Source organism: Homo sapiens, chromosome 6, assembly GCF_000001405.40.
Source record: "Homo sapiens chromosome 6, GRCh38.p14 Primary Assembly".
Classification (NCBI taxonomy): Eukaryota; Metazoa; Chordata; class Mammalia; order Primates; family Hominidae; genus Homo; species Homo sapiens.
This window is the reverse complement of record NC_000006.12, coordinates 23,829,174-23,901,262: the sequence shown is the minus strand read 5'-3', so window position 1 is coordinate 23,901,262 and position 72,089 is coordinate 23,829,174. Positions and strand designations below refer to the sequence as shown.

At 37.1% G+C, this 72,089-nt stretch overlaps 2 pseudogenes; one reads left to right on the top strand and one right to left on the bottom strand.

Annotated features, from left to right (window-relative positions):
• Positions 44,427-44,699, top strand: SPTLC1P2 (serine palmitoyltransferase long chain base subunit 1 pseudogene 2; annotated as a pseudogene).
• On the bottom strand, positions 45,806-46,826 carry LOC100129616 (putative UPF0607 protein ENSP00000332738-like; annotated as a pseudogene).

Here is a 72,089-nt window from a genome sequence, read left to right as displayed (position 1 = left end):
TAGAATTTTTATTGATATTAGTGTGATATAAGCATTAAAAGTAATACATAGTATATTCTTTTAACTTTTCTCTCTGAGTTCTTTGTGGAAATTCCTTTGTTACATATAGATATAATGTGAAGATGTGGAGAATCACTCCCTTTGTTTTTCAGTATATACAGTTGAACATTGAAAATTGTGGGGGTTAAGGATGCTGACCTGTCAAATGGTAAAAAAATTTGTATATAAGTTTTGACTCCCATAAAACTTAACTACTAATAGTCTATTGTTGACTGGAAGCCTTATTGATGAAATAAACAGTTAACACATATTTTATATGTTCTATGTGTTATATGCTATATTACAGTAAAGTAAGCCAGAGAAAAAAATGTTATTAAGGAAATCATAAGGGAGAGAACATACATTTTCTATCCACTAAATAGAAGTGGGTTTATCAAGTTTTTCATCCTTGTCATCTTCATATTGAGTAGGAAGAGGAAGAGAAGACATCAGTCTTACCTTCCCCCAAGGCTGGCAGAGGTGGAAGAAAATCTACGTATAAGTAAAACTGCCCAGTTAAAACATGTGGTGTTAGAGGGTCAACTGTAGAGTGTTGGTGCTGTGTCCAAGAACTATGGAAAGACAGAAATGGACACAACCTAGCAATGCATAAAACCAAGCCTTACAGGATCATGTGCAGGTAGATGTGTAATAATTTCCCTGCCAGAATGCCCTTTCAAATAAGACAGCAAAATCGAGAGTCCAGAACATAAGAAAATATGTATGCGAAGAAACAGAAAAATGTGACCCATAAGGGAAAAGTCAGTAGGAACAAACACGGATACTGGAATTATCAGAAGGGCTTTAAAACAGTGGTTTAAAACAGTGTATGCTCAAAGGCTTAAATGATTAGCATAATTGAATGAATAGATCAACCATATAAAATGGAATTCTAGGACTAAATTTAAATGTCTAAGATGAAAAATTTGAACAAAGGGAAAAATGCAATGAATAGAAAAAAGTTACAAACACAGGAAATATTAATCCAATTATATCAACAAGTTCTTTAGACCATTTACCTTTAAATACATCAAAGACATATTACAATGGGAATTAAAAACAACAATGGTAACATGACCCAATTATATGGTGTTTACAGGAAACTCATATTAAATACAAAGATTCAGATAGTTAAAAGTAGAGGAAGGGGAAAAGATACTATGCCAACACGAATCAAGAGAAAGTAGAATTACCTATATTCAGACAAAGCCTTTAGAATTTGGGATATTATGGATAAAGAGATACATAACAATATAGGGATAAATTACCCAAAAAGACATAAAAATCCTTAATGTGTATGCACGTAATGAGAGTGTCAAAATACATGAGGCAAAAACTGAATAAAAGGATAAATAGATAAATCCACTATTATAGTGAAGACTTCAACACCCCTCTGCAAGTAATTGGTTAATCAAGAAGGCGAAAATAAGAACAGAGATGATGTGAATAGTACTATCAACAAGTAAGACCAAATTCTGAGCCAGAACTGTTTGAAAATTAGACATACTTTGAAATAAGTCATGAATCAAAGAAGGAATCCCAAGAAAAATGTAAAAACATTATGAACTAAATTAAAATGAGAATGCTTATCAAAAGATTGATAGGATGTTATGAAATCAGTACATAGAGAGCATTAAAATGCCTAGAAATTTAATTGCTTAAATGAAATGAAAAGACTTCCTGAGAGTCTCAAACTATCAATACTCATACAGGAGAAATAGAGAAATAGATAACTTGAATACCTCTACATCAATTAGAGAAATCAAATCAATAACTAATAAATTTGCAAGAAGGAAATTACAAGGACTAGATGGCCTCACTGGCAAATTGTACCAACCATTTAAAGAAGAAATAATACCAATTCTCCACAGGCTCTTCCAGAAAATAGAAGGAATGAGGCCAGCACTACTCTGCTACCAGAACCAGATAAAAAAAATATTACAAGTGTTGGGGTGATCAGACCCAACACCAGGTCGTGGGAGTGAGGAAGTCCGGCAGAGTCAAAGGCATGAGAAAAAGTTTGAGAGAGAAGTGGGACCAGGGGGCCATGGCTAGTGTATGGAGGCTGCGAAGGCCCCGAGCTCTGGAAGCCAAGACTATTTATTGGTGATCAAACAGGTGGTAAGAATGTGGGGTGGAAAGGGAGTGTTGCATTAAGCACATGATTTTACAGCTGTGATGGTTTAGCATATGCTCTGCTATTTGTTCTTTTACAATCGATCCCGGGAAAGCAGGGAGCAAGGAGCCAGCAAGTCTAGATACATTCCAGAGCCACGAGCCCTGTATTCTGTCCAAGCCACGAGGGGTTTTATGACCTGGGCATAGATTATGGTGCATCAGGGTGGTCTTCCACCCTTTAGCACAGAGCTTGGTGTTACAAAGGCCACAAGGGGTTTTAGACCCTGGACCCTGGACATGTTCCAAGAATTTTATGTTACGTCAGACATGCAAGCCCTGCCTCAACTTCTCCCAACACTCAGCTTTTCCCAACAACAAAGAAGGAAGACTATGAATTAATATATCCAATGAGCATAGATATAAAAAAAAAAACTCAGCAAAATATTAGTAAATCAGGGCTAATAATATATTAATTATATGCCATTAGTAAGTGATATTTCAGGCAAGCATGCTTGGGTTGGGTCAATATTTAAAAATCAATATAATCTGCCAATGTACAGGCTAAAGAAGAAAAATCATAGGGCCATATTTTTAACATGTAGCATTGACAAAATGCAACACACATTCATGATTTAGAAATTGAGCAAACAGTATAGCAGAATACTGCCTCAAATTGATGAAGACTATAGACTTAGTACTTTTTGCCTAAAATTGGGACGAAAGCAAGATTATTCTATATTATCACTTCTATTCAACATCATACTAGAAGTCCTAGATAGAGCAGTAAGACAAAAGAAAAGAAAACTTCAGATTGGAAAGGAAGAAACAAGGTGACAAGGCAATAAGCAGTCTTTATTTGCAGATGATATTGTTGTGTTCGTAGAAAAATCCCAAACCATTTGTGTAAAAACTGGAACTAATAAGCAATTATAGTAAGGTCACAGGATACAAGATCTGTATACAAATGTCAATTGCTTTCCTATATTCCAGCACTAAAAAATTAAAAAATGTCTGCAATGACACCTAGAAAATACTTACATATAAATCTAACATATGTACAGGATTTGAAGAAAACAAAACATTAATGAAAGAAATCAAATATCTAAATAAATGTAGAGATACACTATATTCATTGATTGGAAGACTCAATATTGTCAAGATGGCAATTCTTCACAGCTTGACTTACTGCAATCCTAAACAAAATCATGGCAAGCTATTTAGATATCTGATGAACTGAGTCTAAAGTATATATGGAAAGGCAAAAACCTAGACTGATCAAGACAACATGGGTTCAAACAAAAATCTTCACATGGCTGTTTATAGCAGCTTCATTTGTAATCGTAAAAAATTGGAACAATCAAGATCTAAAAAGAAATAAGCTATTAAGCCATGTAAATAAATGGATGCATCTTAAATGTACAGTCAAAAGTAAAAGAAGACATTCTGAAAAGGCTATGATTCTATAGTATTCCATTGATTATTACTGTCTTATTCTATTATGTAATTTCATTTATATGACATTCTGAAAAGACAATGATAAAGAAAATAGTGTTTGTCAGAGGCTTAGGATTTGGGGAAGATTGAATAGATGAAGCCCAGAGAACTTCTTAAGAGTAGTGAAACTAGTCTGTATGATATTATGATGCCAGATTTCATTTGCAAGTGCATTTCTCAAAACCCATATACAACTTTACAAAGAGTGAACCTTAATATATGCAAATTAAAAAAATTAAGAAGTTGAAGTATCAACGGAATACAGAATGTGATAAAAGTATCTAACTGTATTAGAAATATAAGAAACAACTTAACTGAAAGGGTTAGGGAAAAAGGCGCTGACCTAAGTAACTTTGGAAGTGAGTGAAATCTGTAAGGCTAAAGGAAAAATAAATGGTACATAAACACTCTATTCTGGTTGATGAAGTTGTTTCTAAAACCAGTACACAGGCATACCTCAAAGACACTGCAGGTTTGGTTCCAGGGTTCCAGACCACAGTAATAAAGTGAATATCATAATAAAGTGAGTCAGAAAAAATTTCAGTTTTCCAGTTCATATAAAAGTTATGGTTACACTATAATGAAGTCGTCTAAGTGTACAATAGCATTATGTCTAAAAATGTACATACCTAAATTTAAAAATATTTTATTACTTAAAAATTCTAAAAATCATCCAAGCCTTTAGTGAGTTATAATCTTTCTGCATAGGACTTTCAAGTTTTGATAAATCCTCTCAAACCCTGCCAGTTCTCTGTCAACTAAGTGTACATAATATTCTAAATTCTTTGTCATTTCAACAGTATTCACAGCATCTTTATCACAGTAGTTTCCATTTCAAAAAGCCGCTTGCTTTGCTCATGTATAAGAAGTAACTCTTCATTCAAGTCTTATGAGATGGTAGCAATTCAGTCACATCTTCGGGTTCCCGTCTTCTAAATCTAGTTCTATCTACCACGTCTACAGTGATTTCCTCCACTAAAGTCTTGAACCCCTGAAAGTTATCAGGAGGGCTTGGAATCAAGTTCTTCCAAACTCGTATAAGTGTTGTTACTTTGATCTACTCCCATTAATCATGAATGTTTTTAATGACATCTAGATGAGTGAGGCCTTTCCAGAATATTTTCAGTTTACTTTGGCCAGATCCATTGGAGTAATCACTATCTATGCTAGCTACAGATTTACGAAATGTATTTCTTAAAAAGATTTGAACATTAAAATTACTCCTTTATAGATGGTCTGCACAATAGAAGTTGTGTTAGTAGACACACTTGAACAACACGAATCTCCTTGTACCTCTCGATCAGAGTTCTTCAGTCACCATGTGCATTGGCAATTTGCAGTAACACTTTGAATGGAATCTTTTTTTTTCTAAGCAGATGTCAATAATGAGCTTAAAATATTCAGTAAGTCATGCTGTAAACATGTGCTGTTATCCAAGCTTTGCTGTTCCATTTATAGGGCATATGCATAGTAGATTTAGCATAATTCTTAAGAGCTCTAGAATTTTCAGAATGGTAAATGAACATTGGTTTCAACTAAAGTTACCAGTTGAATTAAACCCTAACGAGTCAATTTATCTTTTGAAGCTTTGAAGCCAGGCATCGAGTTCTGCTCTCTAGCTATGAAAGTCCTAGATGGCATCTTCTTCCAATATATGGCTTTTTTATCTACCTTGAAAATCTGTTGGCCGGGTATGGTGGCTCACACCTATAATTCCAGCATTTTGGGAGGCTGAGGTGAGGGATCATTTGAGGTCGGGAGTTAGAAACCAGCCTGGCCAACATGGTGAAACCCTATCTCTAGTAAAAATACAAAAATTAGCTGGACATGGTGGCCTGTAATCCCAGCTACATGGGAGGCTGAGGCAAAGAATCTTTTGAACCTGGGAGGTGGAGGTTGCAGTGAGCCGAGATCATGCCATTGCCCTCCAGCCTGGGTGACAGAGTGAGACTCTCTGTCTCAAAAAAACAAAAACAAAAAACAAAACACTGTTTAGTGTAACCCTCTTCGTCAGTTTTCTCAACTAGAACTTCTGGTTAACTTGCTGCAGTTTCTCCATCAGCACTTGCTGCTTCACCTTGCATTTTTATGTTATGGAGATGGTTTCTTTCCTTAAGCCTCGTGAACCAACCTCTACTAGCTTTAGACTTTTAAGTTGCCTTATCTCCCTCAGCCTTCATAGAATTGAATAGAGTTAGGGCTTTGCTCAGGGTTAGGCTTTGGCTTAAGGGAATGCTGTGGATGGTTTGATCCTCTATCCAGACCACTAAAACTTTCTGCTTGTCAGTAATAAGGTTGTTTAACTTTCCTTTCCTTCATGTATTTACTGAAGTAGCACTTCTAATTTCCCTCAAGAACTTCTTGTTTGCATTCACAACTTGGCTAACTCTTTGGTGCAAGAAACTAGCTTTTGGTTTATTTTGGCTTTGAACATGCCTTCCTTGCTAAGCTTAAACATTTCTAGCCTTTAAAGTGAAAGATGCGTGATTCTTCCTTGACCACTTAGAGGCCATTGTAGGGTTATGAATTGGCCTAATTTTAATGTATTGTCTCAGAGAATATGGAGGCCCAAGGAGAAAGAGAGGGGAACAACTGGTCAGTGGAGCAGTCAGAACACACACAAAATTATTTTGTCTTTTGCGGGTACAGTTCATGACACTCCAAAATGATTGCAATGGTAATATCAAAGATCACTGATCACAGTTCACCATAACAGATGTAATATTAATGAAAAAGTTTGAAATAGTGTTACCAAAAATGTGCACAGAGACATGAAGTGAGCATGGTGTCACATTTTTGCAATAAAGCAAATTTCAATAAAACAAGGTATGCTGTATACATGTATACTGAAATTAAGCAATTAAATAAATGGATGATAATCATAGGAGCCAGATTTCTCACTGTTGCAGTAGATTACAGATACCCCAGAGGGAGAAGAATATAATGATCTGTGTGGTAATTAGTTAAATGTATCATTATGAACCCAGGTTTAGCTTAATATAGATACAAGTCGTTACATATGGATATTTTTATAGATGTGTACATACATGAGCAATATACATGCAGATACTTCCTTACTCTGTTGATTGAGAGTCTAGAAGCAATTACACCTCAGTAGCAAGAAGCCCACCTAGCACCCAGATCTTGATTTCCAAAATTATTTTTCAATAAAATGAATGAGGGTTCTTTGAAGAAATGGCTGATTTTAGGACTTTGCAGGAAACATACGAGATAAGCCTGGAGCATCTCGTAGCGCCAAAAAGGAATTTTTCAATGCCCTCTTGCAAAACAGAACAGTACAACACACACACATAAAATACCATAATGAGAGGCATATGTTAAAGGGACACAGGAGCTGACTGAAAGAGTTCCCAGTGACAAATGCTGGGACGTCACTGGGATGTAACATACTAATGTAAGATGTTAACTAATAGAGGAAACTGGGTATAGGGTATTGAGAACATTATACTTTCATTTTTTTTCTGTGAACAGAAAACTATTCTAAAGTAAAATATTTGCTAAATGTAATCATATAACCATTCTGATTTTCACTTTTAGTACAGTATTCAATAAATTGCATGAGCTATTCAGCACATTATTATAAAATAGGCTTTTGGCTTAGGATTGCTTTGGCTATTTGGGCTCTTTTTGGGTTCCATATGAATTTTAGAATTATTTTTTTGAATTCTGTGAAGAATGACATTGGTAGTTTGATAGGAATAGTGTTGAATCTGTAGATTGCTTTGAGCTGTATGGCCATTTTAATGATCTTTCCAATCCAGGAGCACAGAATGTTTTGCCATTTATTTTTGTCATCTTTGATTTCTTTCAGCGATATTTTGAAGTTTTTGTAGAGATCTTTCAGCTTCTCGGTTAGCTGTATTCCTAGGTATTTCATTTTCTTTGTGACTATTATAAATGGAATTGTGCTATTCATGATAGTAAGTTACATGAAAAGAAAATGATAACAGAAAGAAATTTAGACTCAGGAATCCAAGCTTCTTTCATCATGTAGTTCTTTCTTCCATAGCAAATGGCCCATGTATTTGGTGATGACTGGGGAAAAAAGAACATGAAAGAGCACAGAGTGCAGAAAATGAGTGGGAGAGACTATCATTTTCATCCATATTTTAGGGTAGCATTTTTTTTTTTTTTCTACCAATGCAAGTGAGAAGAGTTCCAAGGGGAGCATTTGGAGGGCTTGCTGTGTTTTTCCTGGAGTTTTGGTTTCAGGCAACAGAATAAAGAAAAAGAGAAATCTACACTTCCACTAGTGGAGTAGGAATGTGTGAGTGGGAACTGACTTGGAATCACTTTAAAAGGGATCCTTCCCAAGAGGACTATGTGGAAAGGAAAAAGCCATCCCAACATAAGAATCTAGGGTTGACCACGAAAACTCTGTGGTGAACGTAGGCAGTTTTAAGCAACCACTGAGGAGAATAATTACCAAAGTAGTCCAGAAATCTTGTTTTAGGAGTCTTCAATAAGAAGGAAGAGAGGGAAAAAAAACATACTAAAAGGAGGAAGCAACTGTGCACCTGGTATATCCAAAGGGAACTAACGCCAGATTGCGATTGTGCCCACCACTTTGCTTTAGAAGTGTAAGCTATTTTATAAGGCTAATTTCTGGATGTGTTTGGACGCTTAGCAGTTCTGCTATAAATCTTTCAAATTTGGGATTCATACGTCTTGTTCTTTGACTTGGAACAACCTAGATATATTTTGTATGGCAGATATGTAGCAAAGCATAATTGGAATTGTGGGAAAATGCAGAAAAATCTACTGTCTGGCCATATTCTCCAAGGAAAAGCTCCTCTACTGAACATCATTTTTGATTTGCCAGTGTTTTTGTCACTAGACTAGAAAAATGATTTGCTCAGATCCATGTATACTTGAAGGCTATGTATTAAGAAAAATTCATGTGACAACCTAGTAAATAAAAGAGCAGCCATGGGGAATGAGAACTAAAAGACAAGCTACGTAGGCATGATATAATGTGGAATTGGAGGAAAAAAGGATTAGTAAAAAATGTAAAGGGAGATATTAAAGCATAAAAATTGTTTAATCACATAATTTCATCTAAAATTAACATTATCTGGGATTATAGTCGAATAACATTGGTTGAACAGTGTTTTTTCTTTATCTCTTTTGTAGTTTGAAGTACTTAAGGAGGCAGATAATTTGGAGATCTCAGGTTTCTTTACTGGTATGGCTCCTACAGGTTTAAAAGAACTTGAACTGATCCTTCTGTAGGAATGAGGGCAGCCAGGACCTGCCAGGGTACTGTATACTTTTGATCTTAAGGGGAAAACAACTCTAATAACTCAATATTGTGAAGAAAACTGGAAGTTGTTTCAATCTACAATCCTTTAGAAAGCCTAAATCTCGAACCCAATAGATTTGTTCTCTTCTTCCATCCTGTCTCATATTCTACTAGTCAACAGTCTGATTTTTGGTTGCTAGAGAGGAAAGTAGCCATCTTAAAGGAATGTCAATTAAAGTGTGCTATTAGCTAAATTCATCACAATATAATATCATTAAGATAATATTTATATAATACTATAATTCATATAATTGCTGTCAGGTTGAGACTTTGGGGTGGTTGGGACAGTGTGACTGTATTTTGCTTATAAATCTTAAAGGTCAGAGGGTAGATTGTGGCAGGCAGAATAATAGCCCCCTATAGATGTCCCTGTCCTAATCCCTGGAAACTATAAATATGTTACGTTCCATGGCAAAGGGGATTAAGGTTGCAGATGGAACTAAGGCTGCTAATTAGCTGACCTTAAAGCAGGGAGATAATTTTGATTATCCAGGTGGACCAATGTAGTCACAAGCATCCTTAAATGTGAAAAAGGAAGACCTAAGGGAAGATCAGAGGAATGTGATGTGATAAATGAACCTACCATTACTGGCTGGAAAGATGGAGGAAGAGGGCCACTGGCCAAGCCACATGGACAAACTCTAGAAGACGGAAAGGCTAAGTCAATGGATTCTCCCTGAAAGAGGGACACAGCTCTGCTGATACCTTGATTTTAGCAGGGTAAGACCTATTTCATACTTCTTAACTACAGTGGTGTAAGTTTTTTTAGGCTGCCCCATTTGTGGCAATTTGTTATAACAGCCATAGAAAATGAATATAAGGAGCATTTGCTCCTTATAGTACAGTGAGTATAAATCAGCCTGACTTACAACCTGTTGATCTGGCTTTGCTCACATGTCTACGTCCATCTGTTTTCCCTGTCCAGAAGCCTGGTGGGGGGAAGATGGAAGTCTCAGGACTTCCCCAAATGAGCAGGTTCTAGAAATATGTGGTGTTTTAAGCTTTCAGTAGAACTGTAAATTGCTGTTCTAAATAGTCAATGCCCTTTGACTATCAGTTGATTTGAGATATGTATAATAATTTTTTTCAATCATCAACACTTGGAGAGAAGGTTAGATTTGAGGCAGCAATTAGAAGAGTACATTCTGACATTGGTAACTTTGTAACTGTGGAAGCAACAGCAGTGAGAAAATTAATGTAAAAAAATGTAAAGGGTTGGGAGTAGAACAACTTGATGCTCTATTGATAAAGTGCATACCAAGTGAGTAAGAGTTGGGGAGGCAGTACATTAGATAGTGGACCACAATTTTTAATTGAAAATGGCCTACCCCTCTATCTTTAGTTCTGGAAATAGAACTTTTTCCTTGGACTCAGACAAGGTCAGATACTTCTCTTCTTTAATGTTAAAGACAGAGATCATATTTTGCTTTCCTTTTAACCCCATAGTTCCATTGAGTAAAAGGTATGTTTGTTTACAGACTAAAACGAAACTTGGCTCTGGGTTTCTTGCCAATGGCCCGATGATCTCATGCTGGAGTTGGGCAATAGAATTTTGAAATAAGAGAAATTCCATTAACTTAGAAGACTGAGTTCCATTTAAAATTTCAAAGTACTTTCCTCCTCATTTCTGTCCCTGCTCATGACTATAACTTCGTGAAGCTTTTGATCTCCTCCAGCATGGTGTCCTCTGAAACAGAGTGCTTTGAGACTGAAATATTCTCTAGACCCTGCCTACTTGAAATGTGGTTGACCAACATCATCAGATCCTGTCACTCCTGATTGAAAATGTAGAATCTCAGACTAACGCATCAGATTCAAATAAGTTCATGAAACACTGCTTTAGGCAATATTTCCTGTATCAAAGAAACCTTATGAGATCATCTCCAGACTCATTGACTGATGATATGGATGCTAAGAGTGATTGTGGCAGTGGTGGCGGTGGTGGAGATTATGTGGGTGATTTTGGTGGCAGTGATAGTCTGGATAGTTGTGGTAGCAGTTATGTATGGTGAGTAGCTGCAGTGAGACAGTTTCTCCAATATGACAGGCACACCACTGGTCTTGCCTACCATTTAAAACCCAGTGCTTAGCATAATACTTGGCTTATGGAATATATTTAATCAATATTTATTGATTAAATGAAGGTTAAGAAATCATCCTTAATGTTCTAGAAGCCACGTCTCCTCTACTCCTCTAAGAAGAAAAAAATGTTTTTACAAATTCTACATAAACCCATCCAGCTTTCTGTCTACACACCTATCTACTCATTCATTCATTCACAGACTTCATTCATTCAGTAAACATCTACTGAGTATTTACTATTATGTTAGGTTCTGGGAATTGATGAAAAGGGCACAGTTCTACCTAGAGGTAGAGATTATGTTTACAGAGGTATGTTAAGATTTGGTTACAGATATGAAAGGGTATTACAATGTTATTGAGAAGGTAATGAAAAACCTGGGTGGTAGGGCCTGAGAGTGAAGGATTTAAAGAGTGAAGATACTTGCTAGACAAAATAATGGCAACAATGACATTCTAGGGAGATGGAAATCCTGAGTTATTTTTATGGGTTCGGAAAACGTATGATATTCTGAGCATTATAGTGTCTAATTGTCATGTTTGGGGTTTGAGGTATGGGTATGACACAAGGAGTTTGTCCAAGAGGAGGCAACTAAGAGGAGGCAATTTTGCTCTGTGTCCTTAGGTCTAAATAGCTTCTAAGACTTCAGGAGAGGTTTATCACTTCCCTGACTCCCTACCCCCAAAAAGCCCCCCCCCCCCCGAAAAAAAAATGTTCCATGGTATTTTTGAAAACTGAGGCGTCCTGTGTCAACAGGACTTTAATATATATTCCAAGAAATTCTTGACCAGGAAGAAAAGGGTGAAACCAATAAGTACATTTACTATGTGTTTTAGGAAACTCCTGACAACCAATTTATCTGAGCAAATACTTTGCTCATCTGGTTAAACAGTGTGTACACAGGATACTAGATTGCTCACCTGGGCAAATAGCTGACTTAACAAACAACTGTTTCCATATGAAGGCTCCTTTCAAGATCCTCATTTCATTGCGTTCATCAATCCTAACTATTACATCATAGATTTAGCTTAATCCTAATCAGAAGCCCACATTGAAAGACTTGCCTTCTACCTTGTGTGCTCAGATCCCATGAAACTGTGTCCCTGACCTGAACTTTCTGAGACATTACTCAGTAAAGATGGGGTTCTCCCTTACTGCAATAAGGCTAATAAACTTAGCTTTGCTTGGTAAACAGGTGACTTGGTGGAGTTGCGGAGTGCCAACGTTTGACATTTAAAATGTCTGCGAATAAAGAAATGGGAAGAAAGAAAATTCCAGTCGTATTTAACTGTATGTCACCTGTAGTTATGGGTTGAAATAGAGTTCAGGGTGGACAAATCATTTTTTGATTTATTATATTAAGATGACCTAAAGAAGACAATATGAATACTAATAGTCACAAGAAATAAGAGATGATTAAAATATGTATGACAGAATACTTAACATCAAATAATTGAAAGTAATTATGAAAAATATATTTGTTTCTTAAAAATTCCTGTAGATGCCACCATTTTCCAACTTGGTTTACAAAACGGACAAGTTAATTTTTCTTCTTCTTCATTATCTACCTTAAAATTTGTGGTTTATATAGTGCGATAAATGTTTATTGTGAATATTGGTGAAAAATTCTTAAATTCTCAAATCGTTAAGAATGGTAAAATTTGTCAAGATTTTCAGTTAAAAATATATGCAATTTGTGGTAGGATGTTAATATTGTTAAACTTTGCAAAAAGTCATTTCCATTTCTAGTCTGACTTAAAAAACAAAGTACAATTACATTTAACGCTGCTAAACATATTTGTTTACTTGCACTGATGGTATCAACTGCAGCACTGAATTTGTTGTACAGAGAAATTCATTACAAAGTGTGGCAATGTGGATGACTAGGGATAGCACCATACTATATTTTTTTCTTGGTTTGGTTACATAAGGCCTTATTTTCTCCAACATACTGTTCTATGGACAAAATTCTAAACTTTTCTTTTTTGAGTATACATCAATTATATACGAAATGAGGTGTTTTTAATACATTCTCATATTGACCCACATATTTGTAAATTCACTGATAGTTTTAATTAAAGTAAACCAACAGTATAATCACTAAGGATGCTATGTTTCGACACCATTGACTTAATGCCTGCCCTTATCATTCCTTACATGTGCTACTGCCATTGACTCTTTAGAGTGCTCTCTGTTCCATTTTGCTGCATGCCTCCAACCTGGTCATTTATTTTCTTCATTATCTTAAATTTTTACCCCTCAAATGCATGTGTTATTACCCCTGCTTGAAGATCTTTAATGGCTTCCTAAATATTTGGGAAAAAGTTCAAATATATTAACAGTAACAAAGTATATGGCCCCTGCCTGCCTCTCCAGCATTCTCTCTTGTAAATATCCTATGAGCACACTCTGCTCGAAGTATTTTAGACAAATTGGTATACACACTTATAATCAGCTAAGTCTTCTTTATGTTTAAGGATGCAGCTCAATCATCTCCAAATTACCTTCCATAACTTGCCCCCAGACTGAACTAGATGGTCCTGGCTGTGCCCACGGCACTCTGTATGTATGCTGAGAGTATAATCACTCTTTGGTTACCTTCTGTCTTCCCTACCAGACTGTAAGTCCTCAGATTCAGCAGCCATGTCCTCCATCTGCACAGCCTTAGACATGTGGCTCATTGTAGGTAATGTAGGTAATTACCCATACATCTGCTATGATGAGGCAGCAGTGAGTTCCATGTAAAGTCCCCAGTCATTGTGCTTTCCTTCCCCAAAGTGCACAGACTCCCCGTGCTGTGCGGCTGCTGCTGGGGCAGAAGGGGATGGATGGTGGCAGTGATTCAAGGTGCTCTCTCTGACCCCTCTCAATGCTCCTTTCAAGGAGGTGAAGTTAAAACACTTCTGTGAATTGCTTACTTGATTTTTGGTTCTTGTAATGGTGCTTTTCTGTGTGCAGATAATTGTTAAAATTGGGTGTTCCTGGTGGGGGATATTCATATGGTAGGCTTCTCTTCTGCTGTTTTGCTTCCCCACCACCCCACCTGTATCAACTGTGTTTAAGCTTCAATAAGACACATGCTCATTGAAAGTAATTTCTTATTGTTAAATGGAAATTATTGCAATAAACAATAGTGGTGAATAATTAACATAAATTAGATTTGCTAGATGTGTGAGTATATTTAAATAAAAGCAAACTGGTGAAGTAATATCTATGAAAGCAAACATTTTTGTTTCCTTCTATAAATTGTTTCTGAGAAGTTTGTAACTCTAAGATAATTATTAGGGTTTGTTAGAGCTAAAATTCAGTTGATCTCTGAACTCACTGGAGAGCTTTTATAAATTAAGTTTCTTGGGATACGCCTGATGCAGTCGTTTTGTAAATATGAGTGGGACAGGAAAACAGTCTTAAAAGGTCCTTGGTGGTTCTAATGACTAACTAGGTTCAGAAATAATAGTAAGTTTATTTGACTTTATTGAGTGTGTACTATGAGCTTAGATATTGTATATCACTTTACAAATGCTCACTTGATTAACCTCCATAAAACCAAAAATGATTTTATTAGCCCAATTTACAGACATGGAAACTGAGGTATAGAAATGCAAAGTAGCATGCTTAAGTTATACAGCTAATAAGTAATAGTTAGATTTAAGTCCAAGCAATTTAGCTCCAGGCCCCAAGCTGAGAAGTAGTATCCTATTCTACCCCTGTGAAGGAATTTTCCTTCACTTGGGTTGCACTGTGTGGTCATCCTATGACCTTGGGCAAATCACCAGCTATCTCTGGGATTTTACCTTGGCTTGTGGCAAAGCCAATAGGAATCGCAATAAAGTTTGGGATGTTTCACATAAACAATGGGCTGTTTTAGTCCTGTAAATAGGCAAATCCAGCCTAACAAGTTTGAATTGAAGATTTTTTTAACCTTTTCTCTAGTCTTCAGCCATATAAAAGTTGCTGTTGATAATTGAATATGTATGATCTGTAAATTCCCTTTGGGCCAGATTTAATACCACCCTTTTCTTTCTAGGGGAGAGATCAGATATTAGATGTGTGACAAGGTCATTTAAGAGAGAAATTTGAGCCTGCTACAATGAATGAAAAGAGACAATCATTTATGCTTTCTCACATTTTAATTCTCATGAGTAACAAATATCTTTGCAGCATGCTTTACAACTGATGATGACACTGTCATGTCTCTTCACCAGGACTGAGGGCTCTTGGCTTACCCACAGCAATCATATAGATCTGATGTGGATGATACGACTTAATTCAAATGCTGTGTCTATTGAACTGACTCAGGTAATGCTGTCAGAATAGTTGGATCAGCCCTAATCAGCCAAGACCCCCATTTACTTTGATGTAAATTGGGAATGGCAGCAACTCTACCTATCTTTCCTGAAGGAATGTGGGGAGGCTTTGAGGTAAGATATTTGGAAGCACTATGAATTGTTTGGGGAAAGTCCGAGATAAGACATTATCATAATGGGTTCATCTTACCTGGCATATTAAAAATAATTGTGACAGTAGGAGGGCAAAGCCGTCACATTACTGGATGGTTAATATAAGGCTTTAGTGGCCTATGGGTAAAGGAGCATATTAGCTCAATGCGATGCCAGTGGGGAATTGTTTAATTATCACAGGACATAGCACAAAAGATACGATTATTGCCTAGGAACAGTTTGAAATTCAGTTCATTCCTGTAGATTTCCAAAGGTACTTTTAGTTGCTCTACTCACAGAGGTACTCACTGTGGAAGGAGGGGTGAAGGTTTGAGCTTATCTGACATCATTGCTAAAAGTAGCCCAGGGGGCATGATCATTGCAATGTTCATGAAGTCCATCATTGTGGTCTTCAAGGATGCTCACTTTGCTGTTCAGCCCTTCATTGCCACTTCACAGCCAACCCTCTGTGAGCTGCTTCTTACATAAGTTACTTGTACCATACCTCCTCCCTTCCATATCAAGAATTTTGGAGATATCTCTTTTGATTTTGGATGCATTTTAGTAATGATCACTAACGGACCCTGTGTTCTCCACTGGTGTTCCTTGGGTTATTTGAGATCGTGATGATGCATCCGTTTATTGTATCTGAGGCCAAAAGAAGAAAGAGTGTATGCAGTAAAATATTCAACGTTAAACCAGATTGGAAGTGGAGGCATAGTAAAGGTTTGCTGTGTGGGTAGCTCTGCTGAATATTTCTCAGTAGCATTTCCTTTGCTATCTTCATTGATGAATTGTATCTCCCAGCTTACCAAACAATGGTATGGATTGGGTTTTGTTATGATAAACACAATATACCAAAAAGACTATCTACATTGTTTCAACACAGTGAAATTCATTTTTAAAACAAAGAGAAAGAAAAAATACTTCTCAGAACTGGTAAACAAGGTGAGGAGTCACTTGAAACCAGCTATTTAGTTTTAGTACCTTTTGGGGGAAGGTCGTTTCTTGTTTTACAAACATACATTAAAATTCCTTCACGAATTATGCAAATTTGGTGGACTTTATTTATATTAAACATACCACTGGGTTTGCTGTATCACTAAGAGATAGCACTCACCACTTCCTAGCTGATAGATTATTTTCATTATATGGTTTCTTTTAAGGCTATTGGAAAAGTAGGGGTCATTTTCAGCTAATGAGCTTCCAATGACCAGAATGGCATCTTTTGTTAAGGTGCTTTGGAATTTGATTAATTAGGAGAACGGTGCTGGTCTTTTCTGCAGGCATCATTCATAAATCATTCCCTGTGGTCTACAGAAAAATCATTCACACTCTATTGCTGGTGGAGGGGGTCTGCAACACCTTCAGAACCTGTTGGAAATGAACTCTATTCTTGACATATTAAATTATCTTTTTTAATAACTTTGCCCACCTAGAATGAGACAAAACGCAGGGCAGCCAAATACTTTTATCTGATGTGTAGTACAGATTGTTTCATTGGACAAATAATTGTTGGAGTAGAGAAGATAATAGGAAGAGATGGTAATGACTAAATGAAATGGTCAGCCAAGGCAAGCAGGAAGCATCTACTTGGTCAGTTGAAATATTCTTTGAAATCTTGCTTGATTTTTTTTCTGGAGTGTTTTGAAGTTTTGTTTTGTTTTTAAACAAAATGAGCACAACTCTGAATTTTTTTCATCATTATACATTTATATTCCCAGTGGAAAGACTACATGCTGGTGTCAGTCTTTGAAATGTATTTTCCAGTGTTACAGATACTTGATGCCATTTATTTTTTGAAGAAGTCATTATTGATCAATATCTCCACCTACCCTGCTTGCTTAAGATTTGCTGGCATCTAAACTAATCCTAATTTGTATTTGACATAGCATTTTCCTCTGAATTGATGGAATGTAGAAATTATAAAAGGATGTGTGTGCCACTCCTGAGAGATCTTTCTCATTATACCCAATTTGCATGCAGCTAGTTAAGAAGGGGAGTCAAGTTCATTTTCCAGGATAAGATAGCATGTCCATGGCCCAACCGGAGATAAAACTCAGAAAACTTAGAATTCTACCTTAAAGTCCACAAGTGGATTTAAAAAGCAAAGGAATTAACCAGTAGCAGACTTCATGGCTGGCTGAGTTCCTGGGATGTACACTCCCAAAAGGGTTCCTTACTATGCTTTGCCTAAGGAGATAGAGGTGATCATTGTATAGGGCTCTAGTATTGAGTTTCTTCATGATCCAAGAAAGCTGGGGTGTTTGGAGTCCTTTACTCCTCTAAATTAAGCTCCATACTCCCAGGAAGTCAAGGAACAAAAATTAGGTGTTTCATGTTTGTCTGGTATCCTTTCCATCAAAATCTGATTGAGTAAATGGACAAGTCATTAACCTCTTTAAACCTCAGCTCCCTGTACTGCAAAATGGGATCATACTTTCTGCCTTTTCTGTCTCATCAGATTGCTGTAAAGATGTGATGAGGCAATACCTATCACATTGCTTCACAAAACATTAAACACTCTCCATATCTGACATCACAATTTTTAGCCAAGGCCTTTTAAAGTAATACTGGGTTGAAAAAATCCACATTTTTAAAGAAAATTTGGACTGTTTTACAGCTTGTCAATACAAAGATCTGAGGAGAGTGTAACCATAAAATTGGGGGGCATTTTTCTGACAATCCTCATATGTGGCAGATCAATTGCAGTTGGAAAATCATGCTACATTTCAAACTTAACTTTTATAGCAGAGAACAAATTTCTAAGTTTTTTTTTTCCTTTAGCAGTCTTGACTTGAATGTACAGGCTTTATATCAGAATATAAGTACAAAAGGAAAGACATGAGATTGTGAATGATAATTTTAAAAATTAAAAGTTGATATGTTTTACTGAGATAGTTGATAAAACATAAGCATGAATTATGTGACGTGGGAGGAATCAATGACATTGCTGAAGATTTTCTATAGGACCTCAGGAAAAAGCATTTGTCACTGTAGTCTTCACTTTTCTTTCAAAGACCTGTAAGACAAGATCTTAATATCAAAAAGGCAAATCTAAATACAGAAATAAAGCAAAGCACCAAAAATACATTCTTGGAAAAGCCATGCTATAAGTTCCCTGAAGTATGTTTAATGTTTTGTTTCTCAAAAGTTGCCACTTTCATTTATTTATATGCATTTCAATCCATAGCAATTCCCCATTTATGCACCCTGTTCTAAATGTTTTAGTTAAAGGCATTATGGGGCCCTAAATTGTGTCAAATGCATTCTTGACACCTGCATAAAGTTTCAGGAGAGAATTATGGAATGGCAACATAATTAATTTTCTATTGAAGAAAGCCTAATGGATCATAGAAAATGGCCAAATTGGCATGTGTAATTTCAACGCATGGCTCTTAGTGTTCCCTTAAAGGTGTTAGACTAATGAAATAAGTAACATTACAAATAGCAATTTACTTTGCTTTGTTTATTTACCCAATTTTGTTGCTTCATGTACAGTGCTTCTCCGCTTACCAATGAAAACTTATTTAGGGTCATTCTCGGGATTAAAAAAGAAAAGCCTCACACAATGAGATAGTGACATTGTTTTTTCTTAATCGATTACTGTTGAGAATATTCTACAAACACACTACTTAATTGACTACCTGTCCCAGGGACTGCTTTATTGCTTCTGTTAATTTGAAAAGTTAGAAATGCTAAGCAAAAGAGTAAGTACTGATTTGAATTAGTTTTAAGTCTCCTGAAAACGAGAACATTATTTAAATATTAACTGACTTGAATCTTGGTAGAACGATTCTTAAACCATTCCTTTGTCACTGTCTTTTGGCTTATCTCTATCTCTGTAGCTTATCCCTGTCTCCATGGGTATCCAGGGACACATTCTTGATCATGTCACAATTGATAAGAATCATTTTCTTTAGCCTGCTTATAACTAATTTCTGCCTGTCAGCCTTCACCAACCCATACGTCCTTATACATCTTTATTTCCACATAGTCTCCATCTTTTGGCTCTGATTATATCATTATATCCCATATATCATTTTTGTAGACCTAGATTACTGGGTTTTCTGAAACTTGAAAAATGAATGAGCTTATGCTATCCACATTGGAAATAGGGAATTCATGAAAAGCTTTATCAGGAAGAATACAGCTTGATGACTATAGGGTATCATTTTCAAGACGTTCTTCATTTCGTCCCACCACAAAGAGGTTTTGCGCCTCTATAGAATAGGGCTAATCTGTGACATCTGGTTAACATAAGAGTGTATCTAAGGAGAAAGAAACTGTGTAGAGCAGTAGGTCAAAGTATGAAGGCCACAAACTGTAAAGTGATAAATGTTTTGAATATCTATCAGGTTAGTTTAGATATCCAACCTTGACATTAAGTCTCAGCATAGAGGTAGGAGCATGATCTCTCTGACACTGTGGCTTGAAGACTATCTCCTCTTGGCTCCTTTGCTGAATGCCTTTCTTTTTTCTTTTTTTTTCTTCTCTTTTTTCAGACTGAGTCTTGCTCTATTGCCTAGGCTAGAGTGCAGTGGCATGATCTCTGCTCACTGCAACCTCTACCTCCTGGGTTCAAGTGATTCTTGTGCCTCAGCCTCCTGAATAGTTGGGATTACAGGCACCTGCCACCATGCCCAGATACTTTTTTTTTTTTTTTTTTTTTTGTATTTTTAGTAGAGACATGGTTTCACCATGTCGGCCAGGCTGGTCTTGAACTCCTGACCTCAAGTGATCCCCCCGCCTTGGCCTCCAAAGTGTTGGGATTACAGGCATAAGGCACTGTGCCTGGCCTGAATGCCTTTCAGTTGAGTCTGCCAATGAGAAGTACTGGCAAATATTGGAAAAGGGAGGAGAGATAGAAGAGGCTAGGGGGCGAGAGAGAGAGTGAAAGAGATTTTTTCCCTATTTTCTCTTCGCTCTAGTGCCTTGACGTTATACAGCTACAACTCTTCTGTGGTTTGTTTCCATTGGCCCAATAATGTTTTTCCCTTGATTTCCTCTATTGGTAATCTTGGGAAGCCTCACCCTTCTTTCTGTCATGCATTAACACTGCCAACACCTCTGTAAGCAGTCTTTTCATTTACATCTCTTCATCTGGGCTGAATACTGTTTCCTGTCACTAGCTCTGTCTGACCCAAGAGTTGTTTGATGTCGAGGTTGCAGAGTTTGCTCTGTGCCACTCCTCTGACTCCAGAATTATCTATTACTGAAGTCTCTGCCAGATAAATAAAGCAGAGTATAGTGCTTAAGAGCAAATGAAAGGGTGTAAGAGAGGCTTGAGTTTGATTTTGTGCAAGTAATTTAACCAATGAAATTTTCACTTTCCTTTTCTGTAAAATGGGATTGTAATTGCATTAACATCACTGTGTTGTTTTGAAGATTAAATGGGATAATATATGTAGAACTCTTAGCACAGTACATAATACTGTGTGCACAGAATGCAGTAAGTGCATGGTAATCAATACATTTTATTATGATTATGTAATTCCTAGCTACAAATACAGTGATACTTCGAAGGGATGTATATAATCAGTGGCTCTATGGAATAGAGAGGATTTATTCATCATTAAACATAGCATAGATGGTGTGGCTTTTTTTTAGCTGAAAGTGTGGATGAGGGACTGGATGTGAACTGTTGGAAACGAATGCTGCTCTGATCATACTTGCGGAACATCACAGCCTCTCTTTGTGGTAGCTAGTTCTGCTCCATTTAAGATGATCTGGGGGACATGTGGCATGCTATTTGGTCTGTCTGTGTTAAGAGGCTACCATCTGTTGTATAATCATCAGGATTACTGATGTGATCAATTGTTCTTGTATTTCTGTTTTTAAACAACCTTCTCAAGGCATGCATCCCAAATATGAGGAATCAGTTTGCTCAGAAAGCCATACGCTTGCACCTGGTAAAGCTGAAAGAATTTAATTGTTTGCTTGATAACTCTCAAAAGTGTCCTTTCTGATAAAGCACAATCTACAATTTTGGTTATATTTTCTAGGTTAATAATTCTCTTAATTCAAAATGCTTTTGTGAATAGTATCTGGACTTCACGGGTTGCCTGCTGGGCTGATGGCTCTGAGGAGAAAAGTCTAGGTCCAAAGCCATTAGCTTTCTATTGATTGTCACTCTCAATGATGATACTAGGAAGTTGTCAATGATTACCGTTATAATCAAGATTTCCAACTATTCTGGAAGAAGTTAATTACATAGATGCTAGGGGTTTGTCTAGGCAGCTAGTGAATGTGCATTGTCCTTTATATTATCCCAAAAGTGAAGATTAGTAATTTATTAAGCTATGGTTTGATATTCCTGTAGAACCATTCACAAACTTTATTACCTTGGATTTGACTTTACTTTTTCTAAGTCTGTTTCCTAATGCATAAATGGAGATAATAGACCTCACAGCATTCACGTAGAGATGAAATGAAATAATGTTAAAAAAGTATTTATTACAGTATCTGGCCCCCCGGTGAGGTCTCTTGGAATGTTAGCTGTTTACCTAGTATGTGGAAGACCTGATGATGTGGTGCCAGAACCTGAAGCCATGGTGGTAAACTACCTAGACATAGTCTCTTGTACTCATGGAGCTTAAAGTCTATTCTTGGACTAATAGCTTCCATGATGTTTGCTTGCAAAGGTAGGTTTTACTCATCGTATCCATAGTAACCCATATCCCATTTTCTGGTTTTAATATTTCAAAATGGAAGCAATTTGAGTATATTTTAATTGAATCCACATCATTGCAACATAATTGTTAGGCAAGTTAAAGTTAAAATGGTTAAATTGCCATTGTCTTCTATTTTCAGAATATACTCTATTCTCTTTTGCTACACTGGAAATTGTCAGTGACTGGATAAGTACAAAGCTGTTCTTATTGGGGGTTAAAATATGAATTTTGCAGTAATACACATTAGGGCTTGAGTCCAGGCTTCCCTAATTATTAGCTGTAGCAACTCAGGTTAGCTGTCTAATCTGAATATAAGATTTTTGTTGGCCAGGCGCGGTGGCTTACGCCTGTAATCCCAGCACTTTGGGAGGCTGAGGCGGGCAGAGTACCTGAGGTCAGGAGTTTGAGACCAGCCTGGCCAATATGGTGAAACCCTCGGCTCTACTAAAAATACAAAAATTAGCTGGACATGGTGGCACACACCAGTAATCCCAGCTACTCGGGAGGCTGAGGCAGGAGAATTGCTTGAGCCTGGGAGACAGAGGTTGCAGTGAGCCGAGATCATGCCACTGCACTCCAGCCTGGCCGACAGAGTGAGACTGTCTTTAAAAAAAAAAAAAAAAAAAAAAAAAAAAAAAAAAAAGATTTTTGTTACTGTAGACATAAAATAAGAGACAGATCCACAGACACACAGGAAGAATGCCATGTGATAATAGAACTAGGAATTGGAGAATGCTGCTGTAAGCCAAAGAATACCAAAGATTGCCAAAACAGGCGCTAGGAGAGAAGTAAGAGACAGATTCTGTTTCTGAACCTCCAGGAAAGAAACAACCCTACTGAAACCTTAATTTCAGACTTATGCACTCCAGAACTGTGAGGGAGTAGATTATTTGTTGTAACTGTAAAGTCTGCTATGGCAGCCATAAGAAACAGATACAATTATAATTTTTGATTATTTATACATAATAGAACAAATCAATTATTTCACATCACATAAAGGGGTGGGGTGTTTCAGATCATAAATATCTAAGCTGTAAAATCATCTATTTTTCCAGACTGAGAAAGAGATCAATTTAATGTGCAACTATATGTAATGATTATATAATATTAAATGTGAGGTTACATATCTTCATACTCTTACAGACTTTTATAGATTAGGTGACAATATCCTCCTCATTTTGAAATACACGCAGTAGGCTTCAGTGGTGAAACAACTTGTCCAATATCATATGGCAAGGAATATGATTTCCTTATTTCTAGGCGGATTCCCTACTGAAGGTAAGACTGGGTAATCATGTCCATGATTTAATTTTCTTGATTAATTCATTACCCTTTTTGGGATTGAATTGGCAATCAGAGGTGTTTTTCTTATATTTTTTCCTGAGACACACACTCCTTTAAATCTAAAATTGCTCTCCTTTCATTGTGCTATATTTTATTCTTTTATGTAATAAAAAATAGGATTTGTTTTTAGTTTATCCATGGAGATAAAGAACAGTACCAATAATGAAATACTCTATCACTGAAATACCAAAATCCAATCAAGTGTGCTATTGGAGATGGGCTCTACTATTCCTTTCTCTGCCAGTTACTAATACTTTCAGAGAAGTGGGAATAAGTACAAAATTATGGAAGATGGGGATAGTCATTAGAAAATAAAGATTCCAGAATCTTCTGAAAGAAATCTCCTGATGACCAGGATTTCTATAAATACATGGTAATTTCTGATGTTGTAGTTAAAATAATTGATTGCATTACATTTGTAATTAGTAAAACAAAAGAGAATGTGCAAAAGAAGTGTAGACTTGCTCTTCAATTAGAAAGAATCTGATTAACTCATGCAAATGGGGTGGGTTATAGATGGCTAGTGAATTTTAATATATTGGCTTGTCTGAAAGGGTTGTTTTTGTGGTGGCAGTGGTGTTATGTGGGCCAAAAACTACATGATAGTTGTGTAATATCATACATTAATGTTAACAAACATAATAGTAGTGGAGATGGATTTTCTAGTAGGGCAATTAAAAAACCATCTGTGTATATTAGAATTACAAATCATTAAGCTGATAGTAGCCTTGGAGGGTACCTAGTTAAAATGTCTTTTTTACCAGAAATGCCAAGGAGGCCTGGGGAATTGATAGGCTGGCCAAAGCATTATACAGTCAGCATTAGAAATCAGGTCCTCTGACCTAAAAGCCGGGGCTCTTTTGTTTATAATAGGGATTGAAAATGGGTTTCAACTTGGTGCCAATTTGGACCATTGACAGTAGATGGCTGATCATACTTTCTCTGACTATCTAGTAGTGTCTTCCATGGATGCTGTAATAGGAAAAACTAGACAAGTTTTAGAGATTGTCATCTCTGATCTGCATAAGACTGTGATCCTGGAGATATATATATATATATATATGTCCACACACACACATACATATATTTATATATTTATATTTAGAGACAGGAGCTCACCATGTTGCCCAGGCTGGCTCGCGAGCTCCTGAACTAAGTGACCCTCCCACCTCGGCCTCCTAAAGTGTTGAGACTACAGGCATGAGCTGCCACTCATGGCCCCCGAACACATTGTCACATAGTAGGTATCCCTAGAATGAAATATGAGTTGTACCATATGTATGGGAAAGTGCCTGTTCAAGATGGGGTGTGTGGTGTGTGTGTGTGTGTGTGTGTGTGTGTGTGTGTGTATAGTAAAGGAAGCAATCTTTTGCCCATGGATAAATATTTTCTTCAATTAAAAAACCTCTTAAAGCTCAAGGTCTAGTAAGATTCTCTTTTCCCACATAAGGAACTTCGGAATTTTAAAGTGACAGGGCCAGTGTGTGCTCTCTTTTGCTCCTCTCTAACCTGCAGCTTTGCTGATGTCTCATTTGTGATTAATAAAATTAAAATCCTTTGACTTCACCTTTACTTATCTCTGGTTAAAGTGTCAGTTCTCAGAACATTCTCAAAAAAGGAAAACCACATGTTTCTTCCTTTGGTACCGGCTGACTGCAGGGCTGCCATCCTGCTTTTCATAACACTTTTTCCAGTACGTGGAGATTTACTATTCTGAAAGAACTCAACGGGATTCAGGAATTAGAATTTGCTATTTGACACACTCTCCTATTGAGTTTGGAAAACATTCAGCAAGAACATCTCTTTTATTTTATACATGAGGAGATATGAACAGAGAAGGTGAGTGAACAACCATAAGTCACACAGCAAGCAAATGTTGCAGTCTTCAGTTTTGACTACTATGTTTCTCGCTTTACTCTTTAGACTCATTCCTCAAGGTCAGGGACCCAGGGTAGTGTGCATTTCAGCTTTACCAAAGTTTGGGCAGGCATCTTCAGAGGCACCACACAACTAGGAAGAAATGAGCCATGCTCTTCCTCCTCTGGTCTATGTTCCTTCACAGAAGCTGACTTGAGGCTTCATTACTGGAAAATAAATCCTTGGGAAACAGACTCCTTTAGTCTGGAAATCGGTCTGAAGATTTATGAGACTTGTTGGCCACAGACGGACAAGAATTGTGTGAATTTTTTTTCTTCCTCAGTCGCTGCAGATCAGTGCATTACCTACAAAAATGACAACTAGCAAAAGAAAATAAGGTCTGGAGCAATAAAAAAAAATTCAACTGTCATTAAATGAGAAAACGCTGAAAAATGCAGGGATTTCAGTTTCTTTATAAGTTACACCAAGACTTAGAAAGTTATTGTTTTGCCTCTTGGTAAGCTTACTGAAGAATTCTGTTTAGAAGTTGCTCAGCCAGTAAAGGGATGAGAGTTTTTTTTCTTGCTCCTTTTTTCTCCTTTTTACAATCAATCAGTGTGATAATGGAGCTGTCATTGAAACCAGTTGACAGCTCTGCTGCTTTTTAGCAACAAATTCTTCTGTGCACATTGTTGGCAGCTTTTCTTCAAGATCCCTGTATCTAGGGTATGGATGTAGGCACTTGCTGATGGCCTCAAGGCAAAAGAAACTACAGTTCCATTCAAAGCAGCGATAGTTCTTGAAACCTCTTTGCATCCAAGTGACTAAAAGTTCAGCACTTCAAAAAATATATTCTCAGATTAATAGCTTCTGGAAACTCCACAGAAGTCATGCTCTATATGAGGTTGACAATGCTACCTTTTCTTTTTCTAGCATAATTATTATAACATGGTTATCTGTAAAATTCTTAAAAGGAATTATATGACAAATCTTCCCTATATCTCATTCATTTTTGTAATTCAGTAATCTTTATGACTCTTCTATCAATAGGGTAATGGAATAGGATATTATACTAATTATACAGCTCAAGAGCTCCGGATATCAAATGGAAAAATTTCTTACACAAGATTTGCTCTCAAGGGACTTTGTAGCATCCTCTTCTGTGCTGTAAACATACCAACCTCAATCTCACAATGTCCCTAAGAATAATAAACAAGGTAAAATAGAAAAAAGATTAATAAGAGTTAAGGAAAATTGGTTCTACATAGATTTTATTAAAATTTTTCTATGACTTTCCAGTGGCTCTTTGAAAATGATTTTCCAGTAATAAGTAAAATGTCAGTATGACCTGGATATAGTGAATATCTTGTTTTCTGAAGGTCATTAGCAGTAACAATGCCACTTCTATGGTAGGGCAAGCTTTCAAAGTCTATGCAATGTGCATTCATTTATGAGAGCTCACATTTCTGTATTACTGTGTGTCCAATTTCTGAAAGCATTCTATCTGGAGATGATCTTTCTCTGGCTGAAAGCCTGAATTGAAGTCTCTGGCACTGTTCATTTCAGTGATTTTGGGGAAGAAACAAGGTGCAGCTAAGGTTATGTCTGCGCAAAACCACTCGAATGATCTTTTTCAACAATAGATAAATGGATAGATGAATGAATGAATTTGTTCAGCCAAGCAATCTACTGATGCAATACATTTATTTTAAAATATACTATGCCATCTTTTATTAAATCTAATACATAGTCATTGGACAATATAGCAAGAGAAAAGATACAATTTATCCACAACCTTGTTATTCAGAGATAACCATTATAGTATTTTGATATATTTTATTTCACTTTTTAATATGCGTATTTTAATATTTAAAAATTCAGTTTTACATTGGTTTATTTAATATCATGTTAATGATACTTCCTCCATGCAATTAAGCATTCTCTGGCTTCCTGCCCCCCCCCCCCCATTTTATCATAATTTATTTAAATATTTTTGTAGAGTTATTTGGGTTATTTCCAATTTTTAATATTAGTGGTGCTGAAATAACATCCATATGTGTGTGCGTGTGTGTGTGTGTAATCTCACTGATCATGCTTTTAAGAATTCAAGAGAAAGGAGCAAAACCAACAAGCACATTGATTTTGTATGAGACGTTGTCAAATTGTCTTCCAGTGAGATCATACCAATTTATACTCCCATGAGCAGTGAGTCCCTGTCTCCTCATAACTTCACTAACTTTGAATCCCACTATGTATTTGAAAAGCCGATTTTATATGTAAAACAGTACAGAAGAAGTGGCCTAGTGTTTATTCCTGTGGCATGTGGTTTGGGTGAAGGTAGTGATCAGGGAAGTCTTCAATAGACAGCTGACATTCAAACTGAGTCTTGAAGAGAAAAAGGGAATCTCTGGCTACATAAGGGGTAAGGAACAGAGGCTGGGAATCCAAGTGGTGTGTGCAAAGTGAGGTCAGGAGAAAGCACTGGCTTTGGGGCATGTGAATCAGATTGCATGGGTTCTTGGTTGAATGGAAGACAGTGGAAAGGGATGATGTAGAGACATTAGAGAATAAAGGGCCATTTGTTTTATTACAAGGCTTTCAGTCTTATAGATCAGAGATTCTTCTGAGGCTTTCCTAAGACCTCTAGGCATTAGAATTACCCGTGGCTTTGGAAAGAAGCTCCTTTGGGTTAGGCTCTACTTTTTCTTTTAAACTCCTGCATCACTTAATTTATGCCTCTTTTTGAAGTATGTGCTATGACTTACCTGTTTTCATCTCTCACCTCTATTTACTATGTGTCTTTCTTCTTGGAGTCATCATCAAAATCTTATCAATCACCTGACTCTTATTGAGCATGGGGGCTGGTTGCTGGGGGCCTAGAGCAGTGGACTTGTGTGTAAGGGGCTGCAGCAAAGGGAGATCAGGCACGGAGGGAGGCTCTGTGGGAACACACTTAACATGTCTGAGGACAAGGAGGGCCCACTAGTGTCTGGTTTACCATATGCCCAGCAGTTGTACACGTAGAGCCGGATAGGCCTAGGTAAGCATTGCTGTCAGGAATGCACTAATGAACAGGGATTTTGAAAAAAATAATTATTTTAGGTTCAAGGGTGCATGTGCAGGTTTGTTACATTGGTGAGTTGAATGTCATGAGGATTTGGTATACAGATTATTTCATCACCCAGGTAATCGTAGCACCCAATGTGTGGTTTTTTTGATCCTCACCCTCCTCCCACCCTCTACCCTCAAGTAGGCCCCAGGGTCTGTTATTCCGTTATTTGTGTCCATGGGCACTCAGTGTTTAGTTCCCACTTATAAGCGAGAGCATGTAGTATTTGGTTTTCTGTTCCTGGGTTAGTTTGCTTAGGATAATGGCCTCATGGAAGGATGTTAAGCAGAGAAGTAAAATGGGATGTATTTTTTTTGGTTTAGAAAAAGACCTAACAATAATATGAAGATTAAGTTTATGAAGAACAAATCTGAAGGTAGGGAGAATAGTTAGGAAGTCATCTTACTAGAATGAGAGAGAGAAGAAAGCTTGAACTATGACAGAGCAGGAAATGGAGAGAAGTGACATAAAAAGCTTTAAGGCATTTGTGACAGGTGTGTCCGTGTGTATCTGTGTGTGTGTGTGTGTGTGTGCAGCTTTGTGTGTATCTGTGTCTGTGTATGTGTGTAGCTGTATGTGTGTGTATGTAGCTCTGTGTGGTATGTGTGCCTGTAGCTCTGCATGTATGTGTACATGTGTGTATCTGTGTCTGTATCTCTGTGTGTCTCTGTGTCTACGTATGTCTGTGTCTGTAGCTCCATATGTGTATATCTGTGTGTATGTGTGTGTTTGTAGTTCTGTGTATCTGTGTTGCATATGTGTGTCAGTCTCTAGCTCCATGTGTTTGCGTCTATGTATTGTGTCTCTGTATCTGTGTCTGCATGTGTGCACATATGTATCTCTGGTGTGTGTGCTTGTGTATATCTGTATGTGTGTGTCTCTGTGTGAGAGGAGTGGTTAGATAGAAGATGTTTTAGTCGCTGGCTTGAATGGGTAGGCTAAGTCTAATAGATTGATAAGGGAACACCGCAAGAGGAAGAGGTGTAATGGGAAAGATAATGAGTGGTGATTGTGTGGATGTGAGGTGCCTCTAAGTCACTGTGAGACATCTAGGTGAAGAGGTCCACAGTTGTTTCTGTCTAGTAAATGTCTCTTGTTGTTGTTCGTCTTAATCTAAGCATGTGAAATTTATATTACTCAGAGATGGTGGTAAAACTTCTTTTACAAGATACATATCAGGAACTAAACCATTAATCCATTTTTATTTTTTTCTGACTTACATTACAGCCATATGATTAAAACATATGATTATTTGGACAATTTATTAACCAAATCTGGATAAGATGTGGGCAAAAATTAACGTAAAATTATTTCCTCTTCAACAGTTATTTGTTTATCTAGGATTTTTTTCTTAGGTTTTTAACCTAAGAAACTGGAATAACTATTCCAAGGATAAAAAATTCTTTGTATTTTTATTTCTGGCAACTATTTTTATACTATACATATGAACATTTCAAATTTCTACACAGGTAAAATTCAAAAAACAAATTAATTTTATGATTTCAGATAAATTGATGTGAAAATTCAATAGATAAAGATTAGAAAAAATACAAGCTTCATTGTTTCATATTGTCTTAAATACTATACAGCTAGAAACTACAAGTTGCCTTTTAGAAAAATGTACTATTATAATTTTCATATAGGTTTTAAAATAGTTTCAATAAAATAATTTAGAAAATATAACTTATGTTTAAATATTTTTAATAGTAACTACTTTGATATTTAATTATCTAGGAACATGACTCTGGGTTCAGAAAAGCATAAGTTGTGGTTATGACAATTTGACATTTTAAAACAACAAAGACAGGCAATATTTTAGCTGTGTTTTAGGCTAAGCTAGTCAAAGGTAGAAGTTAAATCTGTGTTAATTCTGGGGCTTAGATTCAAAATCTTCAATAAAGAATTTAATGAAAGATGAGTTGATGGTATTTTGCAATAAGATTTAATGCATCTAGCATATTCTCTTAATTTATTTAGAACAAAAGTACTTTACATAATGTAAACAGTCTCTCTGCTGTGTCTAATGCATTCAGGACACAGGAGTTAATTAGTAACTATGGTAACTCTTAGGCCTCCAAAGTCAAAATCTGGTGGAAATTCTTAGCTGACAATAGATAGCTCCATAATGTGCTTTCAGCTTTCATGAAAAATAATAAGCTAATAAGCTTTCTAAAGAAGATGGTGTTTGGGGATTGAAGATATGATACTGAATTGACATAGACTTTTTTTTTTTTTTTTAAATCTTTTTCTTCCTAAAATCTCCATATGAGCAGGCATATGGGTCCAGATAAATGTTTCTCACTGAGGTGTTAAAAGTGGAAAAACAGATAATGAAGATCAAAATGAAAGAGGTGTTTTGGGACAGTTACCTAATAACATAGTGTCATAGTGTTTTGTTGCTTTGAGAAGCCCTTTATCCTTGCATAGATCATAAAATAGGATTCTTTCTCAAATAGTTTAAGTATTAGATTTACAGGTGTTTAAAAAAATTTTCCCCCACAAAATTCGGATCAAGGAAAAAACATCCTTTTAAAGGTTTGTTTTATTTTGAGACGGAGTCTCACTCTGTTGCCCAGGCTGAAGTGCAGTGGCGTGATCTCGGCTCACTGCAACATCTGCCTCCTGGGTTCAAGCGATTCTCCTGCCTCAGCCTCCTGAGTAGCTGGGATTACAGGTGCCTGCTACCATGCCCAGATAATTTTTGCATTTTTAGTAGAGACAGGGTTTCACCATGTTGGCCAGGCTGGTCTCGAACTCCTGGCCTCAGGTGATCTGCCTGCCTCGGCCTCCCAAAGTGCTGAGATTACAGGCGTGAACCACTGCACCCAGCCCCTGTTTCCCTTTTATAGCCACATCTACCTATTTCCCACATCTAATCCTTTCTTAACCACTAGCAAACACTAATCTGTTGTCAATTTCCATCATTTTCCACTTCAAGAATGTTATAAAAATCTTACATGATTCAAGAATCATATAATATTTAAACTTTTGGGATGGGCTTTTTTCCCCACACAGCATAATTTTCCAAACATTAATCCAGGTTACTACATGTATTAGTAATTACTTCCATTTTATTGCTAAACGTTATTCCATGGTATAGATGTACCATCGTTTAATTATCCATTGAGGGACATCTGGGTTGTTTCCAGTTTGGGGCTATTAGAAATAATGCTGATATAAATATCTGTGTCTAGGTTTTTATGTGAACATAAGTTATCATTTCTCTGGGATAAATGCCTAGGAGTGCAATTGCTTGGTTGTGTGATATCACTTGCTTAGTTTTTAACAAACTGCCAAACTGTTTTCCAGAGGGACTGTACTATTTTACATTCTTACCAACAATTTATGTATTTCTCCATTGCCTTGCAAGCATTTGTTTTTGTCATTATTTTTCATTGTAGTCACTCTAGTAGTGTGTATTGGTATCAAATTAGAATTTTAATTTGCATTCCCCTAATGGCCAGTGATATTGAACATCTTTCAGTGTGTTTTCTATCTGTATATATTCAGTAAATATAACTTCATGTCTTCTGCCCACATTCTAACAATTTCTTAAAATTGTTGAGTTTTCAGAATTCTTTATATACTCTAGATGCGAATCCTTTGTCAAATATGTGGTTTGCAAATATTTTCTCGTAGCCTGTAGCTTGTCATTTTGTCTCAACAGGTTCTTTTTTAGAGAAAAAGCTTTTCATGTTGACAAAGTCCAGTTTATTAGATCGTGGTTCTGTTTTCAAAAGAGTTTAAGAATGCTTTGCTTAGCCTAGATCCCAAAGATTTTATCCTGTGTTTTCATCTTAAAGTTTTATATTTGTTTGTAGGCTATTTTGAGTTAATTTGTGTATGAGATGTGAGACTTAGGCAAAGATTTGATTTTTATGTCTCTGAATAGCCAATTGCTAAAGCATCATTTTTTGAAAAGGCTACATTTTCTCCCTTGAATTGTATTTGTGGATTTGTCAAAAATAAGTCATACATATTTGATGGTGGTATTTATGGGTTTTTATTCTGTTCCGCTGGTCTATGTGTCTCTTTTTCTGCCAATGCCACATAATCTTTCAATTGCTATAATGGTATAGGAAATCTTTAAATCTGACACACTGATTTTTCCCACTTTATCCTTTTTCACATTTGTTTTAGCTATTCTTGTTCCTCTATTTTTCCACATAAATTTTTAATTTTGTCTATTTCTACAAAAATGTTACTGTCATTTATATATGAATTGCCTAAAGCTTGTTTATCAATTTAGAAAGAAAATATTTTTTATATTAAGTCTTAACAATCCACGAACATGGTAAGCCTCTCCATTTTAGACTATAATAGCTTTCATCAATGCAGTGTAATTATTAGCATGTAAACAGTCTACATTTTTATTAGTTACAACTAAGTATTTAATTTTTAAATTACTACTTGGCAGTACGTTTTTAACTTTTGTGTCCATGTGTTTATACTAGTATACTGAAATTTCATTGATTTTTGTATGTTTATTTCATCTCCTGTGATCTTATTAAACTTACTAATTCTAGAAGTTTTTCGTTGGTATCTTTTATGGAGGCAATTGTTATCTGCAAATAAAGTCAGTTTTATCTTTTTTTTTTTTTCCAATTGGTATACCTTTCATTTCCTTTTCTTGCCTTACTGGGCTGTCTAGAGCTTAGAACACTATTTTTTTTTGCATATAACTATTTTTGTTTTGAAATTTTTAATTTTATTTTTTTATTTCAATAGGTTTTTGGGGAACAGGTGGTGTTTAGTTACGTGAATACGTTCTTTAGTGGTGAATTCTGAGATTTTGGTGCATCCATCACGCAAGCAGACTACACTATACCCAGTGTGTAGTCTTCTATCCCTCGCCACCCTGCACACTTTCCCCCAAGTCCCCAAAGTCCAATGTGTCATTCTTATGCCTTTGCATCCCCGTAGCTTAGCTCCCACATATCAGTGAGAACGTGTGATGTTTGGTTTTCGATTCCTGCATTACTTCACTTAGAATAATAGTCTCCAATTCTATCCAGGTTGCTGTGAATGCCATTATTTCATTCTTTTTTAATGGCCGAGTCATATTCCATGGTATGCATATACCACATTTTCTTTATCCACTCATTATTTGATGGGGATTTGGGCTAGTTTCATGTTTGCAATTACAAATCATGCTGCTATAAACATGCCTGTGCAAGTATCTTTTTCGTGTAATGACTTATTTTCCTATGGGTAGATACCCAAGAGTGACATTGCTATATCAAATTGTAGATCTACTTTTAGTTTTTTAAGGAATCTCCACACTGTTTTTCATAGTGGTTGTACTAGTTTACATTCCCACTGACAATTTAAAAGTGTTCCCTTTTCACCTCATCCAAGCCAACATCTATTTTTTTTAATTTTTTTTTATTATGAGAATTCTTGCAGGAATGAGGTGGTATTGCATCACGGTTTTGATTCGCATTCCCTGGTAATTAATGATGTTGAGCAATTGATTCGCGTTCCCTGATAATTAATGATGTTAATGGTGTCCTTAACCCACTTTTTGATGGGATTGTTTGTTTTTTCTTGCTGATTTGAGTTCTTTGGAGCTTCTGGATATTAGCCTTTTGTTGGATACATAGATTGTGAGCATTTTCTCCCACTCTGTGGGTCATCTAACTCTGCTGATTTCTTTTGCTGTGGGAGAGCTTTTTAGATTAAGTTTCATCTGTTTGTTTTTGTTGCATTTGCTTTTGGATTAGTGGTCATGAAGTCTTTGCCTAAGTCAATGTCTAAAAGGATTTTTCTGATATTATCTTCTGGAATCTTTATGGTTTCAGGTCTTATATTTAAGTCTTCGATCAATTTTGAGTTGATTTTTGTATAAGATGAGAGACGAGGATCCAGTTTCATTCTTCTACAGGTGGCTTGCCAATTATCCCAGCATCTTTTGTTGAATAGGGTGTCATTTCCCCACTTCATGTTTTTGTTTGCTTTGTCAAAGATCAGTTGGCTGTAAGTATTTCTGGGTTCTCTACTCTGTTCCATTGGTCTATGTGCCTATTTTTATACTAGAGCCATGCTGTTTGGGTGATTGTGGCCTTACAGTATAGTTTGAGGTCAGGGAATGTGTTGTCTCCAGAGTTGTTCTTTTTGCTTAGTCTTGCTTTGGCTATGTGGGTTCTTTTTTGGTTCCATATGAATTTTAGGATTTTTTTTAGTTCTGTGAAAAATGATGGTGGTGTGTTGATGAGAATTGCATTGAATTTGTAGATTGCTTTTGGCAGTATGGTCATTTTCACAGTACTGATTCTACCCATCCATGAGCATAGAATGTGTTTCCATTTGTTTGTGTTGTCTGTGACTTCTTTCAGTAGTGTTTTGTAGTTTTCCGCATAGTGGTTCTTCACATCCTTAGTTAAGTATATTCCTAAGTATTTTACTTTATTTTTTTGTATCTATTGTGGAAGGGACTGAGTTCTTGATTTGATTTGCAGCTTCATTGCTTTTGGTGTATAGCAGAGCTACTGATTTGTGTACATTAATTTTGTATCCAGAAACTTTGCTGAATTCATTTACTAGTTCTAGGAGCTTTTTGGATGAGTCTTTAGGATTTTTTAGGTATATGATCATAACATCAGCAAACAGTGAGTTTGACTACCTCTTTAGCAATTTGGATGCCCTTTATTTCTTTCTCTTCCATAATTGCTCTGGCTAGGACTCCCAGTATAGTATGTTGAATAGAAGTAGTGAGAGTGGGCATCCTTGTATTGTTCCAGTTTTCAGGGGCAATGCTTTCAACTTCTCCCCATTCAGTATAATGTTGGCTGTGGGTTTGTCATAGATGACTTGTATTATGTTAAGGTATGCCCCTTCTATGCCAAGTTTGCTGAGGGTTTTAATCATGTAGGGATGCTGGATATTGTCAAATGCTTTTTCTGTGTCTATTGAGATGACTGTAATTTTTGTTTTTAATTCTGTTTATGCAGTCTATGACAATTACTGACTTACATATGTTAAACCATGCCTGCATCCCTGGTATGAAACACACTTGATCACGGTGGCTTATCTTTCTTGATATGCTGTTGGATTCAGTTTTCTAGTATTTTGCTGAGGAGTTTTGCATCTATGTTCATCAGGGGTATTGGTCTGTAGCTTTGTTTTTTTCTTTCTTTTTTTTTTTTTTTGAGACAGAGTCTCACTGTGTCACCCAGGCTGGAGTGCAGTGGCGTGATCTCAGCTCACTGCAACCTCTGCCTCCCTGGTTCAAGTGATTCTCCTGCCTCAGCCTCCCAAGTAGCTGGGACTACAGGCACCTGCCACCAGGCCTAGCAAATTTTTTTTTTGTACTTTAGTGGAGACGGGGTTTCACTATGTTGGCCAGGCTGGTCTTGAACTCCTGACCTTGTGATCCGCCCACCTTGGCCTCCCAAAGTGCTGGGATTACAGGCATGAGCTACTGCACCCAGCCTAGTTTTCTTCACTTGTTATGTCATTCTCTGGTTTTGGTATTAGGGTGATACTAGCTTCATAGAATGATTTAGGGAGGATTTCCTCTTTATCTTGTGGAATGGTGTCAGTAGGATTGGTACCAATTCTTTTTTGAATGACTGATAGAATTCAACTGTGAATCTATCTGGTCCTGGTCTTTTTTTGTTGCTGGTAATTTTTGAATTAACATTTCAATCTCACTGCTTGTTATTGGTCTGTTCAGAGATTCTATATCTTCCTGGTTTAATCTAGAAGGGTTGTATATTCCCAGGAATTTATCCATCTCCTTTAGGTTTTCTAGTTTTTGCACTTGAAGGTGTTTGTAGTATCCTTGAATAATCTTTTGTATTTCTGTGGTATCAGTAGTAATGGCTCCCATTTCATTTCTATTTGAGCTTATTTGGATCTTTTCTCCTTTCCTGGTTATTCTTGATTATAGTCTATAAATTTTATTTATTTTTTTCAGAGAACTAGCTTTTTGATTCATTTCTTTTGTATGTTTTTAATTTCATTTAGTTCTGCTCTGATTGTCATTCTTTTTTTCTTATGCTGGGTTTTGATTGCTCTTGTTTCTCCAGTTCTGTGAGGTGTGACCTTAGATTGTCTATTTGTGCCTACTTTTTGATGTAGGCATTTAATGCAGTTAACTTTCCTCTTGGCACCGCTTTTGATATATCCTAGAGGTTTTGATAAGTTGTGTCACTATTATCATTCAGTTCAAGTAATTTTTAAATTTCTGTCTTGATTTCATTGTTGACCCAACAATTATTCAGGAACAGGCATTTAATTTCCATGTATTTGCATGTTTTTGAGGGTTTCTTTTGGAATTGATGTCCAATTTTATTCCACTGTGGTCTGAGAGAGTACTGGATATAATTTTAATTTTCTTAAATTTACTGAGACTCATTTTGTGGCCTATCATATGGCCTGTCTTAGAGAGTGTTCCATGTGCTGATGAATAGAATGTATATTCTGCAGTTGTTGGGTAGAATGTTTCGTAAATAAATCTTCATTCCATTTGTTGTAGGGTATAGCTTAGGTTCATTGTTTCTTTATTGACTTTCTTTCTTGATGATGTGTTTAGTGCTGTCAGTGGAGTATTAAAATCCCCCGCTATTATTGTGTTGCTGTCTCTCTCATTGCTTAGGCCCAGTAGTAACTGCTTTATAAATTTGAAAGCTTCAGTGTTAGGGGCATACATACTTAGAACTGTGATATTTTCCTGTTGGACTAGTCCTTTTGTCATTATATAATATCCCTCTTTGTCTTTTTAAACCGCTGTTGCTTTGAAGTTTTGTCTGATACAAGAATAGCTACTCCTGCTCACTTTCTGTGTCCATTTGCATGGAATATCTTTTCCACCCCTTTACCTTAAGCTTATGTGAGTCCTTATGTGTTAAGTGAGTCTCCTAAAGACAGCAGAAACTTGGTTGGTGAGTTTTTATCAATTCTGCCATTAAGCATCTTTTAAGTGGAGTGTTTAGGCCATTTACATTCAATGTGAGTATTGAGATGTGAGGTACTATTCTATTCATTGTGCTATTTGTTGCCTGAATACCTTTTTTTCCATTGTGTTATTGATTTATAGGTCCTGTGAGATGTATGCTTTAAGGAGGTTCTATTTTGGTATATTTCAAGGATTTCTTTCAAGATTTAGAGCTCCTTTTAGCAGTGTTGGTAGTATTGGCTTGGTAGTTGTGAATTCTTTCAGTATTTGTCTGTCTGGAAAAGACTATCTTTTCTTGACTTATGAAGCTTAGTTTCACTGTATACAAAATTCTTGGCTGGTAATTGTTTAAGGAGGCTAAAAATAAGTCCCCAGTCTCTTCTATCTTGTGGGGTTTCTGCTGAGAACTCTGTTACTCTGATAGGTTTCTCTTTATAGTTTACCTCTACCTTTTGCCTCACAGCTCTTAAGATTCTTTCCTTCATCTTGACTTTAGATAACCTGATGACTATGTGCCTAGGCAATGATCTTTATGTGATGAATTCCCAGGTGTTCTTTGAGCTTCTTGTATTTGGAGATCTAGATCTCTAGCAAGTCCAGATAAGTTTTCCTTGATTATATTCTCAAATATGTTTTCTGAACTTTTAGATTTATCTTCTTCCTCAGGAACACCATTCTTAGGTTTGGACATTTTAAAATAGTCCCAAACATCTTGGAGGCTTTATTTTTTTTGAAATTCTTTCCTTTTTGTCTTTGACAGATTGGGTTAATTTGAAAACCTTCTCTTTGAGCTCTGAAGTACTTTCTTCTGCTTGTTCAATTCTATTGCTGAGACTTTCCAGTGGATTTTGCATTTCTCTAAGTGTGTCCTTGATTTCCAGAAGTTATGATTGTTTTTTATTCTATTTTACTGAAGCATTTTCCTTTCATATCCTGTATCATGTTTTTGATTCTTTAATTTGAACTTTACCTTTCTCTAGTGACTACTTGATTAGCTTAATAATTGACCTTCTGAATTCTTTTTCTGGCAATTCAGAGATTTTGTCTTGATTTTGATCCATTGCTGGTGAGCTAGTACGATCTTTTGGGGATGTTAAAGAACCTTGTTTTGTCATATTACCAGAGTTGTTTTTCTGGTTCATTCTCACTTGGGTAGACTATGTCAGAGGGAAGATCTGGAATTCAAGGGCTGCTGTTAGGATTCTTTTGTCCCACAGGGTCCTTCCTTGATGCAATGTTCTCCGTTTTCCTCTAGGAATGGGGTTTCCTGAGAGCTGAACTGTAGTGATTGTTTATGCTCTTCTGGGTCTAGCCACCCAGCAGAACTACTGGGCTCTGAGCTGGTACTGGGAAGGGTCTGCAAGGAGTCCTGTGATGTGATCTGTCTTCAGGTCTTGCAGCTGTGGATACCAGCACCTGCTCTGGTGGAGGTAGCAGGGGAGTGAAGTGGACCCTGTGAAGGTCTTTGGTTGTTTTTTGTCTAGTGCACTGGTTTTGTGTTGGTTGCCCTCTAGCCAGGAGGTGGTGCTTTCAAGAGTGCATCAGTTACGGTCCTGTAAGGAGAATGCAAACTTGCTCTAGGGATACCTGGTTAAGCATTCAGGTTTCTCAGGCAGGGCCATAGAGCTCCCAAGACATTATGACCTTTGTCGTCAGCTATCAGGGCGGGTTGAGAAAGACCATCAGGTGGGAACAGGGATAGGGGTGTCCGAGCTCAGCCGCTTCATGAGCTGGACTTGTTGTGGCTGCTGTGGAGGATGGGAATGTGGTTCCCAGTCTATTAGAGTTATATTCCCAGGGAGATTATGGTTGCCTCTGCTGAGTCATACAGGTAGCCAGGAAAATGGGGGAATTCCAGCAGTCACAGGCCTCACCCCACTCCCACCCAGCCTGCAGTCCTAGAGGAACTCCCACTGTGCCCCCACAACAGCACTGAGTCTATTTCCAGGCAACTGGTGCCCAGAGTTGAGAACTTACCCCAGACCATGAACCTCCCCATTGAGAAAACAAGCAAATTCAGTTTTTTGGCATCTCAAGGAACTGTACTGGTGATCCACTTCCTTCAAAGGGTCTGTGGATTCTCTTAGCTTTCCTGGTGTATGTTCCTGTGGTAGTTCTTGGAGCCAAAGTTCACTATATGAGTCTCCACATGCTGTTCTGTTCATCCGAGTGGGAGCTGCAAGCTAGTACTGCCTCCTATCTGCCATCTTAATCTCCTTCCCTTTCAGCACTATTGAATAAGTGTGATGAGAATGGACATCCTTGCTTTATTCTCTATTTGGGTAAGGGCTTAAGTTTTTCCTCATTAAGAATAATGTTATTGGCCAGGCGGGGTGGCTCATGCCTGTCATCTCAGAACTTTGGGAGGCTGAGACGGGCAGATCACCTGAGGTTAGGAGTTCGAGACCAGCCTGGCCAACATGGCGAAACCCCATCTCTACTAAAAATACAAAAATTAGTCGGGTGTGGTGGTACATGCCTGAATCCCAGCTACTGGGGAGGCTGAGGCAGGAGAATCACTTGAACCCAGGGGAGGAGAGATTGCAGTGAGACAAAATAGCACCGCTGCACTCCAGCCTGGGTGACAGAGCAAGACTCTATCTCAAAAAAAAAAAAAAAAAAAAAAAGAATAATGTTACTATTAGATGTTTTTTTTTTTCTTTTGGAAGTGATCTTTATCAAGCTAAGGGTGTTTCCGTTTTTTGAGAGTTTTTATCATGAATAAGTGCTGAATTTTATTAAATGCCTTTTCTGTATTGATCAATCTCATGAATTTTACCCTTTATTTTGTTAATATAGTGGATTTCACTGATTTGTTTCAAATATTAAGCTAACCTTACATGTCTGGAATAAACCACTCTTAGCTCTAGTGTATATTTTTCTATATATATGTTACAAAGTCTATTTGATATTTTTTGGTTAAAAATATTGCGCCTATATTCTTGAAGGCTATTGGTTTATCATTTTCACTTTTTGTATTTTGTCTCATTATGGGGTACAGAAATTCTAGGTTCATATAATGAACTGGGGAGTATTCCCTCTTCTATGTGGAAGAGATTGTGTAGAATTAGTGTTATGCTTTACAAAGAAGTATCCAGTGAAACCATCTGGGCTTGGTAGTGTCTTTTTTAGGAGTTTCAAAATTATTTATGTAATTTCCTTATTAGTTATAGGGCTATTGAAATGAACTATTTTATATTAAGTAAATTGTGATAGTTTGTGTTTGAGGAATTGGTTCATTACATCTAAGATATCAAATTTATATAGAGAGAGTTATTGGTATTTTTACTATTCCTTTGTAGTCTCTTGTGTCTATAGTGATAGCTCCTGTTTCACTCCCAATTTTTGTAATTTATGTTTTGTTTTCAGTCTTGCTAGAAGTTTGATACTTTTACAGATTTTTTTTTGTTGTTGTTCCTTCGGTCCCAAGTTCTATAGCCAGTCAGGCTTTCTTTTCTCCAACTTTGAGGGTTTTTCAAAAATGTTAGTTTTATATATATCATGTCTAAAGTTTTAGTTGTACCTAGTGGGATAAATAAGGAAAATATATCTATTTCATTTTTCCAGAAGTGAAATGTCAAATTTTATTTTGTGATGAATTTCTAACTCTCTCAAGTATTGCAAGATTCTGATGGTTCTCCCTTTTGTCATTGAAGCCAGGATAAACATTCAGTTTTCATAATTCAGTAAAGGGAAGCCATTGGAGAGAGTACTTTTTCTCCGTCTTTGTATGATTGTGGTAGCAGTTATGAGTTCCAAACCAAACTCTCGGAACTGGGCAGTGACAACTACCTGAAATCATGGCGTGACTTCAGAAAGACATTTGGCCTTCTTCATAGATCAGATGTAAAGGATTATATGGCATCATCCCCATTGGGCTAAGCAGTTAAAGCCTCAGAATTGAAGGGACTCAGAGGCTAAATGGAAAGATTTCTCTGTACACTAACCCTAATTCTACCAAGCTATGTCAAGAAGCATTTTTTTGTTGTTGTTTTTAGTGATAAAGTGGTAAATTTCCCTAAGTTTTAAAAATTGGAACATTAGCGACATTTAATAGTGAAGTAAATGATTGAGAGAAAAGGGGAATAGGGTGAAAAATTAGAAGGGAGATTCAGAAGAAAAAGCGAGAAGATAAAGAGTAGCCTTGGCAAAAATGATGTCTGATTAATTGGAAAGCTCAAAGGGAGTGTAAGTGAAATAGGAGTGGGAGACTCACGCACACGGTAAGACAGGATATGGGTGGTGACAAGTGGTGAGGTAGGATACCACCTCCACAGAGGAGCTGCTCCAGTGGACAAGAGACATCTTAGAGGGATGGAAGTCAGGAGGACAGAATTAGGGTCTCTAGCAAAGAATGTCAGAAATGACATTAGTTCGGCACATACACAGGATATCTGAGGAAACTGAGAGAAGGCCTATTAGGCAAATGAACAATAACGATAACAAAAACCCAAAGTATTTTGAAATGAGGTCATTAAAGTTGATTGAAGAAGACATTTGGGATTACAAGAAGGGGAAGATGACAGTTTCAAAGTAACTTAAAAGCACGAGGCTGGCCTGGGGCTCACCCCTGTAATCCCAGCACTTTGGGAGGCTGAGGCGGGTGGATTACCTGAGGTCAGAAGTTCGAGACCAGCCATGGTGAAACCCCGTCTCTACTAAAAATACAAAAAAATTAGCCGGACATGGTGGTGGGCACCTGTAATCCTAGCTACTCCGGAGGCTGAGGCAGGAGAATCACTTGAACCTGGGAGGCAGAAGTTGCAGTGAGCCGAGATCACACTGTTGAACTCCAGCCTGGGCAACAAGAGTGAAACTCCATCTTGGGGAAAAAAAAAATAAAAAGGCACAAGGCTTCAGAAAACCAGGAATTAGGGTAAAACAAACTTCATAAAAGACAGAAACAAGTTCTTTTACATTGAGTGAATCTGAGTTTATGTATAAATATACATCTAAGATGCTCTAGAGGATGCACAAATGCCATCGCGTCCTATTCAAAAAGCTGTATAATGAGATAAGTACATAATAATTATAAAACATAACAGAATATAAAAGTGCCATAGAATAAGAGGAGAGAGAATCAAAAGAAGAGCGAAAGTCAACCCAAATGGAAGGAATTTATGAAGAAAAGCATGCTGGCGACAGGTCCTAAATCATGACTGGACTATGAATAGGAGAGAATGGGAAAGAGGCATTATAGGCAGGGAATAAGTATGTGCAAAGGCACAGAGGCAGGAGGTTTGGGGATGTTTAGTTAGTGGTAGTCAACCAGGGAAAGGTGTTATGTACATGGGAGGTAGTCTAAGAGGGAACTTTGGCGCCACTTGGTAGATGTCCTTGAATGTCAACACCCTACATAGAAGCCAAGGGGCCTTCCTGGAACCCAAGTTTGATCTGGTCTTCACCAGTTAAAAGACTTAATCCACTTCCCCATTGCAGTTAGGATAATTTGAAAACTCTGTATTGGGACCCACAGGACCCTGCCTCTTGCCTCTGTCTTCTTTTAAAATTTGCCTGTGCTTCTGTTTCTGCTCATCACATTCTGATCCAGTTGGCTTTCTTGACATTTCTTTTTTAAAAAAATAAGTTCAGGGGTACATGTGCAGGTTTGTTATATAGGTAAACTTGTGTCATGGGGGTTTGGTGTACAGATTATTTCATCACCCAGGCATTAAGCCTAGTACCCACTAGTGATTTTTCCTGATCTTTTCCCTCTTCCACCCTCTGATAGGCCCTAGTGTGTGTTCCTCTCTGTGCGTTCATGTGTTCTTATCATTTAGCTTCCACTTAAAAATGAGGACATGCGGTATTGGTTTTTTTGTTTCTGTTACTTTACTAAGGATAATGGCTTCCAGCTTCATCCATGTTCCTGCAAAGGACATGATCTCATCCTTTTTTATGGCTGCATAGTATTCCATGGTGTATATGTGCCACATTTTCTTTATCCAGTCTATTATTGTTGGGCATTTAGGTTGATTCTATGTTTTGGCTATCGTAAATAATGCTGCAGTGAACATACCCATGCATGTGTCTTTATAATAGAACATTTTATGTCTTGGGAAGCTTCCCTTCTTTTCTAATCTTACAACTGTCTTATTTACCCCCTCAAGTGTATGCATAAATGTCACGTCCTCAAGAAAGCATTCCCTGACTCAAGGAAACCTGAATCAAGGCTAGGTTTCCTGCATCTCATATTCCCATTGTTCCTTTAATGTTTCTTTTAATACCAATTAAATATGCTCTTTAAGAAAACATTTTTTTTTGTTTTATTGTCTTTCTGATATGTTTCTCTCCCACTGGATCCATAAAAGAAAACCCTGTGTCTGTTTTGATTTTTTGTCTTCTTCATGGTTGTACCCTCTACTCCTAGCCAGGCACACAGTTGGCCCTCAATAAAAATTAATTGAATAAGTGAATGCCAGATTAAATACATGTTCTCACTGAAATAAGTGCTGAATAAACACTGAAAACATTTGAATGAGAATAAAAGAAAGTTGAAAGATGGTTTGTAACATAAAAATACAAGCATGTCAAGAGACAGGCATGAGATTACAATCGTAGATCTTCCCAGTTTTGTGCTATCTCCATCCTTTTCTCATTGGCCGTTTGTCCTTTCTACTTAACACCCAGAGGTTACTGTGCCCTCCTCTTGATCTTGGCCCCACACTTCTATTTATCCTGGTTTATTGTTTCTCACATTGAGATCCAAAGACAGGTATATCTGTAGGTATATTCTTGGATGTTGATATGTTTTATGAGAATTTGAAAATTTGAACTCCATTGTGATATTAATCTCAGTTATTTTGCCATTCCAAAACATAAAACTTCTAATTTTTTTTGCTGAGATAATTAAAAATTTACAAGACATTGTCCTCGAATGGGGCTTACAGTCCTTACACCAGCATCTCACAAACTAAAATGCATAGATTTTTCTTTTGTCTTTTTCTTTTTTCTTCCCTTTGCTTGGGTCTATAGGTGACTCAAATTTTGAGAAACATTTGTCTGGACAGCAGCTAAGCTGAACAGTGAGATAGAAATGAGACAGCGTATGGAAGGAAGCGGCTAACTATGGCGACTGCCACGGAGCAGTGGGTTCTGGTGGAGATGGTACAGGCGCTTTACGAGGCTCCTGCTTACCATCTTATTTTGGAAGGGATTCTGATACTCTGGATAATCAGACTTCTTTAAGACTTACAAATTACAAGAAAGATCTGACCTTACAGTCAAGGAAAAAGAAGAACTGATTGAAGAGTGGCAACCAGAACCTCTTGTTCCTCCTGTCCCAAAAGACCATCATGCTCTCAACTACAACATCGTTTCAGGATGGAGTCTTGCTCTGTCACCAGGCTGGAGTGCAGTGGTGTGATCTCGGCTCACTACAACCTCCACCTCCTGGGTTCAAGCCATTCTCCTGCCTCAGCCTCCCGAGTAGCTGGGACTACAGGCACAAGCCACTGTGCCCGCCTAATTTTTGTATTTTCAGTAGAGACGGAGTTTCACCATGTTGGCCAGAATGGTCTCGATCTCCTTTTTTTAACTAAAAAGTAAACTTTAATGTCGAAAATGCAAACTTGGGGAGGGCAGAAAGATCACACACAAGGCCGTCACTTCACACTTGGAAGGTTGCACAGCAGCTGGGCAGAGACGCTCCTCACTTCCCAGATGGTGCAGGGGCTGGGCAGAGGTGCTCCTCCCTTACAAACAGTGAGGGGGCCGGGCAGAGGTGTTCCTCACTTTCCAGACAGGGTGGCGGCTGGGCAGAAGCACTCCTCACTTCCCAGATGGGACGGTGGCCAGGCAGAGGCGCTCCTCATTTCCCAGACGGTGAGGAGGCCGGGCAGAGGCACTCCTCACTTTGCAGACAGGACGGCGGTGAGGCAGAGGCGCTCCTTACTTTCCAAACAGGGCGGCAGCTGGGCAGAGGCGCTCCTCACTTCCCATACTGTGAGGCGGCCGGGCAGAGTTGCTTGTCACTTCCCAGATGGGGTGGAGGCTGGGCAGAGGCAGTGCTCCTCCTCAATTCCCAGATGGTGGGCAGCTGGGCAGAGGTGCTTCTCACTTCCCAGACAGGGCACTGGCCAGGCAGAAGCGCTCCTCACTTCCCAGAGTGTAAGGGGGCCGGGCAGAGGCACTCCTCACTGCCCAGACGGGGCAGGGCCTGGGTAGAGGCGCTTCTCACTTCCCAGACTGTGAGGCGGTTGGGCAGAGGCACTCGTCACTTCCCAGACAGGGCGGGGGCCGGGCAGAGGCGCTCTTCACTGCCCAGACGGTGGGGCAGCTGGGCAGAGGTGCTCCTCACTTCCCAGACGGTGGAGCAGGTGGGCAGAGGCGCTCCTCACTTCCCAGATGGTGCAGGCAGAGATGCTCCTCAGGTCTTAATCTCTTGACCTCCTGATCCATCCGCCTGGGCCTCCCAAAGTGCTGGATTACAGGCGTGAGCCACCACGCCTGCCCTGCCATCTCTTCTTTCTCCTCCTAAGCAGCTGTCTTAGTCTCCTGAATTTTGATGTTCTACTTAACACTCTCACGTTCTTACGCATGTTGCCCTGCTGGAGGCGTCCTTCTCTTTGGGAAGCCTTACCCACCAACAGTGCCTCAGGAGATAGACATGGAAGCTTAGCTGGTGGGGGCCCCTCGTCTCTATCCCACCTCAGTTGCAGGGGAGGGGTCTGTTGCAGCTGCAGCGGTGGCCCCGACAGTTTTCTTTTGCGGGGCCTGTGGCCGGCAGCTCTGGGTGGAGAAGACCTACTTGATCTAAGAGCTGCAGGATCCTTGGGCTGCATGTCCTCCCCCACCATCAGCAAGCCTGGAGAGCTAGGCAGGTGGTCTTTACCCAGCACCTTCAAGGCTGCCTTCTCTGGCCACAGGGAGCAGTCCGGAACAGGGGCAGGGAGCACTGCTGGAAGTGGGTCAGGCTTCCCAAAGGGAAGGATGCCTCCAGCAGGGCTGTGTGAACTGGTGACTCCATGGCCCTTGGAGTAGAAACTCACTGCATGCACCTGGGCCTTGTCAGTCTGGTTCTTTTCTGTCAAGCTCTTGAGGTGGACATTTCCCTCCAAGGGCCTGGGATTGTACCAGGAGGAAGTGAGGTTTCCCTGAGTCTCCAGGGGCCTAGAGGTGGAGGCTGCTTTCCCATTGCTACAGGGGCCCGTTTTATTGTCCTCCTGCCCCTGGGTCTCTACCTGGTCTTTCACCTCCGTTGCTTCTTTGGGCTCTTCTGCCCTCACCTCCATCTTCGGGAGCCTGGTTGGGATCACCTGCTCATCTAATGAAGGAAGTTGAAGGTTAAACTTGCCTCTGAGACGAGGGTTCCTCACGGGGCTGAGGTGTCCAAACATCATGGAGTTACGAGCAGATAGCACGGGTTTCTTCCTTGAGGGGGCGCTCCAGACTACAGGAGGCAGGACTCTGTGGGGTGTCCGTGTTCCAAGGGATAAGACACAGCCTCATAAGGGCGCCGTCCCAGCTGACTGGAAAAGAAGGCCCAAGATGTCGCTGACGGTTGAAGAGGAGTGGGGAATGGCCCCAGATGCCCCGGGCAGGCACGGGTGCAGGAGCCGCGGGGTGAGCCCGGCCAGCTGGGAAGGCCTCACGGACAAGACGAGCAGGTTGCCGATGGCGTGGCCAGGACCTGCGGCGGAACCAGGAACAAAATACGCTTAATGAGTTGCCCATTTTGAGCGAGTTGTGCACAGACGAAACTAAGGGTCAGAAGTGGAGAGGATACTCCTAAGTCACCCACTTCTCTGTGGCCGGGTGCACACTGGGCATCTGGGAGTTTATGACATCACTATGGGGCTGATGACAGAGCCAGGGTGTGGAGGAGTGCTAAGGAGCCCAGCGAGGGTGCCTACAAGAGGAGTCAAAGGGCAAAGGGTGAGACCCTTCCACCGCTCCAGCTGGACTCTAGCCTCAGGGACGTCCTGCTCCTGGGGGCAGGTGTGTGGCCCTGGATGGGCCCCCCTGTGGGGCTATTAGGGGTGCGGGGCTGATCCGCCAGAGCCCTTCCACCTGGCGCCTGGCCCAGGTGCTGGCTGGCACCCAGTGGCCCTGTCTTGGCCGGCCCTGTCCCCTGGGTTACAGGGCCAGAACCTGGAAGCAGAGCGCAGGACCAGCCAGATCCCGCCAGGCTCCCCCGGGGCCTCTCCAGTGCCTCTGTGCTGCCTGGAGCCAGGCCTGCCTTCTCCATGGCTGCCGTGGCCTCAAGGGCCACCAGCCTCGCTCCGCAGGTTTCCAAAGAGAGGACGCGGTGCCCTGACCTGACTGGATGCGCCTCTTACCACATGCCGCCCTGGCAGGAAGGGTCTCTACTTTTTACAAATTTGCCTGAGACCATTCCTCAGGTCATTCAGGTGGTCATGGCCCAGCCAGGCTTTGAACCCAGGCTGTGCAATTCCACAGTTGGCGCTCTGGCCTGTGTGCCTCATGATCATGGATAAAGCATCAATTCTTATTTTTTCCTGTAGTCCTGGGGTACTTAGCACCGTGGCATATCTGTAATAAGCACATGCACACCTCGAATGAGGTCTTCACTTCAACATGCAAGTTGACCATGGCATACTCTGGGCTCCAGTCCTCTACAAAGATGTAGGGTAGGGACTACCAGTTGTCAGCACAGCACCATCCCACATTGCTCTTCTAATGGAGCCTTTCACCCCAGATGTTCTTTGTCGTCTGATGTGAAGGATCCAAGTATGTAAAGATTATGTCCTAGATCAGCTTTGGTCTGTCCTAAAAGAAATTGGCCAGTGGATTATTCCATATGGATAAAAGTCAGTTTCTCTAGTTTTCCTGGAATGTGTCTAGAAAGCAAATACATTATTTACAAGTTCATAGTAGATCAATGTATTGGATTAAAATATGACAAACATAATTTGGTCATTGTGAGCATGCCAGCTCGGTCAACTATTCACCACACATGATGCCCTAAATATAACTCTAGGTTTTCTTATGCCCAAGAAAGGGACATACTCTTGGGTGTCTGGACTAGGGAAACATGTATGAAAAACCATTTGGCCACTCTACATCTTGTTACTGGAGAATTGAAACCATCTATATTCAAAGATAATATTAAAAGGCAAGAAGTTAAAAAAAAAAAATCAGAGTGTCTGTGACACAATAGTGATCAAGGTTTAGAAAGCAAGTTATAGCTTGATAAATTATAGGATGGGCAAAACTTGAATTGTGCTAAATTTTAAGGATGGAAATGACAACATATAGACAAATTGAGAGAGTGCAAAAACCAAATAAGACCCAGACAGGAAGTATAGAGGTAGCAAAAAAATGGAATAACAACTGGGGTTTTAAGAGATCTTTATTAAATGTCAAATTTACTTGGCATCATCAATAAATGTCTCAAAAGACATGAGACATTTCAGTGTTCTTAAATAGTATACAACAAGCTCAAAGATGAACTTATTAAAAATATGAATGAATCTCTTAAAAATAGGGAAACAAGCTGTCTAAGTGAACCCACTTTTTAGGGGGAAGCAGAGACTCTGTGCAGTGTTTTACTTATGTATGAAAGATGTGTAATCACCACTTAAGGATCAAGAGTACTTAGATTTTCATATGGCCTGTAATGACCAGCTACTTTCATTCTCTTTTCTGATATTTTCTTCACTGACTTCTAGTTAGCAGATGTACCTTCCAACTTTCCTAGTACCTCGAAAGTTTTCTCTTTCTGAATTAAGTGCTGAAACCACAGTTGCCTAGATTTACACTGCCAAGCCAGTTCTCCATTGATGAGAGCATGTAACTCCCATTATAGCTCATGGGGACTCCATAAGTACTTCAAAGCAAAGAATAGACTCCCAAATGAGTGTTTGTCTTTCACCCTGATCCATTGAATGTCCTACTTAAGAGTAATGTAAGGAACAAATTTTCTTTTTCCATGTTCCTCTTAAAGATCCACATCTTTTATTTTTACCTTGATATTCTCTAAGTGAGATATTATTGAGATCTTGAGGGGAGGAAGATTCCTGTCTGATTAGCAAGAGAGCAGGGAATATGGCTTTAAATTTCTTTTAACATCTTTCTCTCAAATTGATAAGTATTTATGCAGCTTCTGTCTCTGGAGGGTAACCCTCAACATCAATCCTCAGCATCCCTATAATATTTGCAGTGCACAAGTGGTGTCAGAGTGTTAGCGACTGGAAATCTGTTACTATGGTTACCACCTATAGAAAGGTCACCTTCAGGAAATTTTTCTCTGTGTGCAAGATAATACTGGGATAATGAAACTTCCTTTGGAGAGGATAAAGAACAGAGTTTGTTATGCAGGCCTATAATTACCTAGGTGGTTTTGGAAATCTGTATATTATAATCAGTGCTCTGTATTTCAATAAAAAGAACTACATCAATCAGATATTATCTAAGATAGAATTCCAGAATAATACCAGCAATAATGTTCTGATAGGGAGAGCAAGCTGTGATAAAGTGGGGGAGGTAGTTTGCTTCTTCAGTGCTAAGTTTTTTTTTTTTTATTATTGGAAATTGCTTGGATGTTTTAAGGCAACTAAGAGACAAGAAAGATTAGGCTGCTTTTAACTACTAAAAAGAGTATTTAGCTGCAATGTGCAATAGGTTCTCAGTCAGACATGACTGAAGTCTCTCAAGTATTAGTGAAACTAACTTCTAAAATCTGGGAACTTTTTAAGTTTCTAGCCTATCAACTACCTGCATATTCTCTAATCTCTCTGTTATTTGAGATTTAATCTAATATTTCTCACCCTACTACACTGGTCAGCGAGCTTCGTTATCACTTTTTGACTTCTTCATAGCATTCCCATCGGATTTGCATTTGGGTGCAATTAAAAACTGGCTATGATCCAGTTTGGAATCCATGATGAGTTCATGAACCGAAGGGAGAATTGAGCCCCCTGTGTGTAGACTCAGAACATCTCAGTTGAATCCTGGCCCTTGACCTCTTGCTGGGGCTATGCTCTGTCATTGTGAAGAACATGTGCCTTTTCTGTTTGCAAACTACAGTTAAATAAGCATAAAAATCACTTTGGGGAGCTAGTGTTCTTTTAAAGCAATCTTGGGTTGTCAAATATGAAAGATTTTATATTTGTAGGCAAATTCCTTTTTTGAGTTTTAGGTACATTCTACTCTTGCCCGGAAAGTAATATATACTTTGACCATTTCTTAAAATGAGAGACTAACAACTGAAGGCAAAACTATGCACTCCAATCATTGGGCAGTGTTTTATGTACCATGTTAATCCCTGGAATACAGGGAGCATGGATATTATTTTACTGCTTTGTGACTCTAGAATTTCAAGAAGGGCCTTTCTGCTCAGAATCAGTTCAAAGTTTAGTTTTTTAAAAATTTTCTACTTCCCATACCTGTAGGGATTCCACCAAAGAATATTTCTTATAACCTGAAGACAGGCTAAATCCTGGAGGGTGATGTAATATATGGGGAGAAACATATTTACAAAGGCCTGCCAAGAGCTGTCTTTTTGCTCATGTGCTTGGAGAACAGTGAAATGATAGGATGAGAGGAAGAGCTCTCAGAGGAGGAACTTTAAGTTACATATCTTTAGAAGTAGAATCTAATGTTTGGGTGGCCATTGTTTTATTTCATTTTTATATATCAGTGTGGGAATACAGCTGGAGAGATGGGTATTTATACGTCCTTAGTGCTAGTCTGAAAGGGCTTTTCAGTTCCTAATATACACATCACGGTCCTTTCCTTTTTGTTCTTTCCTCATCATCATGGAGTCTTTTTATTTAGAGGTCACTAACTACTCATGTTAATCATTTAGAACCACTTGGAAAATAACTGAGAATCCATAAATAAGATTTTTTTTTAGGTATGGAAATAATGGGTATTGTAAATCCCAGGCACTACAGTAAACCTTTCAAATTCTTGCATGTTCTCTGATCTCTGTTTTCTCAAAAGCCAAGGGCCTCGTTTTAGATCAGAAGCAGACAATTTCAAGGCATGGATTAATAACTGCTAAAACAAATAGGAAAGCAGGAGCTAGTAAAATCTGATCTCTGAGTAGTGAGGGAATAAAACAAAGTTATAAAAAATACAAAGAGTCATATACTGGAGCAATCTGAGGCCGTTTAGTATGGAAATAAAGAATTTGAAACAGTGCCTCACCTTTGAGGGCATTACTATTCACTGCTTGGTATAACTGACATGGAAACTGATAATTTTATAATGATAATTTAGAATTAAATAATTTATCACATTTTTTCTGTGTAAAATATACCACGTTACTTATGTTTACTAGGTTCTAGATAAAATGTAAACGGAAATATGTATAATTTATTTTAAAATTCAATTAAAAGTATAGTTCAAAAGTATATTTTATTTCACATAGAAATAAACCTTATTTATCTGAAAATATTTGATTACATGGATTATTTACCCATTTTTGCTTGGTACATGAGTTTCTTGCCCTAAAATATAAGAAAGTATTGGTGAAGAACTAATTTTTAAAGCATATGTGCTACTATCAGCTCTCTTTCCCTCTAGACACTAAATAATAAAATCTATTTTTCTATATTTCCCATGATTTTAGGTTCATTGTAATCATGACACCTAGAATACTGTCTGTGAAACACCAATAGGGGTGAAATAGGACCAGGCACATAGTCTGTTCCTTTCCTATGTGTCTTCTTGTCACCCTTACCTGTTGAGAGCAGTGTCCTTGCCATGAGATTCTTGTAGAAAACAGTAAAGTCCATCTCTGTCTTACTAGGTGTGTGTGTATTGCTGAACACGAGGACCTGAGATCAGTGGCCAATGCTGTCACCAACAACTTGGACGAAAAAAAAATCCTCCCAGTCTGCTGCTCCCCTGGGCTTCAGAGTTCCACATGGCCAAACTTGGAAACTTCTAGACTCACCATAACTCAGATTTTCACCTGACTCTACAACTGTTAATATGTTCCTAAATGTTGCTGCCGATCTGACTCACATGTTTAGTGATTAGATGGGCCTCAGTTGCATTAGGTCACAGTGACTGTCCCAATCCCTATCTTATCTAATTGGTGTTGTCTTTTGAGTGGCAGGGAGGAGACAGATAACTATTCATACTATTCCATCAGAACTTCTCACATGCTAAAAACAGCAAGAATAGAAACAATATACAACAAATATAAAAAATTCAAAGGCAAAAGGAAGACAAAAATCCTATTCACTTTTAAGAAGTCCTCAACAATTACCCAAGCCACTCTGTTTCTGATACTAATCATTTTATGCATGTTATTTCATTTAATACTTTTACATCCATGTGAATTAAGTGTTGTTATTGTTACCCTCATCCTGTTAGATGATCCTGAAGCTTTTTGAAGAAAGGTTAGGGAACTTGGCCGAGGTTGCAACTAAATGGTAAAACCAGGATTGCAACTGATGTTTGCCTGACCCTACATTGCTTTCTCTTTCTATATATATATTTTATATATATATATATTTTATATATATATATATTTTATATATATTTTATATATATTTATTTTATATATATTTTATATATATTATATATATTTTATATATATATATACACACACACAAACATAGCATATTTAGTATATATCATATAATGTATAATATACTTAAATAATTAATATACTATACATAGTATAGTGTAGTATAGAAATATATAGGTAAAATACATATTAATATATAAGTATACATAGAGTATATTGCTTATTTGTATATTTTCTCCTGTAATACATTGTAAGTTCTTTGAAGATAAGAACTATGTAATTTATTTTTCTATATTCTCTATTTTTGCTGAGTAAATTATTGAGAGGAACATGCTAATTACACTTTGCTATTTTGATTTTTCACAAAATGCAGTGGTTAAATCAATGTGTTTTGGAATCATACAAAGGAGAGTTTCAGTGAAATTTCTGGCATTTAATAACCCTGTGTCCTTGGAAAACATATTTAACCTGAGACAGAGTTTTTTCAAGTTGATACTACTTACCTTACAGACTTTAGAAAATAACATACATAAAACTTGCACAATGCCTGGCACATAGCTGGGAGTCATTGGTTAGTGATAATTATAACTGTGCTTATGATACTTCAGAGTGTCATAAATGCATGTAATTGTGAAATTTTTCTGAGTTTTATTAATGGTGTATATATGACTGTAAAGGTATAGCAAGTTTATTGTAGAAAAATATAGAAAAACATAAAACACAAAATCAGGTATAAGGAAGGGGTCCAGTTTCTGTTTTCTGCATATGGCTAGACAGTTTTCCCAGCACCATTTATTACATAGGGAGTCATTTCCCTATTGCTTGTTTTTGTCAGATTTGTCAAAAATCAGACAGTTGTAAGATGTGTGGTGTTATTTCTGAGGTCTCTGTTATGTTCCATTGGTCTATATATCTGTTTTGGTACCAGTACCATGCTGTTTGGGTTACTGTAGCCTTGTAGTATAGTTTGAAGTCAGGTAGGGTGATGCCTCCAGCTTTGTTCTTTTTGCTTAGGATTGTCTTGGCTATAGGGGCTCTTTTTTGGTTCCATGTGAAATTTAAAGTAGTTATTTCTAATTCTGCAAAGAAAGTCAATGGTGTCTTGATGGGAATAGCATTGAATCTATAAATTATGTTGGGCAGTATGGCCATTTTCACAGTATTGATTCTTGCTATCCATGAGCATGGAATGTTTTTCCGTTTGTGTCCTCTCTTATTTCCTTGAGCAGTGGCTTGTAGTTCTCCTTGAAGTGGTCCTTCATATCCCTTGTAAGTTGTATTCCTAAGTATTTTATTCTCTTTGTGGCAATTGTGAATGGGAGTTCACTCTTGTTTTGGCTCTCTGCTTGTCTATTATTGGTGTATAGGAATGCTTGTGATTTTTGCACATTGATTTTGTATCCAGAAACTTTGCTGAAGTTTATCAGCTTAAGGAGATTTTGGGCTGAGACAATGGGGTTTTCTAAATATACAATCATGTCATCTGCAAACAGACAATTTGACTTCCTCTCTTTCTATTTGAATACCTTTATTTCTTTCTCTTGCATAATTGCCCTGGCCAGACCTTCCAATACTAGGTTGAATAGGAGTGGCGAGAAATGGATTAAAGATTTAAATGTAAAACCTAAAACCATAAAAACCCTAGAAGAACATCTAGGAAATATTCAGGACATAGGCATGGGCAAAGACTTCATGACTAAAACACCAAAAGCAATTGCAGCAGAAGCCAAATTTGACAAATGGGATCTAATTAAACAAAAGAGCTTCTGCAAAGCAAAAGAAACTATCATCAGAGTGAACAAGCAACCTGCAGAATGGGAAAAAAAATTTGCAATGTATCCATCTGACAGATTAGTTTCTGGTATAATAACCAGTATCTACAAGGAACTCAAACAAATTTACAAGAAAAAAAAAAACCCTATCAGAAAGTAGGCAAAGGATATGAACAGACATTTCTCAAAAGACATTTATGTGGCCAAGAAACATGTGAGAAAAAGCTCATCATCGCTGGTCATTATAGACATGCAAAGCAAAACCACAATGAGATACCATCTCACTCCAGTTAGAATGGAAATTATTAAAAAGTCAGGAGACAACAGATGCTGGTGAGGCTGTGGAGAAATAGGAATGCTTTTACACTGTTGGGAGTGTAAATTAGTTCACCCATTGTGGAAGACAGTGTGGCAATTCCTCAAGGATCTAGAACCAGAAATACCATTTGACCCAGCAATCCTGTTACTGGGTATATACCCAAAGGATTGTAAATCATTGTACTATAAAGACACCTGAACACATATGTTTATTACAGCACCATTTACAATAGCAAAGACTTGGAACCGACCCAAATGCCCATCAATGATAGACTGGATAAAGAAAATGTGGCACATATATATCATGGAATACTAAGCAGCCATAAAAAAGAATGAGTTTATGTCCTCTGTAGGGATATGGATGAAGCTGGAAGCCGTCATTCTCAGCAAACTAATATAGGAACAGAAAACCAAACACCAGATATTCTCACTCATGAGCAGGAGTTGAACAATAAGAACACATGGGAACATGGAGAGGAACATCACATATGGGGTCCTGTCAGGGGATGGGGGCAAGGGGAGGGATAGCATTAGGACAAATAACTGGTGCATGTGGGGCTTAAAACCTAGATGACGGATTGATAGATGCAGGAAACCACCATGGCACATATATGCCTATGTAACAAACTTGCACATTCTACACATGTATCCCAGAACTTAAAGTTAAAAAAGTGCAAAATCTGCCACAATTTCATAACCCAGGGATAACCAGGTAACATTTGCTACCATGTTTATAGTTCCTTCACACTTGTGCCAACACACATGAACATCTTTCTATAATTATGCATAGTTATAATGGCATTATAAATACAGTTTTGGTTTGCCTTTTCTCTTACTATTATATCATGTACATTAATACTATAATTTTCAAGGACATAAGTTTTAATCACTAGATAATTGAACAACTGGATTTAATCTTTTTTTTTTTTGAATGTTGATAATTTAGTTTCCAGATTTATTTATTTGCTTTTTGGTTTTGCTATTTATTACCAGCAACTTTGCTATCAATGACCTTATGTGTATATTTTTGGCCACATATGATTATTTCTTTAGATTTTAGAGGTAGTTTAAATCAGAGTGCATGACGTATATTTAACGTTCTTGGTTTATAGCAATTAATACTTCTACAATTTGTATTTAGAGGATAAAAAATACTTTCTTATTTTGTGCTTTACGAGGTACTTTGATAGCTATTTTATTATCACAAAAGACTTTCAAAAAGTGTTGGAAATATTTTTATTCAAGCTACAGATTGAAGAGATTTAAAAAATAATAAAAAAATTCCTAAAGTTGTGTCTTGTCCAAAATGGCAGAGACAAAACTGGGACCAAGTTTCCCACACTTCTATAATCACTAGAGAAGCATTGAGGTTTTCCACAAATCTTCAGTGACTGAAGTTCCACTGTAGGAAAATCTTATTTCACATGGAACTTTAACAATGGCACCATGGCCCTGGGTTCGCTGTCAAATAACAGCAAAGGGAAGCAAGCCTGAATGGGACTTGACCTTTTTTTTTTTTCTTTTTTTTTTTTTTACATCAGTGATTCTAGAAGTAACCAAGTCTGGAGACCACTTCTTGTTTAAGTTCACACACAATATCTTTTCAACTTCTTTATACATGTTTATCAATAAGAACGATCTTTACAGCACATTTTCATCTCTTTAGTGATATTTAGAGTCTGCACTTACACTGTAAAGATTTTACAGTCCTTTTAAATACTTGCTGACTATCTGGATATTAAAACCTGTATTAGAGAACTGTGTCATGAAGAAAACACATCAACATACATGGTTTGTACTTTTATTAAAAATTGCTTTTGTGGTTACTAAAAGAAGAACTCTCCCTATGATTTTATCTGCCATGTAATATTAAATAATTTCGGGCCGGGCGCGGTGGCTTACGCCTGTAATCCCAGCACTTTGGGAGGCCGAGGCGGGCGGATCACGAGGTCAGGAGATCGAGACCATCCCGGCTAAAACGGTGAAACCCCGTCTCTACTAAAAATACAAAAAATTAGCCGGGCGTAGTGGCGGGCGCCTGTAGTCCCAGCTACTTGGGAGGCTGAGGCAGGAGAATGGCGTGAACCCGGGAGGCGGAGCTTGCAGTGAGCCGAGATCCCGCCACTGCACTCCAGCCTGGGCGACAGAGCGAGACTCCGTCTCAAAAAAAAAAAAAAAAAAAAAAAAAAAAAAAAATAATAATAATTTCAGCTTCCTTGGCACACTAATGAAGCAAAACTTCTCATAGGAAGACAATTACAGCAAATTTCTTTATATATGATATAAATTTTTTGTTTCATTTTTGGTGCAGAAGAAACATTTTTATGCTGAGAGAAAGGTTACTTTAGGGATCATTGACATGATGTTAATTTTTCAGAGGCCTAAAGACATCAGGGTTGTAGGCAGCTAAATACTACATTGCCCATGTTGATTCAGAGCAAAAACAAAAAAGAATAAAGGAATGGTTCAGTTCATGCTTACATCTTTAAAAACAAGTGTTTGGATGGCATGTACAGACTGCAGATGGAATGTTCTAGAATGCATGTAAATGAAACACATTTTCTAACAATTCATCAAAAACTCTCACGGAAAAAGGACTGGGTAAGATTCATGAGCACTGGGTTCTTTTCTGACCACTGACTACCTTAGTAACCATGGGCAAGTTTTCTATTTTTATGGCCTCATTTTTCTCTTTAGTAATAAAGTAAGGATCATTTAGATTGCCCTGAAAATGCATTCCTAGTCTAAAAATGTATAGTTAAAATATAACTCTAAGTATTTGTTAAAAAAAAAAAAAGTACAGTTGACACAACTAAAATAGCACCAAAGTATCTTCAAAGGTTCACTTAAAGACACTGCTGTGGGGGGAAAAAAAACAAAAACGAAAAAACTAAAATGTTGTACTTAGGAGATATCAGTGTGAGAGGCAGGAGGTAAGCCCAGCACTGTTCTAAAGGTTACAGCTTTTGGGGTCAGATAGATCTGAGATTCTTTTGTCCTGACTTAGTGGTTTTGCTGGATGTGTGACTCTGGGAAACTTAATTTTTCTAAGCTTTAGTGAAAAATAATGATCATGCATATCTCCTAGTGTAGTGAGGGACCAATTAAGACACATAAATTGGAAATAAAACCTAGGGACAATCCTTTCTCCTGTGTTAATAAGTATTAAGAGTTCTAAATGCTTCCTTTTATTATGTAGATCACATTTGTTTCTGTGAAATGGTTACTTTAATTTTTTTCCAGGCAGATATGGCCATACTGTTGAGAATTCTGGCAGCGGTGCTTCCTTCTGATTCCTTTCAGGACATCCTTGTGTGTGTCACATAGACAAGTATTAAGCGTGTGTTGCAAGCAAGATGTCAGAGTAATTGTTATTGATGGATGGCACATATAGTTAGGATTCATATAATAAGAACTATTGTCTCTATAATATTCTAGACAAGCCCAGCAAGTCTAAGTACAACTGGTTGAATGACAACATTCAGAATTGCTTTTTCCCTTTGAAAAACGAACATAATAGTATTTTCAGAAGACAGCCATTGAGTAAACAACATATTTGTCTCTCTTGAAAATATGAGGTTGACAACTGTGAAGGCTGCCATCATATGTTTATCACCAGAGTGTCTAGGGTTTGATAAGAATGAGCATAAATATTGTTTTACTAATATACTTTCCACTAAAATGGCCAATGACTAAAGGTCTGAAAGATTTTTATTTTTGGAAAAAATATCCTTTTTTTTTTTCTTAGAATATACAGTTTGTATAAAGATTAGTGGCTTTGTGGACTGTTTGAGACAACTATTTAATTTTAAGAGAAGCTTTTGACATGTATCTAACTAAAATACCATTGCTCCCATTCTTAGAATGCTTATCTTGGCCAAGAAGTCCTAAGTGAGTTCCATTTCTCATGGGACATTTGAATTTCACTTTTAAATTTCAAATCTAAGAACAAATATGTTGATAGTTTTGTGCATTGGTATTGCCATTATCTTCTTGTTTTAATTCTAATCCAGAAATCTCCAGAGAATTTCCTAAACTGATACTAAGAATTCAAATAATATATGCAAAAGTATGTGAAGTCCTGTATTTGAAAAGTTATAATCAATGCCTCCACTGAATCTACACTCAGCCAGAGACTTCACAGCAGTGAATTTCAGTTTTGAATCATAAATTGAGAATTTTTTTTTTAGGTTTCCTATTTATCATGTTGCCAGATTAAAATTTATTTACACTTTCATCTCTTATTTATATTTATTCCTCTCTATATAACTTTATAACTGTCTGGTTTTACTCATCTTTAGTTTTTTATTGTTTTAGTATTTCCTTGATCCTTTTTTTTTTCTTAAAAAAAAACCTTTTCTTTGATTTTGTTTTCAGTATTTTGGAATGTCTACATGCTATTTCTGAAAACCTCCTTTAATCTACATTTTTCTCATTGCCAGTCAAGAATAAAAAAAAAATACACTTTTGAATCATCACTTTTAAGACAAGAAATTCAGCATGTGTTTCTTAACCCTCTCCATTCCTACTGTTTGGTTTTATTTATAATCTGTATTTTCAAATTCAGATTATTAATTTTAGGTTAAATATTTTCTTTATTTTTTTCCCTTTGAAAAATCATTTCTAACATTTTCATTCCATTTAGTCACGAGATGAAAATAGTCATTTTGATTTAATGTTTAATGAGCTTTAGTGTTGGCTGTCCTTTCATATTCTAACTTCTCCTTCTTGAATGCATTTGTCATCTTCATTACAAGATCAAAGTACTTATCCAGTTACAAAAGTTTCCATAGTAGAGTATTTCCTGAATCTTGAAAATATCTGCCTTTGTCTTTTTATATTCTCTAGATGTACAGTTTATTAGTCTCAACCCTTCCTTTGATAACTCTATAGATATTGTTCCAACATATGTAGACACTTTTATTTGCTTGGCTGCTTGTAGTATTTTTTTTATATCCATGTAATTTCAAACATGCATCTGTTTATTTGGAGTGAGAATTTCCTGTCTGTATAATCCCTGGCTTTCTGATATAAAGAAGCTTCTTACAAAGAGTCTCATGGGATATAAAGAGCCTTTTTTACCTCATTACAGATGCTTTTCTGAAGAACCATGTAGCTAGGCCTTGTGACTTACATTGGGTAGGTTACTTTCTATCTAACTTTGTTTTTGCCATCGCCAATGTTTATTAGTCTGCACTTTCAGTTATGTTATAGATTCTCTTGTCTTTAGTGTATTTTCATAAGCATTCTGGTGGGATATTGGGAGAGGCCATATTAGTGGGTAAGAGGAGGGTGTAATGTTTTAAATCTGAAGCCTATCAGTAATGAATATGAGTGACCTGTAAAGAGAAGGGCTACCAGGATTAAACAAATAAAAATTGTTGCATTTTATCTCAAGCCATGTCATATTTTCAAATAGACGATTTCATGTTTATCAAAGTTTAGAATAACTATAGCCTAAGTGGTATACTGAGCCACACAAACTTCAAAAGAATGCAATTGTGAAATTGGTTTCTCCCTCTACTCTGCATGCACCTTGAGTATCACCACATGGAGACCCTGCCTCTATTCACCATTACCTGAGCAAATGGCTCTCACATCCTCCTAGACGCATTATTCCATAACGGTGGGATATTTCTACCAGGTTCCGATCATCTGTTAGGACCCATTAAACAGTTAAAAACAATTCTACTTCCTATTGATCTCAAAATGGACAATAATATTTTACTTTTTGTTATAATAAACTTTCTTAAAAGATTAAAAACTTTCAAAGCAAAACAATCTTTTTTTCCCCCTCTAACTGGAGAATAAATAGGCAAATATCTATACTATCATCAATGAGGGAGAAACTTCTTTAACACTGATGACAAAAAATAAATTGGCAAAACAATTAATTTTACATAAAATTTGTGCTCTTATTTTTATGGTTAGCCTTGACTTTTAGGATTGGCCCTTCTGGACTCTCAGCCCAAAGCCTGGGAGTTTATAAAAATCTCTCCTGGCTGCCTGAGTCTAAAATCCAACTTTGTTTCTTTCTTCTTTTTTTTTTTTTTTTTTTTTTAAATGTGTGATGGAGTCTCGCTCTGTTGCTGCCTGGAGTGCAGTGACACAATCTCGGCTCACCGCAACCTCTGCCTCTCGAATTCAAGGGATTCTCCTGCCTCAGCCTTCCGAGTAGCTGGCACTACAGGTGTGCGCCACCATGCCTAGTTAATATTTGTATGTTGAGTGGAGACGGGGTTTCACCATTTTGGCTAGGATGGTCTTGATCTCTTGACCTCGTGATCCACCCGCCTCGGCCTCCCAAAGTGCTGGGATTACAGGCGTGTGAGCCACCGCGCCTGGCCTAAAATCTAACTTTCTGCAGGCACTAGGTGCCATCTTACATCTCTGCTTAGCTCTCCAAGCCCCAGGCTATTCGCTGCTGGTCCTTTTAAAGTCCTGTCCCACTCATGCGCAGCTTAGATGGTGGTCGAAGACCCAAAGGGAAATCTTTTGGCCTATATTAGAGGGTCCTTTTCTCCCGTTCTTTCTTCTTTAATACCTATCCTTCAAATCTCAGCTGCATAGCAGCCCCTAACTCTGATCTACGCTTCTTTCACTGAAGGAGTATGTCTTTCTTTGCCCTCAGGGAGAAAGTTGGGTGAAAGAGATTTGGGAATCGCCCTTTCTTAAAGATCACAGACCTGCCAAACTCATGCAGACTTTTGGGAACATCACACACCGGGGCCTGTTGTGGGGTGGGGGGAGAGGGGAGGGATAGCGTTAGGAGATACACCTAATGTGAATGACTAGTTAATGGGTTCAGCACACCAACATGGCACATTTATACATATATAACAAACCTGCATGTTGTGCACATGTACCCTAGAACTTAAAGTATAATAAAAAAGAAAAAATACATATATTGTCCAGTTTCTACAGGAGGTGTTTTGGGCAGTATTTAAGATCTATATTAGTTATTTCTGAAAGACATTTTTTGAACATAGGCTAACGATGTTACTACAAACCTGCCAATCATTTTTTCATCATTTTCTTATATTGTTTTGGTGTATCGCCTTCATGACCCACACTATCTGAAATTCTCATTTATTTCTTTTCTTCCTTTGTTCCTTTATTCATAGTCTGTCTTCCTCACTAGAATGTAAGCTTTATGAGCTCCATCTCCATGAACTCTGAGCTCTTACCTGCATTGTTAAAGATGTAGTTCTAGTTGGTAAAAGAATGCCTGGCAGGTAGCAGGCATTTAAAAAATATCTGTTGACTGAATGATTGCTAATTATTTGATTTTGCCTACTAAAGTACTATCCAACATTGCATACATAACATTTGAGTTCCAAACTGGATAAATAGCTAACTTCAAGATCTGTCATGTACATATATTAAAACAAAGCAAGGAAATGTTTTATTTTTTCCCAGTCCACATAAAGCTTAGCATTATATCTGAGATTAATTTTTTGAAATAAAATTTATATTTTTATATCTTAAATTGTATAATTTTTATATTATACAATTTATAGTATGTTTTTACTCCTTCTAACTTGAAGCTCACAGAGCTAGTTTGTATTGACTTTACAATGAAATATGTCTTTAACTTTTTAATAGTTTGTATTTTATTTTTTCTTACTCATCCCAGATTTGAAGAGACATGAAAGTAGCTTTATGAGAACCACTTGGAGATTGATTGTCAGGACTGTTTTGTGCTGTGTTTTTTGTATCTCCATGTGTGTGGAAACATTTCTAAATGAAACCCTGTGTAGGCAGTTTAGCAGAAAACAGCTCACTTCCAGGCCGAGGAAAATAACAAATAAATGATATTAAAGTCTTCTTACAATGATTTTCTTATATCAGAAGGATAAGAAAATTAAGGACCCTTTCTACTGAGACAGTGCTCCTAGATCAGGATTCAGCTGGAAATTCTAACAGGGAATATGCATCTTCTGAAATGGCAGTGGTTGATTAAGAACAAGATAGCACAGATGGGTTTGTTCTTTTTCTGGAAGAAAAATTTCCTGAAAGAGAAAGCCAATGAATAGGTTATATGGAATTGTCAACAAATGCTAGACAAGTACAAATTAATGAGAAGGAGAACAAACCTCACTTCTGGAGTAGAAATTCATTAAACAGAAGGGGGATCATGATACTGAATAAAGGACATGCTATTGGGATATCTTGTAGTAATTATACATTGTAGATTATGGATAGAATGAAAGACTTTGGCACTGGGGACCCTAAGAAAGAAAGAAGATGGCTTAAGATCTTAAACCCCCAACTCACAACAAAAATGAAGGGAAAAATAAAGCCTATGGTAACCATAAAGGAAAAGGCAGACGTGACTGAGACCTGGCCAAGGCCAGATATGAATATATATATTTAAACCATGTGCTAAGTTAAGGCACTGGTTGGGAAGAATGAGGCCCTAAAACTTGTAATGGGAACACATGGGCAAACACAGATAAGAGTGAGCATTTGAACCCTTTTCTCTATCTCGAATCTATTTATTTGCTGGTGGAAGTGGCACTTTCCATCCCTCTCTCAAACCAGCCATTCTTTATATAAAACAGTGGGGCAATTGATTTGCAAGCAAGGTGGTAGCTGTTCAGTCACCTTCATCCATCATGCTATTTTCTCTAAAATTTTGAGTTTATGTAGCTCCATGAGAATGGTATTAAAAGCTGTAATACTGGGCATAAAGATACTCATTCTGTAGCAGGACAAGCCACAGACAAAACCCCTCAGACACTGAGTTGAAGGAAGGGCTTTATTTGGCTGGGAGCTTTGGCAAGACTCACGTCTCCAAAAACCGAGCTCCCGAGTGAGCAATTCCTGTCCCTTTTAAGGGCTTACAACTCGAAGGGGGTCCCTGTGAGAGGGTTGTGATTGATTGAGCAAGCAGGAGGTACGTGACTGGGGGCTGCGTGCACTGGTAATCAGAATGGAACAGAACAGGACAGGGATTTTCACGATGCTTTTCCATACAATGTCTGAAATCTATAGATAAGATAACTGGTTTAGGTCAGGGGTCGATCTTTAACCAGGCCCAGGGCATGGCGCCGGGCTGTCTGCCTGTAGATTTCATTTCTGCCTTTTAGTTTTTACTTCTTCTTTCTTTGGAGTCAGAAATTGGGCATAAGACAATATGAGGGGTGGTCTCCTCCCTTAATACAATAGTCATTTTCTCCAGCTTCTGAAAGACCAAAAATATAAACATGAAGACAATAGTCATTGTGATTACTAGAGAAAGTGATGGCATTTGTTTAAAAAATGAAGTTTTTTTTCCCTAAAGGAAAGTTGTATAATAGTGGTCATAATTTCATCTCTGACCTCAGCAAGATATCCTATGTTCTTTCAAATTCAGTGCATTAATTTTAGTTTGGGATTCAACTTCCTCTGAAAGGCTGTGAATAACCTAAATCCAAGGGAAGTTTCCATAAGGGGAAGAGACCAACAGTTACTTGCTGATCCTGAAAATACTGCCTAATGGTCTACAATTTGGAGATGCCTTTGGTTTATTTTGTGGAATATTTCAAGAATACATGGTAGATACACAGAATTTCCTTATGAAATATTCACAAGGTATCTTGCATATTATAAGTAAATAAGTAGAAGTGAATAGATTCACAAGATGATATATGATAGTAGATATCTTTTGCAAGAAACTTTCTAGTTGATTCAGTTTATTTTTGAAGCACCTAGGGAATAATGTCTGCCCTTAGTTTAACATTAGTTTTTTTCAGATTGTACATAAGAAATAGAATTTTATCATCCAAATGTAAACAAGAAAATGTGTAGGTGCAATACATGTGCAGTGCCTTGAGTTGTTTTGAAAAGTCTTTGTAAAGCTTTTGTTTACTAAGTAAAGCACATGTTTACTAATTCCTATTTTTTTGTTTCATTTAACAAAATATTTATTGAGCCCTTTCTATATGTTCTAGAAATATTTAGAATAAAGCATAGGCTCAACCCTTAAGAACCTTCATACTAAGACAAGATGTGTGTATAAAATGTGTGGAAGTGATGTATCATGATAGAGATAAAAACTATTTATCTTATTTTTCTAAACTTTGGTAACTCTTTTACCTATTGTTGAAAGAGGCTACTACTCTTTGGATGAGAAGGACGTGAATTTCAAAACAAAAGATAGATAAATTTACATAAAATAAAAATGTGTAAATCAAGTAATAAACAGGAGGCGAAAAACTGAAACTATTTGTAGTCAAAAGGGTTTATAGCAATAATAAATATCTTTTTTAATAGCTAAGAAAATGATACAAACATCACTCAAAGATTAACAAAAGACATAAACAAAAATTTACTGATAAATTGTAGTCTAAGTCTACACAGTTAAATTTATTAATGCGCTTATGCTTGAGGTTGCAATATTTTGAATTTTTGCAATCAGAACTTGGCGATGACCTTGAACAGTAGGATATAAACAACTCCCACATGCTTAGCGTTCCAATAATGGAACGCTAGGCATAAATAGTATACAGCAGTAGAATATAACATTTTGCTTATGAAATCAAGTAATTTTTTTAATAAAATGTAGGACTCAATGCTGAGAAAGATGGGGTGAGATAATTACCTCTGGGTGAATGTGAATTCCTATAACATTTAAGAAAATATTTTAAACATCTATCGAGAGGATCCTTTTTTTTATATCTAGCAATTATACTTTTTGGCACATTCTAAGGCATTAATTATGAATATGGTCAGATTTATACATAAACATACTTAACATAGCCGTATTTGTAATAGGAAATGACCAGAGGAAACCTAAAAGTTCAAGAATAGGGGAAATGTTCATCAATTTATTGGGTTGTTAAGCAGCCATTAAGGAAGCATGTGTGTGTACTTGTGTATTTCACATAGCAAGCAAGGGATAAACCATACATAGCTGCTGCAACCTCCTTTCCGTGTCTGATTGTGCGGTCCTAGAATATGTTTATCATCTTCTTTTGCTACTTTCCTTTGTCCTTACCCAAAGACCCCAGCTAATTGGGATATTGGGATTCTTTATCTAGTTGAGTGACCCAGACTTCATTTCTGAAGAGTCTGAATCGTCAGGGAGTATGCCTTTTTTTTTTTCACTGGGAGTTGTTGTGGGGACTGTTGTGGGGATTTGTTGAAATTTTTCATTAGACATAGGAAAAATAGAAGTACTATTTTTCAAGTACTAAGTCCTTGATATAGAAGTACTAAGGGGTACCCCAGAGATGACCTTCACTTCTGTACCTAGCACTCCACTCCCCAGTGTATAGCAGCAACCCAGTTTCCCTGGTGTCAGGGTAAATCACTCCCTTCAGCAGCATAAACCACTTGCTTTCTGTCTGTAGGTTTGATTGTATGTATAGCCCAAATGAGCAGGTAGCAGCCCCGACTTTGAATCTGATGAAATTATTGCTGTCCCCTAGAGAATGCACTGCTGTGTTGGGAGAACAGACATTGAAATTAGAGTTCAAAATTTGAGGAAGAAGAATAAAAAAACTCTGTGGATGGGTTATTATGTGTAATGGTGGGAGGAGGAGTCACTCTTGCTTCCATCTTTTGATTGCTAGACCCATAAATTCCAGCAATGGTAGACATCACTCTTCTCTTAATGGGAGTGTTTGAAGAATAAGGCTATCTAGTTAGAGTGTGTGAGTACTTCTCTGCTCACAACACATTTGCCACCTTAAGCTCTACTTATGGCCATCAATGTGCTGAACAATTTGAAAAGTTTTGATAAGAATATCTTTGAATATATAACTAAAGAGAAAGCCTTCATTTTTATCAAAGATGATTTTCAACTGCTGCTCAGTTGAGAGTCATAACCTTTACCTTCATCTAGGTCAAACCCACGTCAGAACCCAGCAGATACCACATCTCTAATTAAGAAAATATTGAAAAAAGGTTCTAGTAATTTTCCCTCTACCTGTCTCAAAAATAATTACTTGTACCTGTTCTAAATTTACCTTTCCTCCATCCTCTCTTCCAAATATCCAATACTCTCTTAACATGTGAACTACCATTCAGAAGTGCTGGCATTTGGCCTAATATCTACAGAGTAGATAACCTTTGTGTCATAGGTTAGCTCCAGGTATCCATGTAATCTCTGGAATAAAGAAATATGTTTTCCTTTCAACTTCTTCTCCCTGAATATAAATATATATTTATTTTATATATATTATAATATATATATAATAATATATATATTATAATATATAATAAATATATATTATAATATATTATATACATTATTATATAATAATATATAATATATAATCTATATAATCTATAATTATATATAATATATATAATATATAATTATATATATAATTATATAATAAATACATATTATTATATATAATATATATATCTACTAAATGTAAGAAAAAATCCTACCTTCATTTCCACTCTACAGTAGAATTTCCTGATCTGGTACCTCAGGTTTTCCTCTTGTGGTTGAACTATGCTCTTAACCTAGTTCTGACATACTCTAGCAATTTCCAGGCATTCATCCAAGTTATTGGATCCAGTGCTTCATTTCTCTCCAGCTGGAATACTGCCATGAATCAACAGGTCTCTCAAAACCTGATCATAACCTGCTTAACTTCCAGCAGTGACCATAACTTAGAATTTGTTAGTGCCATCTGCATTGGCTGGGGTCAGTATTGGCCATAACTGCACTTGAGCTCAACTCATCAATGAGACACTTTATGCTGAAAATGTTTCTTCTAAAATTGGTCTTGCTCCACTAGCCTCAGGTTTATTCCCCAGGGAAAACAAAACATTGTTAACCAAAAATATTTACCTAATGTACAACTTGGTCTTGACCCATCTTTGTTTATTGTCTGTCTTGTCTCAAAATTAAAGATCTTAGCTTCTGTCATAATATCTTCCCGAGTCTTAATTTCTGGCTTTTAAAATTTCTCAACCATTTTAGGTTCTCCTTTGCCTAAATATGCCATCTGATGTCACATAATGTCTTTTTGCAACACAACCCATGAAATTATATTTTCTGGCTGATTCATAAATCAATGTTTCCCATCATTTGTAAGATACAATGTGGAGCTGCTAAAACTAATTATCTGTGAGATGATGTCTCATTTCCTACTTTAAAATTACAAAAAGATTAGCATGTTTAAGCTAGATACACTCATGGTGGATTAATTACTTGGATTGCCAACAAGAAATATTATTAATGTAATGAACAAAGAAAATTGCTTCTGTGAGGAAAAATGAAAGATACTTTGCTAAAACACCAGGATTTAGTAGAGGCAAATGATAACAGCGTTCATAGATGTTATCCTGATACAAATTTTAAAGAGTTGGACTCAATTATTATCCCATTATCCAGCTATTTTTGATAATTCTGGAAAGAGTTCATATTCAGAGATCGCTAATACATGTTAATGATGTCAGAAGATGAAGTCTACATTGAGACCCCTCCAGACATGTGTCATCACTTTCATTAGAATATTGAACAGGCTGTCAGTTATCATGGCCCATGAGGTGAGGTGCTTGTAACCTTTCCAACAGCTTAAATATTCATCATGAATTCATCCCTGTGGTCATATTCAGAAATACAAAAAGATGTAAGATGCATCAGAACCAACCCCTCTCAAGAAAATGTGTGACAATCTGACAGCATGAAAACAAATATGTCAGCAGCACAGGTGAGAATAAAGGCAAAAAAGAGCACCCTGTGTTGGAGAAAAAGAGATGGGGTCACATTCCTCTTCTCTCAAGCACACATAGAAATGAACAGGGCCTCCTTCTAGTTCAAATTCACTTTTTCATTTGAAATAGAATTGGTTTCCTTACTAATTATTAGTTACGGAAATTTTAGGAAAGTACAAAGAAAAAATTAAAATCACCTCTATTGCCACAGTTTTGAGAGTATTTTCTTTCATTTTATGTTATGAATACTTGTATTTTAAGAAGTAATTACATAAACCATATTTTCCCTGAACTTGTATTTAATATTAAATTATGAATACTTTGTTAGGTTATAAAAATCATTTGAAAACATCATTAATAATGACTGCATACTATTTTAACAAATTAATATGTGCTTCTCTGATTATTGAACACTTAATTTTTCCACACTTTCTCTTATGAATTCTGCTCTGAATTTTTTTATATAAATCTGTCTATATTCAGGTTATTTCCTTAAGATAGGTATCCAGAAGTACAATTATTGTGTATTAAAATTTTATGGGTCTTGATAAATGAGTCACTGGGTCAAGATGCAGAGGCAACCTATGAATTCGAATATGGTATTTGGAGCTGTATTTTTGCTAGAAATATTCACTAATTATGGGAGAAGAAGTTGAGAACCAGAGGGGTTGAACAGAGCTTCCACACCCTTGCAGTGATGGGGAAAGATAAGAGAAAAAAAACCTGAGAAATATAGCAGGAAAATAGTATCTAAAATATATTTGAATGAGAAACATATAAAAACTTTAGAACTGAAAGTAAAATATTGTAAATTAAAGGTACAATGGATGATAACAGCATATTAGACATAGCTGAAGATATTGTTCATGCAAAGAAAGGTAAGTTTAAGAAAATTAGTCAATATTCGATAATAGAGACAGATGAATGGAAAATACGGAAGAAAACATAAAACTAGTTGGCTCAAGGCATTTAAGATCTCTGTCCAAACATCAACTGACCACTAGGATAACCAGGAAAAGACTTCAGTGGCTGTATATAACAAAGAATGCAGATTTTATAAAATCAGTATAGATAAGTCACTAAGAAAACAAACACCACAGCTACCACTATCTCAATAAACTACCACCAAAAAACTGAGTAGAAAAGGATGCTAATTCTCAGTTTCCACATTAAATTACTTAAATGTACAGTTTTCAACAGCAAAAATGAGATGTTCAAAGAAAAAAGTGTGGTTGATAAAAAGTGGGGAAAAACAGTCAACATAAACTTTCCCTGAGGAGGCTCAGACATCGGTCTTACTAGATAAAGACTTTAAATCATTCATTGTAAATATGTTCAGAGAACAAAAGTAAACCATATCTAAAGAAATTATAAGAAGAATGTCTCAACAAATAGAAAATATCAAAGATATATGAAAAAGAACCTAATACAAATTATAGTATTAAAAAGCACAATAACTGAAATGAAAAATTCACAAGAAAGGCTCAACAGCAAATTGAACTGGCAGAAGAATGAATCAGTGAGCTCGAAGGCCTATTAATTGCAGTTATCTAGTTAGAGAAGTAAAAGAAAAGGAATTAAGAAAAATGAACAGAGCTTCAAAGGTTTATGAGAGCCCATCAAATGTATCAACATGTGTATGATGTGACTTTTAGAGAAGAGGAGAGGGGAAAATTAAAAAAAAATCTGTGCGCTCAAAAAGCTCAATGAACTCTAAGATAAACACAAAGAGATTCATACCTTAGCTCATCATAGGCAAACTGTCAAAGTCAAAGGCAAAGAGAGTATCCAAAAGAATCCAAATGAGGATTCCTTCATTTACAAGGGAGCATCAATAAGATTAACAGCAAATCATGGAATCCAGAGGTCAGTGGATCACATATTTAAATTATTGAAGGGGAAAGACTGCCAGACCAAAATTCTGTACTTAACAAAATATCCCTTATAAGACAAAGGAGAAATTAAGACATTTCCAGGTAAACAAAAACTGAGAAAATTTGTTGCTAGCAACTCACCCTACAAAAATTACTAAAAAAGAATTTTCTAGGCTAAAATGAAACAATTTTAGACAGTAATTTAAGTGCACATGTAGAAATAGAGTACTGATAAAGTTAACTACAAAGGCAAACATGAAAGGTATTTTTGCTTGCAGTTTTTTTATTCTTAAAAGACAAGTGCATAGAGCAATAATTAGGTATAATTTGTATGACAATGGTAGCACTAAGTAACAGGAAAGGAATTCAGCTATATTGGTGCAAAGGTTTTGGATAGTAAGAAATTAGGTTGATATTAATTCAAGATAGATTATTTAAAATGCTAACTGAAATCCCCAAGGATACCACTAAAAAATAACTTAATGGACATAGGAAAAGAAACAATAAGATAATTAAAATGATAGAAAATAGCATTTTAACACAAAAGATGACAGTAATGGAGGTAGAAATAGGCAAAAGCACATGAGATACATGTTAAAAATGGCAAAATGATAGACAAATCTACTTTATATACTTATTTGACACAGTATTAAAAGTTCAAGCCATGGAAATTAGGCAAAAAAAAAAAAAAGGCATTCAGTTTGGAAAGGAAAATGCAAAACTATTGTATATTCAGATTATATAAATTTGTATATAGAAAATCCCTAAAGAGTCCACAAAAATGTCTATTAGAGCTAATAAGTTCAGCAAGCGTGTAGGATACAAGATGACTATACAATAATCAATTGTATTTCTGTACACTAACAATAAAAATCTGAAAATAAAGGACACAATTACATTTATAATAGCATAAAAACAAAAATTTAGCAATAATTTTACCAGACAGGTGCAAGACTTGTACACTGAAAACTACAGTATATAATTAAAAGAAATTAAAGAATTAAGTAAAAAGATAGCCATGCTTATTGATTGGGAGACTTAACAGTGTTAAGACGGCAATACTTCCCAAACTGACCTGCAGATTGAACACATCTGTATCAAAGTTCCAGGTGTTTTTAAAAAGTTGTTATTTTTTTAAATTGACAAGCTGACATGAACAGTTACATGAAAATACAAAGGCCTGTAATAGCCAAGACAATCTTGAAAAAAAAAAATCAGAGGATTCATGCTCAATTTCAAAACGTACTACAAAGTTACAGTAATCAAAAGAGTGTGGTATTGACATAATAAGACATATAAATGAATGAAATAGAATTGAGGGTCCAAAAAACATATGCTTACAGTTATGGTCAGCTTGATTTACAAGGGTTCTAAGATAATTCACTGGGAAAAAGAATGGTTTTTCAACAATGTTAGATTAACTAGAGAGACACATACAATAGAATGATTTTGGACCCATTTCTCAGACCAGATACTGAGGTTTAACTGAAAACATATCATAGATCTAATTAAAAGACTAAAACTATAAAATTCTTAGAAAAAAATCTTAGGTGGAAATAAGTATGATCTTGCAGTTGGCATAAGTTTCTTTGATATGATACTGAAGCACAAGCAGCAAAAGAAAAAGTAGATGAATTGA